This window comes from Coenobita brevimanus, chromosome 78 (genome assembly GCF_032717465.1).
Source record: "Coenobita brevimanus isolate Jiangsu-jjx chromosome 78, ASM3271746v2, whole genome shotgun sequence".
NCBI classification, from domain to species: Eukaryota; Metazoa; Arthropoda; class Malacostraca; order Decapoda; family Coenobitidae; genus Coenobita; species Coenobita brevimanus.
The window spans coordinates 26094862-26166950 of NC_137031.1; the positions used below are offsets into that span (position 1 = coordinate 26094862).

The following is a 72089-nucleotide window of genomic DNA, read 5'->3' on the forward strand; positions in this document are numbered from 1 at the left end:
CATCCTGTCTTCCTTTCTATTGCCTTACCCACAGTAGCAGTATCAATCATAGGCCAGGGGCCAAACACTGGACCTGCTGACTCCAAACCTTCCCTGTTCCAGTCATACCCCCCATTCAGCAGTCTGTTATAATGCTCTCTTCAGGCCTCTTTCATAATATCCTCATTATCCACCAGTACCTTTTTATTATTATTATTATTATTATTATTATTATTATTATTATTATTATTATCATTATTATTATTATTATTATTATTATTATTATTATTATTACTTCCTCCAAAGAGGTTATGTTTTACCCCGTGTTGGTTTGTCTATTAGTTTTTCTGTTAGCAGCATTACTGAAAAGGTTATAAGCGGATTATGATGAAAATTATGTGGAAGGGTGGGACATGGGCCAAGGAAGAAATTATTAAATGTTGGGCCAGTCAGGATCACGATCTTGAGTATCGCGCACAGTATCTCCAAAAGTTCTCAATGAGTTCCAATTAAATTATTTGGAAAAGTGGGCCGTGGACCAAGAGAGAACTGATTAAATTTTTAGGGCTGATTTGGATCAGAACCCGGATCCTATATCCACGGATCCGGATCGGGATTACGCAAAAACTTATGAACGGATTCTGATGAGATTTTGTGGAAGGGTGGGCCATGGGCCAAGGAAGAAATTGTTAAATTTGTTTGTGGATCCGGATCCGGATCCGGATCCGGAGTATCCCGCACACAATGAATTTCAATGAAATGTTGTGGGAGGGTAAGCCATTGACCAAGAAAGAATTGATTAACCCCTTGGCCCCCCGTGTCCCCAGTATAGGACGGAACTGGGCTTCTTCAAAATTTAAAGAAGAAGGGAACCCCGGGGTAGGGACCCATGAGCTTCGCGACTATGAGCCGACAGGCGGAGGGCAGTACGCCTACCACCCTTCCAGCAAAATCCCTCGCACGGGAACTCTGGGAGCAAAGGCGTTAAATTTGGGGGCGGATCCGGATCCTATTTCATGACAATAAAGGAGGTATGCGCTCTCTGAGCGTGAAAATTTTTCCTTATTAACATGACGCTTGTTGGTGGATTAAGTTAGGCATCTCTCTCTCTCTCTCTCTCTCTCTCTCTCTCTCTCTCTCTCTCTCTCTCTCTCTCTCTCTCTCTCTCTCTCTCTCTCTCTCTCTCAGCAATTAAAACCTCATTTAACTTTCCTTCATCTTTTCTTAGAACTATTTTTATGGACCTGAATGAGGCCAACCGTGAAAGAAGGAAAGAGAGAGAGAGAGAGAGAGAGAGAGAGATGGATTTTGGGACGTGTTCAAGGTGGCACAACTTTTCCTTGGCGATTCATTTTACCTAATAATCCTTAGCTTTATCTTGTGTAATTTATATAATTTTAATAGCTATATCTAAGTGTACATAATAAATTACTATGGAAGAGGAGTTGCGGGATCTCCAAAGCCACTTCCAGTATGACCCTATTACCGAGTTGAATTACCCTCTCGTCGCCACTTTTATTTTTCTTTTTTACTGGTGCCTGACAATTATATTACGATGAGTGAGTCATTAAAAAATTATTGTTAACCCATTGCCTTCCCGGGCTCCTGTGTGAGGGGTTGTGCTGGAAGGGTACTAAGCGTACTCCCCTTCGCCTATCGGCTCATAGTCCTGAAGCTCATTGGTCCCTACCCCAGGGTGCTCTCTTCTTTATTAACTTTTGACAATTGCCTGTTCTTTCTGATACTGAGGACACTGGGCGCAAATGGGTTATGATCGTCACCACTAACACTTTCAGAGTAGGAACAAATCAGTATTCAGTTCCACCTAACCCCAGGGTATTTTAATCAGTTGAGTCTGTCACAGGAGACAGAGTGTTTACATTGTCACCATTAACCTTCCCATAAAGAGTCAAAGGTGAAGCTGAGTAGTGGTGGGCGTACTGATACCAAATTATCGATACTGAAGATACCAGCTGTTGACCCGTAAGTATCGATATTGAAGGCTTGGTATCGATTACTACGGGTACTATAAAAAAGCTTCCAAATTAGTGATTATTATATCTAAACATCCTAATACAATGAAGTGCTGACCATTATTTAGAGAGATACCATAATGTTTCACATAAATCCGTCTTGTATTATACCAGCATTTAAATGGCTGAATATATTTGTCTACATGTCTTTGAATAAGCAATTTTTGTGTGGCATAGACAATATTCCTCGTCTACATCGATGATAATCTGTTAAAATGAATACTCTAAACTCGCATGATAAAAGCCATTTCTATTCAACAGAACAATAACTGTATTATGCTATGGCTTGGTGCACTGGGTCGAGATAATGTTTACAGTACGTAACTCTTGAAGTATAGGTATCGTATGGAACTGAGGTCATTGGTATCGCCCCCCCCCTCCCCCCCCTCACTCCAGCCCCAAAGCCGAGGGCAGACACTACCGCGAGCTTGGTGGCGGTGCTCATCTCCAATTTAGGCCTTTGAGCCTGTGGCGGATAGTTTCTGCCAATATCCTGTTTTACAAGGCCACTGCATCATCCGCATACCTACAGTTACCCCCGTTAGGTATTAACATAAAAACCCGTTATACCTACTAACCCAGCGAAAGGTTGATGGACACCCATGTGATTGAAACCAGCTGCCCGCATCAGGATCAGAACCCTGGCGACAACGGTCCAGAAGCATTGTGGCCAACAACACTAACCACTTGTCTACCAGTGCAGTTACCAGGTATATATATATATATATATATATATATATATATATATATATGTGTGTGTGTGTGTGTGTGTGTGTGTGTGTGTGTGTGTGTGTGTGTGTGTGTGTGTGTGTGTGTGTGTGTGTTTGTGTCTGTGTGTCTGTGTGTGTGTGAGATGGGAAAAAATGTGAAATAAGTCAAAATTCCTGGATATACCAGAGCAAATATGACAAAATTGTCGCTGTCTCTTTCCACAAACTTTTAAATGAATCGTCAGCTTGTCGGGGTGTCTTAAACGACTTTGTAATTACTTGTAGAGAAGTTATATATATTAGACTTGTGGACGAGCGATTGTTATACTTGAGTTGTTTGTAAGTAGATAATCTTGGTTCCCATTTGTCATGCAATGACAGGAGAGGTAAAGAAGAGTATGGGACTATTTTTATTTGTCTTGGAAATATTAACAAAGTCTCTCACACACGAGTGAGTATAAGTAGAGTCCCGCTAGCTACCTCCCTGTCTCGCTCTCTCTCTCTTCCAAGTTGCTAAGCCTTTCTCCCCACTACCTGCCGATTCTATGGCCTCTCTACTTCTGAGCTCTCTTTCCTAAATTCTGGTGAAACAGGGGTCGTGTCACGTGTGTTACACTGTGGTTGGAAAGTTCCAGAAACCTGTGTGTGAGTATATGTGTATGTCACTAGGCTTTGTTCTCTTGCTGTTTCGCTGACAAACTAACTGCATCATCTCCTGACATTGCTACTTCCTAATCTGTCATCAGCTTTTCCTCAGTTTAATTTGCAAGATCATTTCCCATTCCCAGGCTCGCATAGACCTGTCTATCTGTCTATTTATCTATCTATCTATTATGATTTGTAAATATAATATAGACTCATAACATTGCTCGGCCCATGCCGCTGAAGGTCCTCCGACAGCAATTATCATTGACATATGCTAATCTATTAGTACATAATATTGATTATAATATTGTATACATATAACATTCATAGTAAATAGTAATTATCCAGTAATATTACATTTTAAACAAGTTGTATACATATTTGAATAAATGCATTAAAAGTAAACTATTTAACTGTAATACAGTATGTACTTGGGTTATTGTAGTGAAATGCATACATGCAAGAAAAAAAAATACATACATATATATATATATATATATATATATATATATATATATATATATATATATATATATATATATATATATATATATATATATATATATATAATTAATACTATATACAAAATATGTACACTTCATTCAGGGGGGTTAACATGGATGTTAACTCTCCCCCCACTAAATACTGACTCCAAATTAGCAATTCTTGCATGCATTCTGTGCATTGCGAACAGCAGTACTGCAAATACAATGCAGAAGATTATAAAGACAGTAGGTGCTGGGTTGAACATACTCAAACTCAAATCTTCCCAGGGCTTCATTGTTTCATTGATCAGTTGCATAGTTTCAAACTTAGGTGAAGTCAACTTAATACTTGTGCTCATGTTTAAGTCCATATCAGGCAGTGGGTGGAAATGTTTGTGTGTATGATTGAGAATGGCGTAGTGATTGATGGTGGATAAAGTAGACATGGCTGGTGTAAATACCGCACAGTAGTCTGGTGCTATGTATAATCCTGAGGCTGAAGTATGAGATGGCGGTATATCTGGACAGACTATGTAAACTGATGTGTTATGAGTGAAATAAGAAAACTACGAGTGTCCGATGCGTTGATGGTGTACAAGTTTATCTGGAGCAAAAGTGAAGTTGCAATGATTATGAATATTGTCATTTCTGATGATAGCCATTTCACAAGGGACTGTATCAGTAGGCTGAAACGTGAAAATGTACGCAGGACAAAGATATACACCATGTAAGGATGTGCGGCACTTTCGTTCAATCGTTGATTCACTTGCGAAAGTGACAGTGTCCCGTCTCTTGGAGACCATGATGAGTTCGGTGTCTGTGTTGATGTTGATGATGACCAAAGTGTTGTTATTTTTATAGGGGAAGGGATGTATTTGGTATAGTGTGAACAGGTCTTCAGTTATGAATGGTACATGAACTACTACTGATGTTGGTGTTAGTGTTGTTTCTAAATATGGATAATATTGCATGAATTCCCTACTGCGGAACAGCGGCTTCAATTTATGTTTATGTATGCCTTGACTAATTATCTGACGTAGCTCATGAACTGCGAGTAAGTCAATTGTGATCTTGCCATCACCAGCATTCGAAAGTCCTTGCATAAGTGCCCTGAAACGATCTCTAGTGTTGTCTAATTGTAGTAGAATCGTGTCAGTATGTTCTGTGATGATGGAGAAGTGTTGGAAAATTGTAATGTTTCCTTCCATTTCATTTATTTTATCTACACTCTCGAGAGCTATGTTTTCTGCCTTTTTCAGATTTTTCACAATTGTCTTCATTGCTGAGTTCTGTCCTGTGATGAATTTATCTTGGTATGTTAGTATCTGAGCTATCTTATTAAATTTGTTGTTTATTTCTTTAAGGTCATCCTCTGTAGCCAATCCAAAGATGTTCCCAAGAACTGCGCCACCCAGGTCGAACAAACCGCGCTTTTGGCGAGTACGTGTGATGTTGTTCCTGTCGCTCAGTACCTCCGTTCCATAAGATGGGAGATCTTGGATCATGATGAGCATAGTTGACTTTGCCTGTTCTAGTTTCCATTTCGCTAACTTTACCATTTCATTCACTTCCTTTGTGTTATGTGCTTGTGAAACATAATTTCCTATCATGAAGTCCAGAGTTCGCATCGGCTTCGCAATACTGTCTAGATAAGTAGGTAATTCATACAAGTAATCTAGACTTATTTCATTACTCATGATGTCCTTAACGATTGTAGTCGTGGCCGTTGGAGCTATGAGGCATCCTTGTCGTACTATGTGTTGGGGGTCTAAGTGCGCATATCCTCTTGCTATGTAGAGGAGAATCCATAGTATAAGTTCCTTCATCGTAACCTACCGAAAAAAAAAAAATCTATTAATTTCCTAATATGGTCATGCTGTGGTCGATGATAGTGATGATGTGCGTTACGGTTGATTGTTATTTCATTTATGGAAGGAGTTTAAATTGATATTTAATTCTCGTAAATGATGTACTGTAGATTTTATTGGAACAGTTCCACCTATGTTCGATTGTTTGGTATATGACCTTAATTTCTTTTTGTAATCATTGTTGTGTTCTTGCTTGGTTTCTTGAGGTACGTTCGCCTGTTCGGTTGTATCCGAGGCTGAATAATTATTGGATAATTCCCTTGAAACTTGTTTTAAATGGTCAATATGAACTTGTTTCTCTTCGCCACTTGACAGTGACTTAATTAAAACTTTGTTTGCTTTTATGTTAATTACTCTGCATGGGCCCTCAAATTTTAGGGATAATTTATTGTCTCTCGTATGAATGATACCGTAAACAATGTCTCCTAAGCTGATAGGTGAATCTCTTGCCTTCTTCTTAAATGCCTCCATCATTTCTTCTTTGGACATCGTTAATTGTTTTTTGACTCTTTTGTGAATGTCCTGGAATTCACGTAAACGGAGTTTAGAGTAATCATCGTAATTGTATATGGGCATACTGTCACCTTCTATGGTAGTTTTTTATCTGTTCCATATATAATGAAATGTGGTGTGTCATCTATGGATTTATTTATAGATCCATTAATTGAGGCTTCTACTCCGGGAATCCAATCATCCCAGCTTGCATAATTTTCACTGAGAATGTGTCGTAGCACATCTAATACTTTTTTATTTTGTCTCTCTACCAACCCATTCGATGCTGGGTGATAGGCTAAAACGTTAACCTTTTTGATGTTGTGTTGTTTACATATTTCTTGTAAGATCTCAGAATTAAATTCTCCTCCATTATCACTTACTAGTACCTTTGGGGTAGTAAAGCGACATATTACATTATCTGTTATTGCCTTTGCTACTGTCTCTGCTGTCTTATCTTTAATTGGAGCTAAAATGACATAACGGGAAAAGTGATCCGTTGCTACAAATAAGTATAGGTTATTATTGTATGATAATGGCATCTTGAGTAAATCAACAGCGACAACGTCCCATGGTTGATGTGGTACAGGGTAATTACCCATCGGTGCAGGTGTGATTGGGTATCCTTAGTGTTTCGCACATGATTCGCATCTGTCTTTATGATTGTTTATATCTTTTCGTAATGAAGGCCAGTAATATAACAGCTGGGCTTGGTTGAATGTCTTATCCTTTCCAGGATGTCCTGCATGTGGGCTATCGTGTATCGTTCGTAATACTTGGGGTATCATGTCATTAGGCACTACCAACTGGTTAGTATTTCTTTGGCGTTTTGGTTGTTTAGAGTTAATCTTGTATAATGTATTATTGACCATTGTGAATTGTTGGAGTGGGACATGCAGTTTGGGTAATTGTATGTCATCTCCACTTTCTAACTTGTATATAACTTTAGACCATATTAGGTCAAGTCTTTGTGCCTTTGCGATATCATCGTGGTTTGGGATATTCCCTTTGAGATCTAACGCCGCGACCTGAATTGTGTTCGGGTTCCTAGATAATGCGTCAGCTACTATGTTCATTTTACCTTGTATATAATGAATTTCTACATTGTAGTTTTCAACTGTACATTTCCATCTTGCTCTGCTCCCAGAAAGGAGTTTTTCTTTAAACATACCCACTAGTGGTTTATGGTCGGATTTCGTAACCATATACCAAATCTCGAAACTTTTGTAATGCAAAAACCACTGCAAGTACCTCTAAGTCTGTAGTGCAATAATTTTTCTCTGCACCTCTTGTTTGTCTGCTGGCAACTGCAATTGGTTGATTTTTTCCTCTTTTATCTTCCTGCATCAGTACAGCCCCTAATCCTTTAACTGATGTGCCTGTACAAATAAGAAATGATTTTGTGCAATCTGGATATGCTAAACAAGGTGCATTTGTTAGTTTAATTTGTAGATTGTTAAATGCCTTTTTTTGTTCTTCTTCCCATTAGAATACAGCATCTTTTTTGAGTAGTTGGAAGAGAGGAAAGGCTATATGAGAGAACTGTGGTACGAATGACCTATAGTACCCAGCCAGACCTAAAAATTGTCTAACTTCGTCAGTCGTAGTGGGTTCAGGAAAATCTCTCACTGCCTGTATTTTGTCATCAGTGGTGTGAATACCATCAGAACTTAATTTGTGGCCTAAGAAATTTATTTCCTTAAAGCAAAATTTGCATTTAGAAAGTTTACTTTTTAAACCAGCATCACTAAGCTTTTGTAAGAGTAAGTCTAATTTCCTGAGATGATCCTTAATGGTCTTCGTTGCGATTATAATATCGTCAAGATAAACAAATATTCCTTGTCCTAAAATTCCGGACAATACGTAATTCATAAGACGCTGGAATGTGCCTGGGGCTGTCCTCAGTCCCATTGTCATTCTTGTATATTGATAATGGCCTCTGTTGAAAAGGCAGTGTATTTATGTGACTCCTCCGAAACCGGAATCTGATAGTAGCCGTTTAGGAGATCGATGGTTGAGAATATATTATTCTCAGGACCAATATTCTGTAGAACGTCGCTTAGCAATGACATGGGAAATCTGTCTGGGATTGTGTGATTATTTAGTTTACGGTAATCTACTACCGCACGCATTTCTCCATTTCGTTTGGGCACCAAGAATAATGGGGCATTCCACGGGGAGACTGAAGGCTCAATAATTCCAAGTTTTAACATTTCATCGACATACTGATTTGCAAGTGTACGTTGGGAGTGTGGTATGCGGTAAGTTGGTACGAAAATTGGTGGTGTTTCTCGGTGCACATTAATCATGTGATTAATCAGGTTAGTACACCCTAAATGTTCTCCGGGCAATGCTACAGTGTCCCTGTGTGTTTCCAGCAGGGTTAACAAATCACTTTCTTCATCAAATTCACCTGAGTGAATTAAATTCTCTTTTGTTCTTTCTCTATCCGTAGATTTTATCTCACTTGTCACTCCAGCTATAACTATTTCCTTCACAGGGGCAGGACATTTTTCAATATTAACTATGCAAGTTCCCTTTTTCAACTGAACTTCCCCATTCATGTGATTAATTATGAATATCTGACTTCGCCCTTCGTTGTTCGTATGACATAATGCGTTTTCTACTGACAATCCCTTTACTTTACATAATTCTTCCAAGACAAGAACAGTACTATTCCGTAATTTGCTCTTTATGGTAACTTTCATGTAGGAATTAGGTGGTATAACTAAATCATTAGTGAGATGGGCTGGAAAAATTGATAAATCAGTACTGTTATCTGGGTCACTAATTCTGGAGGATGGGGTTGGTGGTGGGAGTGGATCTATACACTCATCTGTTTGTGTATGTTTGTTTAAGCCTTTAATATTACCAATTCTTTTTGGCTCTCTTTTACCAATCGGTGAGGGCTCTGAAGGTATTTCCTCTATGAATTCATTGTCAAAGTCTATTCCATTCATTTGTGGGAATATGGTTATGTTCTCAGCTCTCATGGATCTTAAGCCCAGTAACATATGAGTTTTAATTGCTAAGTTTTCAACGAGATAGAAAAATGCAGGGAATGGTCTTGTAGTCTCTGTGAAACTGATATTTAATCTTACCATACCTTTCACTGTAATTTGTTGTTCATCTACTGTGTAAAAATCTAAATCAGCTTCATCCAGAAAAGTTACTTTCTTTTTATTTTTAAGAATTCTATTTATTTCTTCATGTGTTATTAAGTTCACTGGAGAGCCTGTATCTAAAAATAAGGAAACGTTTTAAATCCTCACATACAGCTGGTATCAAGATACACTCATTTCCCAACATGCCTCCTATGTGAATTTTAGACTTGTGTTTCTTTACGGTTGTTCGTTTTTTGTCATGGCTTGGTCTTCCCCCGATTTGAACATAGAAACAATTTTTTCTACTGTTTTGCAATCACTGGTCCAGTGCCCTTGGTATCTATGATGCCTACAGTAAGGACCAAATCCTTGCGTCTTTTGTTTGTCCTCTTTTGCTTTGATAAAACATTCATACCTTGTGTGTCCTGGTTTTGCACAATAATGACATAGAATGGACCTATCCCTTGATTGTGACCTACGAGGTGACTTCCCATAAGTAGTGTTGTTTATGGCGCGAGACCTGCTCGGGCTGCGCGAAAACTTATGAAACTGCCTGTAGCCTGGCGTCCGTGATCGAGGCCTCGTCATGTTTGGTTGTTTGGTCTGCCTGCTTTCGGGTCGCGATCGATTTTGTTCTCTGTTTGGGGTCGGTGTAGATGTTTTCACAGCTGATACTGTCTCAGGTACCCTCATTCTACGAGAATGTGCATGTGTGTCAACCATACCTGCTTTACTGCACTGCATCTCTACCTCGTTCATTAAGTAGCAAGCACATTCCTGGGGTGTACGCGATCGTCTTGGCGATCTTAAGGGTCCTATCAGGTAATTTACACAAGGCAGCTACATAACCAATGATGTCCACGACGAGGTCTGGGGACATCTTTCCATCATCTGTTATCCAATTTGATTTTTCCAAAGTAACTAACAATGTTCTTTTGATTGTGGAGACATCAGCAGTTATTTCACTGAGCACATGGTTTGTAGTGTGCTCCCTTACAAGATCTACAATCTTATGTAATTCTGGAATTATACCTGGCAAGAAGTTCATACCTCCAGAAAATTTCTTCAAAAATTCAGTTTTAAATTCATCATATGTCCTAGCTTTATGGAGCTTATCTGAGTGCAATAAATTGCTTGCTGGACATCTTTCCTGGCTTATGCAAGATGAAAAAATAGCAATTTTCTCTTGTTCATCTAGTATGTGGCGCTTGATGAACATTTGTTCGCACTGACTGACTAATGAAATGACATCAATGCGATCTTTTTCTGTGCCAGAGAATTTTGGGGCAGTTTTATCCTCATGATACACAAACACTTGAGGTGTGGTTGTTAGATCAGCGGTATTTGTTTCTTAATTCATTTTCACTGTTTGCTTTGTTAATTCAACTTGGACTTGTTTATCGTTGTGTGAGGGAATGGTGGAATATGTACGACCGGACCGGTGAACCCTGTTAAGTATATTGGCATACGTGTGCAAGTCAGCGACAAAGTCCTCACTTGCTACGTCAGAGGAGGTTTCCCACTCATCATCTGAAACTGCCGTATTTGTTTCTTGGTCTTTAGTTTGTGGTGAGGTTTGTACAAGGGGTGGGTTGCCTTGGTGCTCTCTTAATTGTGAGTCTGTTGTTGTGGCTAATTGTGTGTCATCTGGTATTAACGTGGGTGGTGGCGAAAATATTCCTGTCATTAAGATATGGTGTTATGAAATACGCCTTTTGTTTATTTATGACCTAACAAAATAGATAAGTAAATAAGTTGAAATAAATGATAGATAGTGAGTGTATAAGTGTATATATGGAAATAAGTAAAAAAGTTGAATATAGCTAATTTTAGCACTGAGAAGAAATGAGTAAGTATAATTTTACCCACTTGATACAGATCGTAGAGGTGTGTCGATACAAAAGTCGATCTCGGAAGAAAAATGCAGGGTTGATTGAAGATCTCTTGATGATTCTAGTGCTGTGTTGATGGACGATATTACTCAGGAAATTCTGTGGCCTGGTGCTTGTGGTGGTTAACAGCTGTCCCAGGCAAACCTCAGCATAGAACGTCGAATTTCCAACTCAATACTGTGGAAGTAAATGAGTATGAGTAGGAGCTTTGTGAATAATGAGTAATGAGTAGTGGGTGAGAAGTGCCTGGTGTCAGTCACACGTTGCTTGGTGTGGCAAACTCGCGTTGTGATGTCATCTCAGCACATGGTGATGTCGGCTTCCCACACTGGTAGCTGTGGTGAATACTGAGTAGCGATGCTTAAGCTGGGTGAAGAAAGGTGAGTAAGTCGCGTTATAAATGTGGTTCTGGTGTTTTGCTGCGTGTCTTGACCTCTGCGTCAGCGATGGAGGTAGGCGGAAGAGAGTGGTAGGGGTATATGTTAGCTTGTTGCTTTAATATTTCCTTTTCTTTACTTGCTTTGTTTTTTATTCTTCTTGCTGCTGCTTGAAGTTACGTGAAGATTATAGAGTTGTTTTGTAGACTTGTAGGCTATTTGCACTGTAGGCTGGATTTTGTAGGAATTCACTGTAGAACTGAAGTTAATCTTTTAGAGTGTCGCCTGCTTTTGTAGAAATTCACTGTTGATTTGAAGACGAGGTGCGTACTTTTCGCTGCTACCAAATGTCTTAAACGACTTTGTAGTTACTTGTAGAGAAGTTATATATATTAGACTTGTGGACGAGCGGTTGTTATACTTGAGTTGTTTGTAAGTAGATAATCTTGGTTCCCATTTGTCATGCAATGACAGGAGAGGTAAAGAAGAGTATGGGACTATTTTTATTTGTCTTGGAAATATTAACAAAGTCTCTCACACACGAGTGAGTATAAGTAGAGTCCCGCTAACTACCTCCCTGTCTCACTCTCTCTCTCTCTCTTCCAAGTTGCTAAGCCTTTCTCCCCACTACCTGCCGATTCTATGGCCTCTCTACTTCTGAGCTCTCTTTCCTAAATTCTGGTGAAACAGGGGTCGTGTCACGTGTGTTACACTGTGGTTGGAAAGTTCCAGAAACCTGTGTGTGAGTATATGTGTATGTCACTAGGCTTTGTTCTCCTGCTGTTTCGCTGACAAACTAACTGCATCATCTTCTGACATTGCTACTTCCTAATCTGTCGTCAGCTTTTCCTCAGTTTAACTTGCAAGATCATTTCCCATTCCCAGGCTCGCATAGAGCTGTCTATCTGTCTATTTATCTATCTATCTATTATGATTTGTAAATATAATATGGACTCATAACAGGGGCGGGAAGGAAGTTTTGGAAACTGAGAGAGAGAGAGAGAGAGAGAGAGAGAGAGAGAGAAACCCCTGCGGTTCGACGCGTTTCCAAAACTAATACAATGTCTGGAAGTAGTGATAAAAATCTCTCTCTTCCAGACATTGTATTAACTTTGGAAACGCGTCGAACCGCAGGGGTCTCTCTCTCTCTCTCTCTCTCTCTCTCTCTCTCTCTCTCTCTCTCTCTCTCTCTCTCTCTCTCTCTCTCTCTCAGCTTTTATTCAGTTCCGTTGTTACTCATATCAGTCATTAGTCATGCTAGTCACTGGTCATGTCAGTCAATAGCCATGTTAATCATTAGTCATGTCATTTACTTGTCATGTCAGTCACTAGTCATGTTATTTACTTGCCATATCAGTCACTAGTCATGTCATTTACTTGCCATGTCAGTCACTAGTCATGTCATTTACTTGCCATATCAGTCACTAGTCATTTCTGTAAATCGCCAAGTTTTCCCCTCCATTTTGAGAGAGAGAGAGAGAGATTGGTTCAGGCTCGTATAACTCCCTTATAGCAGCAGCAGTAATAGTAATATATATTTTTTTTTTTAATGTGCTCGACTCTGGGCATAGGCTTCACAGCCTGCACCCAACGCCCAGTAGTCCTCCTACATATCATACACCTCTAGTTGCTAACCTAGGGTCATCTGAACGGGAACCCACTGGACTGAAGGCCGAAACTGCCTTTCTATCGCCGCCCACCATCACCCTTTCAGTGTAGATAAGGAGGGGATTAAAGGATGTTTGAATAACGCGGATTGAAGGATGTTTGAATAATGGAAATTAAAGGATGTTTGAATAACGCGGATTTAAGGGATATTTGAATAACACGGATTAAAGGATGTTTGAATAACGCGGCATCCTCACTGCCCATTAATATCGGTGCCACCACGTGAAGGCTTCCGGCCCACCCACCAATTCACTCCCAGCGCAAGAAACTAGTCTGGCTATTAGAGATGGGAAACACGAGCATATTAACGATCGAATCCCTGTAGTAACTTTTATTTTTACAAGAAGAAGTACACTAGGGGAGATTTTTCACCCCTTTCTCTGATCTTCCTAAAAAAAAAAAAAAAAAAAGAAAACAAAATCATGACCTGTAGTAATTTTCATCTGGTAACTAAGATATTTTTATAGGAAGTTTTTGAATGCCGTGAGGAGTATGCATGAGGGGCCTATGGCTGCACTGCGTGTAGACAGTGAACAGAGTGAATTTTTTTTATCTGAAGGTTGGATTGAAACAGGGATGTGTTATGTCTTTATGACTGTTTAATCTGTATATGGATGGGGTTATAGAAGAGATACAAGGCAGGGCAGTGAATGTTGGAGTGGCCCTCATGAGAGAGGGCAGTGTTTGGAAACTCCCTGTGCTGTTGTTTGCAAATGATACTGTGTTATGTGAAAACGAAGGAGAGCTGCAAGGCTTGGTGGATGAGTTTAGGAAAGTGTGTAAGAAACGGAATCTAAAGGAGAATGTAGGGAAGTGTAAAGTTATGGTCTTTGAGAGAGGTGAAGTCAGTGAATGTACAGTGAGGCTGGATGATGAGGAAATGGAAACTGTGAGTGCGTTTACGTACTTGGGTAGTGTGTTGAGTAAGGATGGAAGTTTAGAGGGTGAAGTGCTTGAAAGTGTACAACAAGGAAGAAAGATTGCTGGTTCCTTGAAAGCAGTGATAAGAAACAAGGAAGCAAGCATGGAAGTGAAAAAGTTACTACATGACAGTATTGTGATACCACCTCTAACGTATGGAAGTGAAGCTTGGACCTTGTTGGAGGGACAGAAGTCAAGAGTGAGTGCAGTGGAAATGAGTTATTTGAGAGGAGCATGTGGAGTCACATGGAGAGAGACTAACAAATGAGGAAGTGAAGGAGCGTTGTGGTTTGGATGTGGGTTTGATAGGAAGCGTTAGGAGAAGCAAAATGAGGTGGTTTGGCCATGTGGAGAGAATGGAGAGTTAGAAACTGACGAGGACAGTGTATGTGAGCGGGGTGCAAGGGAGGAAAGGGAGGGGGAGGCCAAGGATGAGATGCAGGGATGAAGTGGAGAGGTACATGAGAGAGGGGTGTGTGAGTTGGGAGCAGGGCAGTGAAATGGCGGGGGACAGGGCGATATGGAGGCGATTTGTTTGTGGCCACCCCTTCCGTTTGGCAATAGATAGATAGATAGATAGATAGAGAGCAACAGGAGGCAGAGAAAGCTTCGACAGCCTCCTAGCCCTTCTTGCAAATAAAAACCAGAGGCACGACAGGGAATAGGTCGTAAGTGCGTTTGTGTATGCCGATTCAGGCTCCTATGACTCACTACTAGATGAGTAAAATCGTCTGGCATTAACTGGAACTCAGTACTGGAGTGGGGGAAGTGCGTTTGTGAGCAAGGTATGTGTGTACTCCCCTAACTTGATTCGGAAATGGCTGGGTATTGCGTAACAGATCTGCTTTAGTGATTTATGCTGCATCTCAGTATCTTTTTCGCTGTTGTTGATGATGGTGTTATTAAAAAGAGATAAACAGAAGCACAAAAGCAATGTTAAGGTAAAAAAAGGAAAAAGAATAGTTGTCAACGAAGCATCCTGTGCCACATAGAAATTAACCCTGAAGAAGGCCTGCAAGGAGTGTCTGTATTTACATACCTCTTTCCAAACCCATAACATATTTATTACTAGTTTTGTTGTTATTATTATTATTATTATTATTATTATTATTATTATTATTATTACTATTATTATTATTATTATTATTATTATTATTAGCGTTGTCGTCGTCATCGTCACAGCCATCATAATCATCATCATCATCATCATATCACCATCATCATCATAAATATATTTACATTATTATTATTATTATTATTATTATTATTATTATTATCCTTATCATTATTATTATTATTATTGTTATTATTATTATTATTATTATTATTATTATTATTATTATCATCATCATCATTATTATTTTTACTATTGTTATTAATTATAATCTTTATTACACTCAAGCATTATATTATAGGTTTGGAATGGCTTACAGAATTCCACAAGTAACCTAGTTATGTCATTTACCTAAAAGTCGAGTTGAATTATGAGGTAGGAAGAACACATGATTTGGGATGATGAAATAAACCATCCTGTTTCAGCGTCTGTTCGAGGCTTCGGAGCTCCATTTTCTTAACAATTCATTTTATATATTATTCCTTGTCTTCCCTTACAATCTGTTTATATAATTTTGGCAGAGATTGTTTTCCATCAATAACCTGACTGATGATATTGAGGTGGGATGTGCAGAATTAACTGATGAAGGTCAGGTGTTGAGAAATTCCGAAACCACTGAGACCAGCATCCTCGTTGGCTCTGTGTTAGCTCCCTGAAACCCTTTTCCTAGGTGATTTAGTATATTACACCTTATTCTCCTCTTCTGTGTTACAAAAATCCTTCCCATATCGCCGTACTTTACAAAAATAGTATACAACAGGATATTAACCATCCGTATCCAAAATAAATCGCTAAGGATGAGGTGTTGGGGAGCCTCCTTACCCGACGAAAATACAGTCTTAACTTTCTTAAAACTAGATTCGTTTTATATCACTGTTATTAGTATCTGACGTTGTATGTTATTCAAAATATTTATCTAATAAACTTATCTAACTTACGTCTGTGTTTTTATCCCCTTGTCCTACTACTTTTATCACTACTAATATTAATAATAACACTAATTTTACTACTACTACTATTATTACTACTACTACCACGACTACTACTACTACTGCTATTATTACTACTACTACAACTACTACTACTGCTACTACTACTACTGCTACTACTACTACTATTACCTCCTAGATCCATTTGGGAATTTATTGTGAAGATCAAAAACCAACTTCCATTATATAGTACACCATTTCCAGTTGTAATGTGAAGGTTAACAGATCCCTCAAAATACAGCACATCAGTTGGCCACAAACACGGGAATCACAGTGTTCACCAACCATATACTACTGTTTTTATTACTTTTTTTTTTTTCCATTATCATTACAATGCTAAAAAAGACATTAATCTATTGGAGTCGCTGGTCTATGCGACTCCCAATCACAGTATCTTCGTAACTACAACTACTATTACTACTGTACTACTGTTACAACTGCTGCTGCTGCTGCTACTATTAGTGCCACTACTACTACTACTACAAGTTCTGCCCATTATGATAATAATAATAATAATAATAATAATAATCTATCTGTTTATCTATTGCCAGATGCTTTGATCCCGTTAGGGGTGGCTACAATCAAATCGTATCCATGTCATCCTGTCCCTTGCCATTTCACTGCCCTCCCTCCAGCTCACACCCCCCTCTCTCATATACCTCTCCACTCCATCCCTCCATCTCATCCTCGCCCTCCCCCTTTCTCGCTCCCCCTCCACCTCACTCACATACATTCTCCTCCTTAATCTCTCACTCCCCATCCTCTCCATATGGCCAAACCACCTCAATGTGTTTCTTCTAACGCTTTCTATCATATCCACATCCACACCACAACGCTCCTTCACTTCCTGATTTGTCAGTCTATCTCTCCACGTAACTCCACATGCTCCATGTAACTCCAAGTTCCTTCGTAAACAAGGAGGGCTGTACCGTGAGTCACGAACACCCCAGGGCGAGGTTCGACTGCAGTTTGTCGTTCCTGCTAAGTTTCGCCAAGCAGTGTTAGAATGAGGTCATTGTTCAGCCTCAGGAGGTCACATGGGCAAAAGGAAAACCCAGGGCCGTATTCGCGCTGACTTTTTCTGGCCAGGAATGGGACAGGAAATAGATAGCTTTGTGCGTTCCAGCAATGTGTGTCCACGTACCACCAATCAGGGACATGTCCTTCCTGTGCCGTTTGAATCCACACCCATAATCTCTGAAGTAGTTGAGAGAGAGAGGGCAGTGGTGATGTGGGTGCAGACTTGATGTCTCGCCCGTTGGCCCCACGGGATGCATTATGTCCAGGGCCTGTACATACATATGTACCGTAGGTTAAGGGGGAAGTTCGAGAACCTCGTAAGGGCAATCCGAGTCTGTGTCTGAATTACCTTGTGGAATGTCTCGAGCTGTGGGCCTCTCTGAGGATTCCCGGAGAATGCACATTATCCACATGAGTGTTCACACCCACGGTGGGTGTTAAAATGTGACCTGCCCGAGATTGTGTAGGGATTCTCAGCTTGCCGATATTAATTGTAAGTGTAGAGTTGTAAACTGCCCTTTCTAAGAGATTTGAGCAATCCAAGAACTGGCACGTTTCCTGGTTAATAATGTAGGTTAACCAGTAAACTGCCCGTTCTGAGAGATTTGGGTAATCCAAGAACTGGCACGTTTCCTGGTTTATAATATAAGTTTAACCAGTAAACTACAGGGGTCCTTAGAGATCTGAGCAATCCAAGGACTACGTTTCCTGGTTAATAATGTATCCATTAACAAAGCAATAGTGTACTTTTTGTAACATAACTACTGACTGCTAGGCAGAGAGAGAGAAATGACACTATTGATGCTCTACCTTGACTGCTTTCGCTGGTGCAGCTGGCGGGTGCAGCATTGTCGTGGAGTTATAGCTGATCGTCTCTGCCTTATCTTGGCGCCTCATCTCTTCTGCCTCGTCGTCATTATTTACTATTGATTTGTATTACATATTTTTACACGTAGGCACAGTTACACAACAACTGTCACACCTACACCGTGTATTACATACATCACGCTATATAACAATTAGTTGTTAATGTAAATGTAGCAAACTTTTTGCTCAGTTTCACCTGAGTACAGGATATTTCACCATCGTCACGAAGTTTTTTCCTCAAGCTTGCTTCTACTAACGTAAATACGAGGCTTTTATGCTCATGGGCAACTGTGATTTTCTCCTGTAGCAGGGTAGTACACACACAACAGTGTAAATCTTGTGTGACTGAGTTAGGATTTATATGTATGTATGTCAAAAATTTTTCACAAGAAAAATTTGATTCTGATGGGGCATAATGTCACGAATTCACGTAAGCGTATTTATAAATTCGTGACATTGTGTTTCAGTGAGAAAACCACGAATTCTAGTGGAATTCCCACTGCGCATCACTCAGTTCAACCGTCCGCCTATTCACTCCAATTGGGATGGTTTTCAGAACATTTCTCACTATTTCACAAGTGATCATTCATATGCACGACGTTAGTGTCTTCACTGAGTGATTTATTGTGAGCGTATATCACTCACTTTCTCTCGTTGACCATTGACTTAGGCCGCGCCTATTTCCGGTGAACATGGCCATCGCTCACCCCCTTTCATAATTTGAAGTTAGTCAGGTTTGGATCATCGTCAGTGTAGGACCGTTGTGCTCAGTGTAAGGCAGTGCCGTTGTTGTACAGCAAGTTCTTGAATCTCCACCTAGACGGTGAATTGGCGAAGAGGGTTTAGCATATTGCAGCGTCTGCCCTGCACCGACACCCAGTTCTTTCCGCTTAGCCCCCCCTCCACTGACCAGTATTTCTTTTCGTTTTCCTAGGTTTAAGTGTTCAGCTTTTGAATGAGCGAATGAGTGTATTCTCATTGTCATTTTGAATTCATTTTGAGACTCATGTAATGTAAATTTATTACATTGTAATTAATAAATTTACAGTTCTTTTTCTTTGAGCTTAATGTAGTTAAACTCATGTTTTATTTCTCCACATTTAGCTTATTTTAGTTGCCGCTCCTAGTTTGCACAAACGCTTTGCATTATTTATAACTGGTACTTGGACCAGTACTTTTGTATCAAGCTTAAATCCGTTGTGCCAGCCAGGAGTTAATGCACCGGCAAGAACCTGTTTATCATTAATAGCATCAGTTATTGTTTGTCAGGGGTGAAGTCACTTTCTCAAGAGGCTAACAGTACTAACAAACAGCACGCTTGAGTAATTAGTCTCTGCTGTGTACTGTTGAGAAAGTTTATAAATTCTCGTCCTTAGAGAATCGGCGAAGTAAGCCGGCATAAAGTAAAACTTACTGCTTGATTTTCACCAGTCAATTCCTTTTCTCTATTAATGCAAGCAACATTTAAGCAATTTATTAATTCTTAAATTCACATCCCCCCGTGACAAGATCACTTGCTAAATCTGCCTCAAAGAACTTATTACTGTACAGAGTCCGTAACGTCTTCACTGACAAGCAGTTGGCTATAGTTTATAAGAGTTATGTGCACCCTCAATTGGAATATTGCTCACCCTTGTAGAATGGATGTGGAGGGGTTGCACTAAAACAACTGGACAAAATTCGGAACTAGGTTATTAGAATTATTAACCTGTCATGTCCCGAGCTATTTCGCACCTCCGACACCCCCCAATCCCGAGGTATTTTCAAAATTTTTTTTTTTGGCTAAAACCTCCGCTTTTGGTGAGAAACATCGAAATTTCATAGAGAAATCACTCACCTGAGGTTTAAAATACTCGATCCAGGTAGCAGTACCTCTCTACCTGACTGGGTTTTCTAACAGGCTGGCACCAAAGAAAACGAGTTCTATGGGAGGGTAACTATTTCACACCACTCATAAACGTTATTTATTTATGTACTTGGTACAAATTTATATGTAGTACGAGAGTATATTGGTTTTCAAACAGTAATATAGGCATTATAAGCATTGTTTCACTCACTAACTCATCACCATACCTGACCTTCTTTTGCAACGTTACCTGATCATCATTTCTGACTGTTTCTTCCACTAATGCTATGTAAACTTTGTCCTCCACATTGTCATCGATTGGGGAATCACTCTGGCCCTGAATGTCTTTATTGGCCAAGTCACTGGTAACAGGTGAATTGCCGAGACAATGGCGTGGGGGGGTGAGGTTATGCAGTGTAAGGCATTGTCCCTGCCTGGCATCTTGTAGAGGAATAGAGGAAGGTGTCCCGTGGATACGTACAAAAAATCACGCGCGAAATTTGAAAATTGTGCAAATTATGAACCATGCAATTGCACAACGTACCAGTACGTTGATGGGAATGGCAAATGCAAAATGTTGCAATGTACCCATACGTCGACGGGACGCCTTGGGTTAATAACCCTACCATTACAAATAGACTACCTTCCCTACAAGTAAGAAGGAATGGTGCCTCCTTTGCATTATTTTACAGATACATTTATGGCAAATGCTCAGACGAAGTTGCATCCACTGCGTCACCTCTCCATGCTTTCCCCCATGCAACACGGGCATCTGGTAGCGCTCATGAATGGACTGTCATAGTGCCATATTGCAGAACTACTGCCTATCAAAATTCTTTTATTCACCGAACTGCATCTCTTTGGAACTCGCTTCCTCAGAGTGGTTTCCCCCCAGACTTCAACCTACTGCTTCTCAAGTCCAACTGTTACAGATTTTTTATGAGTGGAGGGCACCTGTAATCAGGTGTACAGATTTTCTTTTTATTTATTTGTTTGTGGTGACACACATACGTGTGCTTGCTGCACTCGCGCGAGCGAGCGCACGCACGCACACACACACACACACACACACACACACACACACACACACACACACACACACACACACAATACCCTCATACCAGCATCCTCACTAATGCCTAGTTTCCTCCTGTTTCCCACTACCCCCATCTCCTTCCAATACCCGAGCATACAAATGAACCCTCATGTCATTCCAATACCCAAACACACAAACTAAGCCACGTTGTCTAGACTTTGCCCGGCAAGAGTTAGTCAGTGTTTGGGGTGAGAGAACACTCATTGCATGTTCCTCCCTTCTGACGACAAAGAGCTTTCAAGTGATTGATACCAGCCTCCTGTGTACTGGAAAAACCTCTTGAATACACTGTTATCTGCAAGCTGAGTTTGTATCTTCTTCCACTCGTGCAATATTAAGAATACGTACTTAGGAATTCAACATGTTTTTCTTTCCTCTATTCTGTTACTGTAAAAGAAAAAAAAATACACACCCTACTATAATAAACAACATAAATCGCTTAAGAAAAATGTTAGGGAGCATCTTTAACCGCTAAGAATACAAGTCTTTGTCTTCATCAGCCCCTTCACATCCACACACCCCTTCTAAAGCTTACTAATAGCAGGTGAAGGTAGCGAGAATCAAAACAGCAAGAATTTAAAAAGCCAGTACATGATGGGAATGTACTGGGTTACGTCGACACAGCTTGCATCACTAACATTCAAAGAGATATTGTAGTGTAATGTACAGAATAAATAGCTAAGGAAGAGGTATTACATATCTCCTAAGTCACTCAGAATATGACCTTCGTTTTCACTACTGGATATATCATGCTATTTTTTGTTTGATGCCATGACGTAAAGTCTGAGTGCGGAGGAAAAGGAGAAGAAAAAAGAAAGAAAAAGAAGGAGAAGGAGGAGGAGGAAGAGGAGGGGGGAAAAGGAAAAGGATGATAAGAAGGAGGAGGAGGAGGAGAGGAAGAAAGAGGAGGAGGAGGAAAGGGAGCAGAAGAAGAAGAAGAAGAAGAGGTAGAAGAAGAAGAAGTAATCTATTGAAAACATTGTTTGTTGCCTTACGCCCACGTTCCTGCCTGCCAGTGTTAAAGTCTGGACTGGCATTTAGGTTATTATGGCTTTGTGTCAGAGGGGAAGGGTGAGGGTGAGTGGGGATTACCGAGGAAGGGAGAGAGTGAGGCAGATTTAGGAAGGGAGTGCGAGTGAGGGAGAGTGAGTATAGTTCCTTCACCTGGACGTGTTCCAGATTTTCGACCTTTTGCAGCTTAATGCACGTAGCTCAGTGAGAGACAGACAGTGCTATGGATCTACATCTTTTCCCTATTCGTGACTAGCATCATACTCCAGTGTTCATGTTTGTTACAAGTCAGCATTGAGGGTGGAAAGATGGCAGTTTTAGTCCAAGATGGAATAAATGGGGAACAGTCACCCGACCTACTACTGAACACTCCTAATACGCAATATGGTTCTAATGCTGTCTATCTGTTCAGGCCCACATTGCAACCACTGTCTTCATTAACTTGACCCTACCGGACCTAGTGTTTGACTCATTTTCTTCTTCTCTCTCTCTCTCTCTCTCTCTCTCTCTCTCTCTCTCTCTCTCTCAGCAGAAACATAAAACTCCACGGAAATGCCAGGCCTCATTTACTTTGTAATATAAGATATGGACGTGTGTTAACATTTTTGGTAACTGGAGGCCGATTGCACCTTTTTTTTTTTTTTGCCCATTTTTTAAGTTAACGCATTTCAGGTACATTGATTTAAAAACTGTTGCGCTGTAATGCACTGTTTCGGCTAATTTGAGTTTACAAACAGACAAACAAAATGGGAATTTTAGTAGTCCACACACACACACACACACACACACACACACACACACACACACATATATATATATATATATATATATATATATATATATATATATATATATATATGGAGCCTCTGTGGTACAGTGGTAGAGTGTGCATTTGTTTGTAACCTTTTTGTAGGTATTATATAGTATGTAAATATAGTATGTAAGTAGTTGTAAATAGTTGTAAGTAGGATCCAAGTAGGGCGTCAACGCTTGCTCAGTGTTATGTCTACGAGGTACGAGTCACGACTTCCGTAGTCGCACCGCCTCTCTCTCTCTAGCCAATGGCAACCAGCGATCAGTAGCTGTCCAAACAGGTAAGGGGTTGGACGTGCAATTGTCCACCATCGCTGTATCTTGATTCAAGACTGTGTTTAATATATTGTCAGAAAACTACAACAAGACTTTGCCTTCACCTGCAAGTGACGTAAAGGGGGCCATCGACAGTTTTAACATTTGGTGGAAAGCGAGTGGGATAATAGTGAATTACGTCTTCTGTGGGCCGGTTTAGCTGTGTCTGTCTTCCCACGCTATTGTCTGCTGTTCTTCCCACGACGACACACAGCCTATCTCCGCCCTAGCCTCCAGCCCTGTTTGCAGTCTTGGTGTGGAATCGTTCTGGCAGTTTTGATGTAATTTTGGGAATTTCCTCCACATCAATGCCCCACCTATCACCATGCCACCATAACCAGTGAATCACGCAAGGCTCCTGCTCCTACCAACCTACAACCTGCCTTGCCGGCCTGCCTGTGTTCCTGTCCAGCCTGCTGTAACGGTTAGTTTCAGCCCCCACAAACTCCACCCCAGACCCTACTCCAGGAAGCAGCCCCCAACCGCCGCCCGACGCCGTTATGTCATCGTTTTCCCCACCCACCACACACACCGACGTCTCCCAGGGAGCGTGGCCAGTCACACCGAGCTACGTCACAGTCTCCTGCTCCTATCAGCTTCTCGTTCTGCCCAGTGGACAGCCGCACCCAGTGACGTCACGGACACTTCCACCCAATCACGAGGAGACGAGAGCTTCACTTTTCTTCAGCCTTCAGACAGACCACATCTCACTACAAAGTATTTCCTACCTGCATTTTCATGCAATTCCTCATTCCATCACATTGATTAATCCCTTTCTACAGAGAAACCAAGCTGTCTCTATAGATTGTGATATTTTCACCATTTACTCTCATCCATTCATTGTATTTTTGTCCCTCATTTTTCATTCAGTCAGAATTTTTCGTTCACTCCTACTTCATCCCATTTTCTCCCACTCATAATCAGCTGTAAATAACGCATTCATTTTCACTCATATTCATTGTATATAAATCATTTCTTCACAGATTGCAATTATTTTTATTTATTTATTCTCATTTATTCATCCACATGTTCATTTAGTTTTATTTACTTACTTCCTACTCTGTTAATGTCCTTTTTTAAAAGGGTAGATCTCTCACCTATTGAAACTGACGGTAACACAGATAACGCTGTATGTAATGATAATGTAAATCTTCGTAGTGGCAGATCTTATACCAAACCAACCGTAAGTTCCCTACCTGTTTCTACTACACCTGTTACTCCTACCCTAAATCCAGATATATTAACTCCAGATACTCTATCATCTTCTCCAACTGATTCTCCTGAAACCACTTAGTCTTCTCCACAGTCTTTATCCCTCCCTACTACAACACATACACACATTACTACCGCCACGACACTTTCTTCCCACACACCGTCTCAGTTCACTACCGTGCCTACTTCCTCACCTTCGTGGTCTCACCCTGTTCTTACGATGGCGACTCAGAACCCTCCACCTCCACAATCCATATATTTAGATGATGTGAATAGACCCAAATTTTCAGGAGAGGATAGTACTGTTTCGATTGACGATTTCCTCAAAGAGGTCGAAAAAGACCTTCATAAACGCCAGATTGTAAATGAACCCTTGAAAATTTCATATCTTCTCAGTCGACTTCACCATGGCAGATCATTAATAGGAGCCGCTATTCGTGCGGGGCACTTCGAAGATTGTCAAACGTTTGACACATTTAGCCAACGGCTTATTCAATACTGTTGCCAACATTCCAATTCTGCGTCCCTTATAGGATAAACTAATCTCCTCAAGCAAATGCAGGAAGACATGAAGGTACATCCCCAACATGCAAAAGTAATTGAGGCAGCCGCTACTATGAGGGCGACGAGTTCAGAGTTGTGCCAATTATTCCGTGGTACTCGATGGGTAACAGAACACAACGGGGAGATCATGATTACATTAAATAATTTTGCAGACTAGTTCGGTTACTTTAGATTTCTCAATTGGCTTTCGGACTCCCAAAAACAAATAGCACTACAAGGTGGCTTTAAACCAGGAAACAAAATAATGGATGTCAGTAAAACAATTGTGGAGAGGTCAGGAACAGACTTCACTCGCCAGGTCGATTCTTACAGTTCACCCTCTCCCTCTGCAAGTGGTACTGCGAGAGTACTACACACCAGCATCACTTCATCTGATTCCTCTCTTTCACGGCCAACTACAAGAACCAAACCTAGTAATCGGTCTCACTCACAATATCGTTCACCTTCTAGCGGTCGTGACAATTCATCTCTGCGACGAAGCAAACAATTCTCAATTCAGTGCAGGCACTGCGGTAATAGAGGTCATAGAGAGTCTAGCTGTGCATACAAAGAAAGACGTTTTCGCTCACGGGAACGCCTGCGCACACCTTTGCAGTCCCGACGCCTAACTTGCAAGTACCATAAGAATAGCACAACTCACTTCACGGACGAGTGTCGTTACCTTAAGAGCCATTAGTCGGGGGAAGACGAGCGCTCTGATCAGAGAATTAGAACCTAACAGTAGAAGATCCGCCAGTGTCTGAAAATGAGGTAACAGAAAATCAACTCCCCATTCGTCAGGTAGGACCTATAACATCTTCAGGCTTAGTCATTCTAGGATGGAGCGAAGGGGTACAAACCTCTTCCTTTATGGACAGCGGATCTATGGTAAATCTAATCTCAGATACCTCTTTAAACAACATTAGGAAAATAACAAAAAGAGCTGGGCTCCTCGAACCACCCGACATTCGCCTATGCGGTGTGGATGGCTCAGAATTTCAGGTCAAAGGAAAGATTACACTAGAAGTACAACTTGATAAAGCCTTAAGACCTCTTGACGTAGAGTTTCATGCCACTAATGATCATAGGTATCCAGTGGACACTCTCATTGGCTTTTCGACAATGGCCCAAGAAGTGATTGCTCTCCTCCCTGCATCTCGTTGTGTACATGTCAATGGTTTCCCAATATCTAGTATGAAATATCCTCTTCCGGTACTTTCCCAAACCGACTCAGTTATTAAGTCTCACATAATTCCAACAGTAGTCAAGAGTATCCAAATACACACGCCATTACCGGAACAGGCAGGTACACTACCATCTAGTACTACATCCTCTGAGCATTCAATTATAGATCGTATCAACCCCTCTGACAGTGGCACACTCGCCGACTCAGACACGTCTCATTTAACTACCTCAGATAGTGTGATTGATGTTTTACAACACGCAGAGATAAGACGTGCAGTAACAAATCAGTGCACAATTTTCCTACCGCACAAGTTTACGAAAGTCTCTGTTCGTGTTGTGGGTGCGAAAGCTGGAGTGGATGTAATAACCTTACCTGAGACGTGTTGTATGAATGGCTTAGCTTATGAATCAGCGTTGTGTACGGTGCTAGAGGATGGTTTATGCTACTTGTATATTGCAAACACAACAAACGCCGCTTACACCTTATGAATGGGAACTCAGATTGGCGATTTCTTGGTATACCCAGCGGCCGTACGTGTGTGCCAGGATTTCCCATACCCTGTTGCTGATGTGTGCTCAGTTGCTCAGTCCACCAGTATTCCATCTAATCTTGAATCTCATGTGAAACAAAGTGATTTCCCGGAACACCGGCATCAATTAATTAATCTCTTGCGAGACTATCGTGAAGTAGTAGCCCTACCCAGTGAGAATATGGGAAAGATAAATTTGGTAAAGTATAATATTACATTACAGCAGATCATCTTATTCAGGACATGTTGGATAATGAGGTAATTGAACACTCTGATAGCCCATGGAACAGCCCACTATTTCTAGTTCCAAAGAAAGGTGGTGAGTTACGACCAGTCATAGATTACAGACGCGTGAATGCACTAACTGTCCCGGACAGATTTCCAATTCCTGTACTCATTAATTTGCTGGAATCTATAGGCGAAAACAATTGTGTTTTTTCCTCCCTAGATCTTTTAAGTGGTTACTGGCAAGTCGAGATGGAAGAATCATCTCATCCTATCACTGCCTTCAGTACTCCATCCGGTCATTACCAATTCCGTAGACTTCCATTCGGTTTGAGAAATGCACCTTCAGCGTTCATGCGATTAATTCATACAGTTTTCGCCGGCATGATAGGTCACTCAGTTTTTGCTTATCTAGATGATGTCATAATCGCTAGTCACTCAGTGGAGGAACACTTAGAAAAGTTAGCCAAAGAGTTCACTAGACTCAAACAAGCTGGACTTAAGATCAAACTATCAAAGTGTGACTTTTTATGTAAGAAACTCCAATTCCTGGGACATGTTGTTGACGCTCATGGAATTCACACATCAGATGACAAGGTTAGAGTCGTGACGAATTTCCCAACTCCAACCAACACCGACGCTGTACGCAGTTTCCTCGGTCTCAGTGGGTATTATAGAAGGTTCATACAAGCGTATGCCAAGATAGCTGCACCGTTAACAAAATTGCTAAAGAAGGATGCGCCTTTTGTGTGGGCTGATGAACAGCCAACCGCATTCACAACACTGAAAACTGCTCTAGCACAATCACCAGTTTTGGCATTCCCTGATTATTCTAAACCATTTCTTCTCTGTACTGATGCTTCCGGAGTAGGCCTAGGTGCTGTTCTCATGCAATATGACTCCGAAGGAAAGAAACGTGTCATTGCCTATGCTAGCCGTGTGCTAAACTCAGTGGAAAAGAATTACAGTATAACTCACTGGGAAGCCCTTGCCGTGGTCTGGTCCCTAAAACATTTCCGCAACATCATCTACGGATATCCTGTTCACATCCAAACCGACCATCTTCCCTTATGTGACTTGTTTCGGGGATGTAACCTTACCGGTCGACTTGCACGTTGGGCAGTCACTGTGACTGACTATAATCCAACATTTGAATACGTTTCTGTAAAATCCAATGTCGTAGTCGATGCCCTCTCGCGGCATGTTGCCACAGTCTCAACCAGTTGCGACGTAAACTTAGCGTTCAATTATGACACACTACGTAGGTTCCAGTGTGAGGACCCCGTATGGTCACAGGTCATATATTTCCTAGAGTCAGGCAATGACTCTTCTCTGCCAAAGTTACCAGTCCCTGTATCTGATTTCTTCCTCAACAATGAATTGCTCTATAAAAACTCAGTACTGACAGGTAACAACGTACCTCATCGCGAAGTTAAGCAACTAGTCATTCCAACAGACTTAATTCCTGCTGCCCTCCATTTAATCCACGACACCCCTCATGCATCACACCCTGGCAAAGCCAGAAGCTTACGGCAAGCACGTCTGTCATATTATTGGCCCACTATGCGAAAGGATATGGATGCGCACTGCGATGCATGTTTATCATGTGCCCGTCACAAGGGGACAACCAGTCAACCTGCTTCTATATTGCAGTGCCCAATACCATCAAAACCTTGGCAAACTGTCTCTCTCGATCTTCTGAAGCTGCCTCGTACAGAATCTGGCTTCATTTATCTGTTAGTGGCAGTCGATCATTTCTCTAGATTTGTTATCTTAGTTCCATTGCGTGAAAAGTCTGCTAATGCAGTAGCACATGCCTTTATTAATTCAGTTATTTGCCCTTTCACAACACCAGAAATAATTTTAACTGATAACGGGTCAGAGTTCAATAATTCAGTTCTGGAAGAAGTTTGTCTTCGATACAGAATTAAGAAATGCAATATAGTCGCCCATCATCCAGCCTCCAAATACCTAGTGGAGTGCCAGAATAGAAAGATATTGGAGAGTCTGCTTCACATAGTAGATCAGACTTCCAACTGGGATGAATGGATTCCACAGGTAGCTGCTTCATTTAATTCATCCATCAATAAGTCAATTGGAGAAACACCATTCTTCATCATATATGGCTTTGACAAAAGACTACCTTATTCACTGTCGCAATCGAAGCCTGATCCGATCTACGACTACGATAACTATGTGCGAGTAAACCTATCCAACTTCCAGAAAATTCATAAATATGTTCAGGATATCTGGCCCTTACAAATGAGGAGATGGTACGTAACCAACATGCCGCTGCCACAGATGTTACCATCCAAGTAGGTGACTTAGTTTTTGCCTTAGATCATGGCAGCGAATCAAAACTAAACAGTAAATTCTTGGGTCCCTTCCGTGTCATATCTCATAAAGGTAATAAATTCGAATTAAGAGATCCGCACAAGGCAGAGACAACATGGGTGCATGCAGATCATCTCAAACGTGCATCAAAACGCATAGTCTTGGAGGAACCACTAAGAGAGACCACATCCCCACAACAAACTCCTACTCAGCCATCTTCCTCTTCTCTAAACCTTCCTACTGACATTACTATTCAGCCTTCCCCTACTGTTAATGACTATCGTGTTAAGTTGCGTTCTGCCACTAAGTCTCTTGCATATCATCTCATACTGTCGTTAATATCCGTATCAACATCACCTCTAAGATCACCTCATTTTATAGGAAAGATGCTGTGGGTCTACGTGCTGACAGTGCTGACTCTGGTTGTGTCTGGATCGGGTGAGGACGATGGTGCCGTACGGCCCGGGGCCTTGGTCGGCGCAGGAGGCGAGGTAATGGTCGTCAGAGACATAGTCTCTTTGCGATATGACCTAGAGCCGCTGGCCGCCATGGCCATCGCCCTGCCTGACCTTGCACATCAGCTAGACGACCTGCAGGGACTCTTGTCAGAAATTAGAAATCGACATCCCAGTGACACATTTTTGTACCCACTCTACCTACCCATCTGCTGGAAATTAGATTATATTCGTTATCAGTTCAACCATCTTCAAGATTCCTTCCCTCATCAAACGCCTGTGGGTCGCTCACGAGTGAAACTTGGACTTTTTGACCTTGGAGGAGAAATCCTCAGTGGATTATTTGGTGTAGCGACTAACCGTGAACTTTCTGGTTATAAAAATGACTTAATCCAATTATCCAATGCCATCGAGTCCCAAAACAAAGTGTTACGTATTGAACATTTTATGATGCAACAGATGAGTCACCATCTACATGATGTTACTAATACGTTAAATAATTTTACGATTGTTCTTAAGCGTGAAGTATCACAGACTAATATTATTTCAGAGTTGATGAATATTAAATTACAGGTTGATAATTTGCAGGTTTCTCTGGACTCTCTTGTCTCCCAAGTTAGTAGCGTAATTCGTATTTTAGTCAATGCTGTTGATAGTCGTGTGACCCTAGATTTAAGTATCTCTCTCTGACTCTCGTTCTACCTTGGAATGGGCTCACTCAACCTTCGGCTTGTCTCCTATGATTCCATTTTCCTCTTTAGAACACTACTACCCAATACTAGAGGCCACATTCCTTACTAAAGATATAATTGTTCATATTCCTCTTCATTCCTCCATCATACTCGATCTCTTTCACATCATTCCTTTTCCCTTCTGGTACAATAACTCCCTGGTACAAGCCTCTGTCTCTTCAGAGTACTTTCTTCTCTCCCATGATCATCTCTATATTCCCTTCCTCTCCTCAAGTGACCTCGGTAGATGTGCCCTTCTCACACCCAACTCTCGTGTTTGTGCGGCGTACCTCATAACAATTTTTCCTGGCAGCGTTGCTCCTTGCGAATCTGCCTTAGTCCGTAACTTAGTACAACCTGTCTGTACCTTTGTTCCGGCCCCCAAAAGCCAGGTACACCATGCTCGTCTAAATCACATCCGCTATTTCTTCTTTAGTGTCTCAACTCCAGTCAGTCTTATTTGTCCAGGGACCCCTGTACGTTCACTAACCGCAATTGGTTTGCATAAGGCCCCTGATTACTGTACAGTAAAGTCTGAGTCTATAATAGCCCGTGCCACACATTATCACTTCGCACTCCGCTCCCACAAGTATGACATCTTCAAACCTATTAATACTACCTTTCATCTACCAACAGACAATCTTTCTATCACATCAGAAAACCCACGTATGTTGAACCATCTAAACAATTCTAATTTCATTATGAACCAGTTCTCTTCAGCTTTTAACCGCTCCTGGTCACATCCAGCCTTTGTATTTCCTCCGGTTGTCTTATGTTTTCTAGGTTTTATTGCAATTGTTTGTATCCTGTATTGTTGTCCCAAGCGAATGGACAAAAGGTTGCATGAGATCCGTGTAGCAATAAGGTTAGTGCGACAACCAAAAGACCTGGAAAATGGCAGTTCTGAGTAAAACTCATTTTGTGATTATATATATATTTGTAAATTGACCAAACCTATATGTTTATGCTATTTTTCCAACATGGCCATGTACTGTAAATATATTAATCCTTTCTTACATCCAGCTTTGTGAATTATGTAGCAATATCTCATTTATTATTGTACTCCAGTGTAATCCCGGTTCACTGTATACTCAGACCACTTGTATTCTTGCCATATTATGACTTGATGTCCCACCACTGTGTCAGGAGACACACTTTATGATGAGGGTGAAAATTGTTTGTAATCTTTTTGTAGATATTATCTAGTACGTAAATATAGTATGTAAGTAGTTGTAAGTAGTTGTAAGTAGGATCCAAGTAGGGCGTCAATGCTCGCTCAGTGTTATGTCTACGAGGTATGAGTCACGACTTCCATAGTCGCACCGCCTCTCTCTCTCTAGCCGGTGGCAACCGGCGATCAGTAGCTGTCCAAACGGGTCTGGGGTTGGACGTGCAATTGTCCACCATCGCTGTATATTGATTCAAGACTGTGTTTAATATATTGTCAGAAAACTACTACAAGACTTTGCCTTCACCTGCAAGTGACGTAAAGGGGGCCATCGACAGTTTTAACACATTTCATACATGGGTGAACCAGGGTTCGCGCCCCACCAGGGTAATAAACTTTAGGAGTGTTCACTCGGCCACGTACTGCATTGGCGGACACAAGGGATGCTGTGGTTATCGCTTACTGTAAAGTATGCTTGCACCCAGTCGGCTTGCGCGGGCCGATTACACTTCGTTCACAGACTACACACACATCCAAAGCCACTCCAACACTGCAGTTACACTTACAAGCACTTCTCACCCTACATACAATCTCTACCAGACAGCCTAAGCCACTTGGTAGAGATACATTGGCTGTATCGCCCCGACTTCTGTCGGGATAAGCCGGTCCTGCAGTGGATACTCAAACGGCTGATGATGATGATAATTATATATATATATATATATATATATATATATATATATATATATATATATATATATATATATATATATATATATATACTCGTATATATATATGTTCAGGTGCACACTGCCATGGTCGGTTGTGTTGTGTTCATCATCACCTTGATCCTGTTCGACCTAATGCGTGACTCATATTTTTCTCCCACATTTTCTCTCTCATACTGAGTCAAACTCTCTCTCTCTTTTCAACTCTAACTCTTTCTCTAGCTCTCTCTTTTTGTCTTTACAGGTGCACAACGCCACTGCTGTGTTCATCGTCAACTTAACCCTGTCAGACCTGATGCTGGGAGTGTTCAACCTGCCTCTGGCCGCCTCGCTCTTCGTGCACCGCGCCTGGGTACACACGGGCTTCCTGTGCATGCTGTTCCCCTTCCTTCGCTACGGACTGGTGGCCGTGTCCGTCTTTACCGTCCTGGCCATCACCATCAACAGATACGTCATGATCGCACACCCCAAACTCTATCACAGGTGGGCAAAGGCAGTGGCTGGCACAGCACGCCTCGTAACACCTCTTTCTTAGCGATTTATTTTGTGTAGTACTCCTTAACTTTCTTTTGTACATGAATATGTGACACAGGACACCCCGTAACACCTCTTTCTCACCTATTTATGTGATATTTTGCACGTTAACATTCTCCTGCATTTATGTCATTGTAGTATCGCCATTGCTTGCATTAATAACATATGACTAAACAGAGATGTGATACACTGAATAAATCGGAAATGAATAGGCGTTTCCCTAAAGCCAATGAGAATACATACCTTAAAGTTGTATTCTGAGTTGCGTCAGTGAGGGGAGGTAATAAATTTTGGGCCACATTTCTATTCTCCTGGGATATTTCGTAATGCCTCTTCCTTGGCGATTTATTTTTATTTTTATAACTTTTTATCCCGCTGGACGATGCTGATACATGCCTCAAAAAAGTAAAGTGTAGTGCGCGTAAGTCACTAAGAAGAGGTTTTACGAGATTTCGAAAGCCACTTAAAATATAGCCATCAAAGTTGTATTCTGTGACACGTTAGTAAAGGTAATCCTGGTTCTCTCACAGGCAGGATGGCGGAGGGGTGAATGAAAGACAGCAGATAAATAAAAATGGTTTATGTCAGCATAACAACATAGATTATTGCTACTGCATACCAAGAGAAAAGGTGGAATTAATGGACCAATACACATACTACGAGAACACTGAGATTGAGATAGAGAGGCAGACAGAAAAATACATAGATAAACAGATAGTTCATGTAGAATCACCAGCCTCACAGTATGAAGCAATTTATAATGACCCATCCCATGAAGAAGTTGATCTCTGTCTGTCTGTCTGTCTGTCTGTCTCTCTCTCTCTCTCTCTCTCTCTCTCTCTCTCTCTCTCTCAATGGGCACAGAGGCGGTGTTAGATCAATATTTTCCACAAACTGTAACCCAACACTGGCTTAAATGTGATACCATGGGTCGGTTTAGAGAGAGAGAGAGAGAGAGAGAGAGATGCCGGTTATATGGTAATTCACACCATCACCATGCACTTACCGCTGATACTGCTGCAAACCCGTGCTGTATGCTCACCAAAATTGATATGATCTCCTCTGATGGACCGGAGCCATTCTCAGGACTTTTATGTAAATCGTGGTTGCATGAATTTTGATCAGACTCAATTATGAGATAGGAATAAATTTTCTCCCTTACTTGTCAAATCACCCCAAGCCTATTTACATGGGATCTTTAGCTGAGGTTTCCCCGTCAGGTTAGAACAAACGTCAGCTGAAGAGTCACACTATCATGAACAAGAAATACTATACAAAAAATCCACAATGGCAGGAGAAAAGATGTATTTCCCAACGTGTCACACCATCATTACCAACACTACTGCCACTGCTGACAACACCCTTACCTATGCCATTATTACCACCACTACTGACAACACCCTTACCGTTAGTGCTATGCCATTATTACCACCACTACTGACAACACACTTACCGTTAGTGCTATGCCATAATTACCACCACTACTGACAACACCCTTACCGTTAGTGCTATGCCATTAATACCACCACTACTGACAACACCCTTACCGTTAGTGCTATGCCATTATTACCACCACTACTGACAACACCCTTACCATTAGTGCTATGCCATTATTACCACCACTACTGTCAACACCATTACCGTTTCAGGTTGTACACGCGGACGTTATTGGCACTGATGGTGGTATCGACGTGGGTTGGAGCCTTTGGAGCGCTGATGCCCACCGTCTTGAAGATATGGGGGACTTTTGGCTTGGACCCCACCATTGGTTCGTGCACCATCCTGCCGGATACTGCTGGACGCTCACCGAAAGAATTCCTCTTTGTGTTTGCGTTCGTGCTTCCATGCTTGGCCATCTGTGTCTGCTACGCCAAGATTTTCTGCATCGCGCACTGTGCCGACAAACGAAGCCATTCCCATGGACTGAGCATCATCACAGCCAATAGCAAACCAACTGGCTGCAGAAAGCTGGAGGAAGGGGAAAAGCTGGGTATGGAAGATGAGGGGGATACAGACTTACAGGTGGAGGGTGAAGCAAGGGTGCACACACCGAGCGAGCCTCTGCAGGTAGAAACGCTGGTAAAGCTCCTCTGTAGCACAAACTCCGGCAGGGTGGAGATCCTGGAAGTCGGTGCCTCCCCCGCCTACCCAGCCAATGCTTACGGGGATGGCAAAGGTCAGTCACCTTCATCAGGGGTGAGCGCAACTCTGCTCAGGCCTGAGGTCAATGAGTTGTCTGGCCATGCTTTCAGAGAGGGGATGGTGGTGGCCTCCCCCATCAGAATATATCTACCAAGTGCACCAGACTGACCCGCCTCAGATGGGGCTGATAAGGCGGGGTGGTGGCAGTCAAACAAATTAGCAGAGGGAGCATTTTCACAGTTGCGTGGGACATTTCGCAGGGCTCGGAAGGGATCACTACTGACTTAGCAGACTGTATTAAGCCCGAAGGACCGGCGATTGCTGAAGATGATTCTGGTGATCTTCCTGTCTTTTGTGGCATGTTAACTGCCCATCACGCTGGTGAAGACGTTCAGCAAGGATGACAACCCTGTGTTGAACATCCTGGGGTTACTCTTAGTCTACCTTACCACCTGCATCAACCCCATTATCTATGTGGTCATGTCCTCAGAGTACCACCAGGCCTACCTTGGTCTCCTTGCCTGCTGCATTGGCCCTGATGCTGTCAATTGCTCCCTGACTAAGATTTCCTGAAGGCGTCCCTAGGCCACCCCCTGTGCCATCCCAGCCCTCAGCAACCCCAACACCACACCTGCTAAAGCCCTGCATCCCACACCTGTACCAGCCTTGCATCTCGCACCTGCACCAGCCTCGCATCCCACACCTGCACCAGCCTTGCATCCCACGCCTGCACCAGCCTTGCATCCCACACCTGCACTAGCCCTGCATCCCACACCTGCACCATCCTTGCATCTCACATCTGCATCATCCTTGCATCCCACACCTGCACCAGCCTTGGATCCCACACCTGCACCAGCCCTGCATCCTACACCTGCACCAGCCTTGCATCCCACACCTGCACCAGCCTTGCATCCCACACCTGCACCAACCTTGCATCCCACACCTGCACCAACCTTGCATCCCACACCTGCACCAGCCTTGCATCCCACTCCTGCCCTTAGAGCTTTCCACCTACATCTTCCCAAGATGCACCAGCTTCCTTCACCTGGCACCTTCAGCTCCTGCAGGTGTGGGCAGTAGATGAGGCGGGTGTGTTTGCTGGCGGGTGGCACTGGGTCCAGATTCACAAACAAACTTACGATCAATCTCTATAGCAACCTGGATTTGTCTGTGCATGAAGGACAAGGATAGGCGGTCAGAATCACGCCTTCTCTATCCTTCTTTCTGCAAAAACAGCTCCCAGATACAACAGGGAGTTAATCGTCAGTTTGTAAGTGAATCTGGCCCTGTTCTTGTCAGGTCTCACTTGAGGCAATAGGGCGGTATTCCATAAGTGGCTTTGGAGATTAGTAATATCTCTTTCTTTGCGATTTATTTTGAACATTGCACCGCAGTATTCTCTTGTTTGTCATTGATACAAATTATCTCGATATTAAAAGAAAGACATGAATTGATTGTTAAGGTGTACTTCACAAAATGAATCTCTATGAAAGGGGTGCTATGTTGTCCACTCTGCCACTTGAAATGCGAACCACATTCTCGTTTGACTTTCTAGCACATTTTTTTTTTTTTTTTGCATGTTGTGTGTTTATATTCTCGTCTGTGATATACAAACTATGCTGTTATTTAGATGTTATAAATAATTCAGTAGAGAATATAAGCAATTCTAAACATGCTTACACACTCTAACTCAAGGAATGCTGAATAGGCACACGACAGCGCCTCGTGACCATACCCACACATACACACATACACACAGGCTTCTAGAAACTTCACATCAGAATATTCCACGTGACACGACTTCTGCTACACGAGAATTTAGGAAGCAGAGCTCAGAAGGAAGTTAGCTATAGAACCGGCAGGTAGTAGGGAGAGGGAGCCTAGCAACATGGGCGAGAGAGAGAGAGAGAGAGAGAGAGAGAGAGAGAGAGAGAGAGAGAGAGAGAGAGACAGATAGAAACAGCAAGTCAGAGGATGAGATAGGTATTGTGGAGACATCAGCAGTTATTTCACTGAGCACATGGTTTGTAGTGTGCTCCCTTGCAAGATCTACAATCTTATGTAATTCTGGAATTATACCTGGCAAGAAGTTCATACCTGCAGAAAATTTCTTCAAAAATTCAGTTTTAAATTCATCATATGTCCTAGCTTTGAGGAGCTTATCTGATCTTAGTAAATTGCTTGCTGGACATCTTTCCTGGCTTATGCAAGATGAAAAAATGGCAATTTTCTCTTGTTCATCTAGGATGTGTCGTTTGATAAAGATTTGTTCGCACTGACTGACCAATGAAATGACGTCAATACAATCTTTTTCTGTGCCAGAGAATTTTGGGGCAGTTTTATCTTCATGGTAAACATAAACATGAGGTGGGGATGTTTGATCCACGGTATTTGTTGCGTTATTCATTTTCACTGTTTGCTCTGTTAATTTAACTTGGACTTGTTTATCGTTGTGTGAGGGAATGGTGGAATAGGTTCGGCCTGAACGGTGAACCCTATTAAGTATATTGGCATACATGTGCAAGTCAGCGACAAAGTCCTTACTTGCTACGTCAGAGGGGGTTTCCCACTCATCATCTAGAACTGACGTATTTGTTTCTTGATCTTTAGTTTGTGTTGAGTTTTGTACAATGGGTGTGTTGCCTTGGTGCTCTCCTAATTGTGAATCCGTTGTTGGAGCTAATTGTGTTTCATCTGGTATTAACGTGGGTGGTGGTGGAAATATCCCTTAACATGGGTGGTGGCGGAAATATCCCTGTCATTAAGGTATGGTGTTATGAAATACGCCTTTTGTTTATGTCCTAACTAAATAGATGAGTAAATGAGTTGTAATAAATGATAAACAGTGTGTGTATAAGTGTATATATAGAAATAAGTAAAGGAGTTGAATATACCTAATTTTAGCACTGAGAAGAAATGAGTAAGTATAATTTCACCCACTTGATACAGATCGGAGAGGCGTGTCGATGCAACTGTCGATCTCAGAAGAAAAATGCTGGATTGATTGAAGATCTCTTGATAATTCTAGGGCTGTGTTGATGGACGATATTACTCAGGAAATTCCATGGCCTGGTGCATGTGGTGGTTAACAGCTGTAGTCACAGGCAAACCTCAGTATAGAATGTCGAATTTCCAACTCAGTACTGTGGAAATAAATGAGTATGAGTAGGAACTATGTGAATAATGAGTAATGAGTAGTGGGTGGGAAGTGCCTGGTGTCAGTCACACGTTGATAGGCGTGGCGTCCTGTCAGCAAACACATTTGGTAACGTCGACTTCCCACACTGGTAGCCGTGGTGAGTAAATGAGTAGCGATGAGTAACTTCAGTGAAGATAAGTGAGTAAGATGGGTTGTGAATATGGGCTTGGTATTTGCTTCGTCGTCTTGACCTAGCACTCCTGCGTCAGCGTTGGAGGTTGGGTGGAGGTAGGAGAAGGAGGAGGGTGAGGTCTGGTGGTTGTGAGTTGTGAGTCGTGTCTCACTCTTCGTTTGTTTCTTTTGTTTTTCTTTCTCGATGTATTCTCGGTCCTTTTCTCTTGTGATTTACTCGTTGTGGGATGAGGACTGCCACTACTTGTCGGTGTGTGTAGAAGATTATACAGATGACTCGTAGAGTTGTTACTTGTAGTTGATTGTAGATGGTTGTAGTTCGTTGGTTCGTCGTAGAAATTGCAAGATTGTTTGTATCAGTACTTTGTTAAACTACTGGCAAGACGTCCTGTGACCTCTTCACCTCTAAATCAGCGTGATGATAGGGGAGACGGAGGGGGCTGGTTGGAGAGAATACTGTCAGGAGCTGGTTGTGAGTTGTTGGTTGTGAGAGGTATTTTTTGTTTTCAATCTTGATAATGCAGAATCAACTGTACACTCGTTGACTCGTAGGCTTGTAGACTCATAGGCTTGTAGACTTGTAGGCTTGTAGACTTGTAGACTCGTAGGCTTGTAGCTTGTATTTTGTAGGAATTCACTGTAGATTCGTAGACGAGGTTCGTATGTTCGCTGCCGCCATATCTCACAGTAACTTTGTAGTTTGTTGTAGTGATGTTATGTAGATCAGTTATACATATATTAGACTCGTGGACGAGCGGTTGTTGTACGTGAGTAGCTTTGTAAGTAGATAATCTTGGTTCCTTTTTGTCATGCAATGACAGGAGAGGTAAAGATTAGTATGAGACTAATTTTATTTGTCTTGGAAATATTAACAAAGTCTCTCACACACGAGCGAAGCATAAGTAGAGATCCGCGAGCTAACCTCCCTGTGTCGCTCTCTCTCTCTCTCTCTCTCTTTTCTACCCTCTCGCCCATGTTGCTAGGCTCCTTCTCCCTACTACCTGCCGGTTCTATAGCTAACCTCCTTCTGAGCTCTGCTTCCTAAATTCTCGTGTAGCAGAAGTCGTGTCATGTGGCATATTCTGATGTGAAGTTTCTAGAAGCCTGTGTGTGAGTATGTGTGTATGTGTGTGTATGGTCACGAGGCGCTGTCGTGTGCCTATTCAGCATTCCTTGAGTTAGAGTGTGTAAGCATGTTTAGCATTGCTCGATTCTCGCAGACACAATACCTATCTCATCCTCTGACTTGCTGTTTCTATCTGTCTGTCTATCTATCTATCTATCTATTATGATTTGTAATTATAATATGGAGTCCTAACAAGAAGAGGTGCTAAAAAAGATCTTAATAATGTGGAACTAACTGTTGCCCCTGGACTCGCCGTGCTCCCGTCACAACAAAGATAAAAATACTGATTTTTTTGGAATGACTTTTGTACCTCTGGGCCCTGAATTGTGTACCGTTTTCTAATGGCCTTTTTCTGCAACGCTTACATTCTCTTAGTGTCCAGTCAGTCAACCTCTTGCTCCATCGGTTATCCCTTATTCTTGCTATATGGCCTGCCCACCTCCAATTCTGCTCTTTTATAACTTCTATAATATCTTTGACTTTAGTCTGCTCTCTCACCCATGTTGATATTTTCCTGTCTCTTAAAGATATTCCCAAAATTGACCTTTCCATTGCTCTCTGAGAACGGATTAATTTATTCTCCATCAATTTTGTCAGTTTCCAGGTCTCACAACCATATGTCATAGCTGGAATTAAACATTCGTTATATACTTTTCGTTCGACACAAACTGGCAAGCTACTTTTCATAATGTCTCTAGGTTTACCAAAAGCTTTCCATCCAATTGTAATGCGTCTTTTATTTCGCTATCATGATCTTTCGTTAATTTTAGTATTTGCCCCAAGTGGTTGTACTCCTCAACTTCTTCCAAAATTTCTTCGCTTATTCTGATGACGCTCTTTGGTGTTTGTGGATAAAACATTAATTTTACTCCGGTTCGTCTTTAGCCCTACTTTCAGACTTTCTCTGTTCAGATCATTTAACATTTCTTGCAATGCCTCCGCTGTTTCTGACATTAGGACAATGTCATCTGCAAATCTTAAATGGTTTAGCTTTTCTCCATCTATGTTCACTCCTTTGTTTTCCCAGTCTAGCTTTCTGAAAATACTTTCTAGGCATGCTGTAAATAAGTTTGGTGAAATTGTATCTCCCTGACGCACGCCCTTCTGAATCTTAATTTTTTCCGAGTCCTTATGTAATTTAACTGTAGCAGTTCCATCTTTATATATGTTTTCGAGCAGTTTTACAATGTTCTCATTCATTCCTTGTTCACGCAATGAATTTATAATTGCTATATGCTCCACTAAATCGAAAGCCTTTTCTTAATCAACAAAACCTAAGAACAGTGGTTTATTACATTCCGTAGTTTTTTTCAGTTAGCTGATTCACTGTATGTAGATGATCAGTAGTCGAATACTCGCTTCGGAATCCTGCCTGTTCACGAGGTTGGTTTTCCTCCAAATTTGTTGTTAATCTGTTCGTAAGGACTTTAGTGAAGAGTTTGTAAATGACTGATAATAAGCTAATGGGTCGATAGTAAGTAACCTTTTCTGTAGAGTAAAATAACTATTGCATTATATTATATTTTGGGAATTTTCTTCTGTTTTATACATTTAGTAAATAAGTGAGCAAGACTGTTTTGTACTTGTACTCCTGCATCCAACAGTATATCTGTTACTATTCCATCTTCGGGAGACTTCCCTCTTTTCATATTTTTAAGAGAAATGTTTACCTCGTGTGGTGTTACCTCATGGATTTCACTTGTGTTAACTGAAAAGTTAGTTACTGGTACTACAAACTTTGATAATTAAAGTTCTTTGTAAAATTCTTTAACTCTCTTCACCATTTTGTCTCTGCATTTAATGATTTCACCGTTTTTGTCTTCGAGTGATGAAATTTGTTGCTTTCCTAGTGCCATTTTACTCTGGACCTGTTTCAGACTTTTTCCTATTTGAATGGTTTCTTTGATCTGATCCATGTTTCTCTTTCTTTTTTCTTCTCCTTGTCTTTTGTTGATAAGCTTATTTAATACGTATATATATATATATATATATATATATATATATATATATATATATATATATATATATATATATATAGAGAGAGAGAGAGAGAGAGAGAGAGATAGACAGATAGATATAGATATATATATATATATATAGCTTTCGTTTATAAAGGCTCCAACATGTTTGTATGCGTCGGCCTTGGTCACCTAATAGTGACTCTCCATGCTGCTCGGTCTCCGGCAGCCTCCCTATTCAGTCCCTTATCTCAGTCACACTCTATGACCTCGTTCCAGGACGTTTTCGGTCTGCCTCTTGAAACCCTATCCCCAACGTTAACACTTCTGACGTTGGGCACCATTATCTCCTCGTGCCCAAACCATTTCAGTCTACCTCTCCTTATCACAACACAAATACATTCCAGTCCCAGCCTTCCTCTTAATTCTTCCATCGTAAACCTAGCCCCCCAAGGCCTCACATTTATGGACACACTGCACATTCACCCAGTGAGCCTCTGAATGTCCTCTTTCTTTACTGCCCAGGTCTCTCTACCATACAGCAACACATTCCTAACATATGCCATATACAAAGATCACTTAGCACGGAGGGGGAGCGATTTCAATGTCAGGTAAGGCAACAGCTCTCTGAACTTCTTCCAGCCACTCCTTACTCTAGCTTCAGAGCTAGCTCCGGCCCCACCTCCAGCACATACCATGTCTCCCAGCTACCAAAACTCTTCCACACACTCGAAAGACTCACAAGCAAAATCAGTCCTTTTATGCCTGACACTCTCCACATACTCTCCTCGACACATTGCACATATGAAATTAGCATTATTTGGCAGTCCACTTCTAATACCACTCCATATCATATGCACCCGCTTATCATAAAAGCTGCACAAGATGGAAATACTCCCCACGCCGTTGTGGCAAAGCGCAAAGGGTAACAGTCCCTCTTCTTTGACAGCACTCCATTACCCCTCGATACCATAACCTATGTTTTATCGCCTTTTAATCTCAAGCCCTTGTACCCCAGACCATCTCTCCACTTCCTAAATCTTTCCTTCACCTGCTCTCATTCTCTGCAAATCATCACCACATAACATCTCCCACAGGAGTCCATGTGTGAAGTCAAGTGGGAGGGCTGCCAGCACCATGATAAACACCAAAGGACTCAAGACACCTCTGATGTACACCCTGATGCACATCAACATACGGAAAACTCATCACTCAAATCTCCATTCACTCTCACTTGGGTGTGAGCACCCACATACATAGCTATAACCACTCCAGACAGCCACTCCTTGATGCCAAGCTTTCTCATTGCCCACTTCACCACCTCTCTAGGGACGGTGTCAAAGCCTGTCTCCAACAAAAATAAAATACAAATCACTTTTCTTTCCTACATATTTTCCTGAAGCCGCCAAACAATGAATATGGCATCACTGTCCCTTTGTCTGCCATAAACCCAAATTGCATCTCATCAATATTCACTTTTCTCTAATCATACCTTCTGGAACTCTCTCCATTACCTTCATTATCTGGAGTAACTGTTTTAGACCCACTATAATTTCCACTTTCCAAGGCATCGCCCTTCCCCTTGCACACAGTTCCAAACACATTCTTCAGCCAATCATCTGGAACAACACACCGATATATATTCGTATCTATCAAATCAGTAACTAACCCCACTCCTATATCTCATGAGGCCTTAAGCATTTCAGCAGTCAACTCAGACACACCTGTCGCCTTCCCCACCAGCATCCTGCCTATTGCCCTGCTCACAATACATCAATCAAAGGCCAAGGTCCAAACGCTGGATTAACTGACTCCAAATCTTCCTGTTCCAGTCAGACTCTTCACTCAGCAACCGGTTCTAATGCTCTCTTCAGCTGTCTTTAATATCCTCACTGTTCTCTACTACCCGACCTCCATCATTCTTTACGCACTGCGTACCTGTGATATCTCTGTTTTCCCTCTTCATCTGTTTTACTCTCATAAAAAACATTCTTCCTTTCAACACTATATAGGTTATCCAGTAAAAGCATCTGAGACTCAGATTTTACCCTGTATACCTTTTTCTAAGTCCTACGCTGGGCAGCCAAGTATTCGTCTTTGTTCCCACCTTTCCATTCCAGGAGAAACCTTCATTTCTTTTTAACTGCAGCTTCTGCACCCTCATCCCACCACCATGTTATTTTATGTTTTGGTGGGGCCAATTATCCATCCATACAATGAATCAGTAACTCTCAGGATATTGTTTTTGAGAGCTCCGTACTATTCACTAACATTTCTGTAAAGAGATCCCTGTTCAGCCACCACTCTACTCATATCGCTACGGAAAGCATCCCTTTCTGCTTGGTTTGCAGCTCCGTATTTTCGTCCTTGGTGCATAGGTTCTCTTTTACATCACCCGCTCCTTATGTACCATGTCACATATCATTAATTTGTGTTGCCGCACACACTCTTTGCTTCCTATAGCCTAACATCCCTCACCAACCTAGTTATCAGCCGTCCTGACCAGGAAATATCTTAGTTAGCTACAATTTCCCCCAGATTCGTATGTAATCAACCTACACTCTTTTTCTAACTGCATGTTGCACACACACACACACACACACACACACACACACACACACACACACATATATATATATATATATATATATATATATATATATATATATATATAATATATACAGTATAATGTAATGGTTGCATTCGTGAATGAGACAGACTATATAATTATATAATCGAGAGAATCTCAGCGGTGTGCAAACATTTGAGGACGCATGAAACGACATTCAGTACTACTTTCTTTTGGATGTCTGTCCCTGGGAGAGGCTGAACTCTGACCTGGAGGACAAGAACGCGGGTGCCCCAACGACCTGACCTCCGGAGGCTCCAAGACTCACTGTGGGTATATCGAGAAAACTGCAGTGGTATTGATCTTGTGTAAATCCATATATGAGGCTTTAATACTGGATATCAACCGTATTTCAGGTAAGTGCATCATTTTTATTTGAGGTTGGCGAGTGTTGGAATAAGAAAGACTGATTCTCTCTCTCTCTCTCTCTCTCTCTCTCTCTCTCTGCACCTGATGTCGCCTCCTGGTATCTGTTGATATCCAAAATAATTTCCTCTATCTCAATACTCTCGCCAAACACCACATACAAAGGATGCTCTTATCAGCACTGTCCGTACCCAGTATAAGAGAGAGAGAGAGAGAGAGAGAGAGAGAGAGAGGAAGGGGAGACATGAAAAATGTCAACCAGAGAACAAAATTACGAAGGAATCCTATAAACCCTATAAGAGAACATATGAAACAACGAGAAATGTACAACAACAATAACAACAAATCTTTTAATAAGACAAAAATATGTACAGAAAAATCAGGCTAAATAATTAGTGTAAATTGACTGATAAATGCTGAAATGCAGGAACGAAAATGGAGACGTTTAAGAGAGGGGTAACTAGGCAATTATGATCAAAGTGGTTGCTTTGGTAACGTCCTAATGTGTGTTACTGGGAAGTATTTTCTGCCTAAGAAATGTCAGAGGGGAGGAGGAGGAGGAGAAGGAGTAGAAGAAGAAGGAAAAGGAGAAGGAGGAGGAGGAGGAGGAGGAGGAGGAGGGGAAAGGAGAGGAGGAAAAGTTGGAGGCGGAGAAGGAGAAGGAGGAGGAGGTGAAATAAAAGAAAGAGGTAGGGAAGGAAGGAAGGGTGTTAGGAATGAATGAAGGAAGAAAAGAAGTATTGTAAGAAGAGAAAGAAGGAAAAAAAATACATAAGAGCGAGAAGCAAGAAGTTATAAACTGAGAGCATAGGAGGAAAGAAGGGAAAGGAAGGGAGGTTGACAGGTGGACAAGGAAGAAGGAAGGAAGGTACTATGGGTCTGAGAGGAAACAAAGAAGAAATGATGAGAGGAAGGGAAGAAGGACAAATAACCTAAAATAGAGAGAAAAAAGGTGTTGCTATGAGGCAGATAGGAAGGCACTAAGGAATACAGGAAAGGAAAGAAGGAAGGAAGGAAGGATATAAGGTATACAGATAAGAAAGAACAAGCCTTTGTCAGCGACCGGAAGTGACTTTCGACACTAAAAGTAATTTCACTAGGGAGGTACTCCAGTGCAACATTCCACCCAAGAATCATGGCCCTGGCTTGATAATTTTTGGAGCCTAAGCATGTCGTGCAATCAAGGTTGTAATTATAACGCTTTTAATATTTTCTACACTCGATGACCATTGACCCCTGACCTGGCTAATGTAGGCCATGCATGTACGAAGCACACTAGTAGAACTCATTAACTTCTATAAACATGTAAGGTGTCATTCGATTCCATCCTCTCACTGTGGAGCTATGGAATTTGGAATTAGCGAAATGGCTCACTAAGCTTCTGAGTGGCGTTGCCAGGGACTGGAAGTGAGTTTCGACACTAAATGTCATTTTAGTATGAAGGTACTCCAGTGCAACATTCTACCCAAGGATCATGGCCCTGGCTTGATAATCTTCGAAGCCTTAGCATTTCGTGCGAGCATAGTCATAATTTTAGCTATTTTCACCATTTTCGCATTTGATAGCTTTTGACCCCTGACCTGGCCAGTGTAGCACAGATGAATATGAAAGAAAATTGTAGTGTTAGTCAATGTCTATAAGCATGCAAACTTTCATTCAATTCCATCGAGCTGCTGGGGAACTAGGGCCGGGGGGGGGGGGCATTATTGAAAACCGGTACTGGTTGTTAGGGACGCTGAGGCCAGTCTTCGCAGGGTTGCCACTCGAAAACCAGAGGAGAGGGGGAAAAATGGATGGCTCATTTCCGATAGGGAATGATCTAAAGATTGAGCCTAAGTAAGTCAGAGCTTTCTACGCCCATTAGTAATGTTTCTACAGCTCAAAACATGAAAACTACAAAAAAAGCTGGTTGTCGGCAGTTGCTAGGCAACTAGTAGTTGCCTAGCAACCAAAAAGTTGCTGACACAACTAGGTCATTGGCTGGTCATTGTATCTAAGTTTGGTTGGGACTGGTTAATTCTGAAGGGTAGAAGTGCCTGCCACAACTGAACAAGAAAGAAAGAATACAAGACATAGAGAAAGAAAACGCGAATACCAATAAGGGCAGCAATGGATCTGGCCAATGAAGTTACTAATGAGTTTCATCGAAAGGAGAAGGAAGCAGGGAGGGGTTAAGGGAAAGAACGTGGTCAAGTAAACTGGAAAGAAGGTAATAAGGAATTTATGAAAGGACCGGTTTAAGTAAAGAAGGAAAGAGAGAGGGAAAAATGGTGAAGGAAAGATTTAAAAAAAAAAAAAACGGGTAAGTACGGAGGAAGAAAAGAGTGAATGGGTGGGGGTCAATGTGTGGACAAGGGAGGAAGGAAGAAATATAAGGACGAAGGAAGGAAGGAATGCAAACAAATAAATGCAAAGGAAGGAAAGACAAGGAAAGGGGAAGAGATAACAGAGGGAAGGACAAAATCTGGTGTAAATGAGAAATAAAGGAAACATAAGTAAAAAGGGGAGAGATTATATTCAGATGTTGTGGAAATAATGAGGCACAACATTTTATTATTAAGATGACTGGGAGGAAGTGGTAGAGAGAGAGAGAGAGAGAGAGAGAGAGAGAGAGAGAGAGAATTATCTTCATGATGTATTCTAAGTAATCCAGAGTGTACTTAGCAAAATTCTCTCTCGTAAAGGGGATAATTTCGCTGCTATTAGGAGGAATAAAACAGACATTTTAAAATAAAATTCCCAACACCAACAAGGGATTACAAGTAGATCAGAGAAAAAAAAAATGCAACACTCAGAGGTGCTTGCTTTCACCTCTCCTCGAAAAATGCGTTAGTTCTTCTAATCCATGTTGTCACATTAAACTAATTTTCTTTCTATTGTTTAGTATGTGACCCCATAAACCCCTGAGGAAATTTATTAAAAAATACAGATAAATAAATGGAATATTAGTGGATGTATTATCCAAAGAAACAGCAGCCAAGTTTGAAGTGAGCTGAAGAAGTAATACAGGAATGGGTTCACACTGAAAAGTGTCTGCAAGAAGAAAAAAGTGAAAGATACCGTATATATACATTGTGAACACCATCACTGAGAGAGAGAGAGAGAGAGAGAGAGAGAGAGAGAGAGAGAGAGAGAGAGAGAGAGAGAGATGGGGTTTGAAAGTGGTATGCATTTCTCAAACGCCTCAGAAACAAATTTCCCCTTCCCCTTCCTTCCTCTAGCATCCTCCCTTCCCTCCCCCCCCTTTCTCTCTCTCTCTCTCTCTCTCTCTCTCTCTCTCTCTCTCTCTCTCTCTCTCTCTCTCTCTCTCTCTCGTGCGTTACATTATTTCACTGTTTATTTCCCCATACATGTATTACTGTATAAATATTTGTGTACTCACCCCACATCACACAGCAGTGCTGCAGACTGCACATACCTGGGAAGATAAAATATGTTCAAAACAGGAATGTGTGGTACAATACTACCACTACTACTACTACTACTACAACTACTATTACTACTACTACTACTACTACTACTACTAGTTTTCCTAATACCACAGTATTACTACTACGACTTCGACTACTACTGCTACACTACATTACTACTACTACTACTACTACTATACTACAACTACTACTGTTATTACTACTGTATTACTACTACTACTACTACTACTACTACTGCTACTTCAACATATTATTAAACAGATTCATTATTAAAATAGTAGTAGTAGCAGCAGCAGCAGTAGTAGTAGTAGTAGTAGTAGTAGTATTTTGCTTTGTCCTTTTTTTTTTTTTCTTAGATGTCGAAGTTTGTATACAAGAATGTACCTAAGGGTAACGCAAGTACTTGTACCAAATATAAGTGACCTTGACTTATTTCTGAAGGTCATATACTTTTTGATGTAAAAAGTGCATTTTTGAAATATATCTCAGAAAGTAACTGAGATACAGCTATGTGGTTGAAAATCCTATGACAAAAAAGCTTGCTGAGAATTACGTCCAAATATTTTGCCATTTAGCTTAGTGGAAAGTACCGAAATTAAATCTGCTCAGTGTTATCTTTGTACCACGTTAAAGAGAAAATCACAAAAGCTGTAACCTGTAATTTTACAGAAATATGGCTGTGGTGCCTCTCATTTTCTGGGAGGATTATGGTTACAGTTATGCATACAGTTAGCCAGTTATTGAGACAAATGTAAAATGTATCCATGCTTACAAAGACAAACAGTACCATAAATACAGTAGTTATGGCGAAGCTTCCTTATTGTGGCTACACAATGGGTAAATTGGTAACTAGTTATTATTATTATTATTATTATTATTATTACTATTACTGTTATTATTATCATCATTATTCCGTCACTTTTCGTCCCCGACTATCATGAAACATACTAAGGATGTAAAGCACCATGACCCTTTTACACTGACACAGTTTCAGTGACCCTGACAGTTTTCTAGGTCACAGACCCAAAGGAATTCAAAAATCGATTTCTCAACCTCAGTTTTGTCCTAAAATATTATAGATACATTATCCTGGAAGGAGATCCCGTGATACAATTATTTTCCAACATTTGCATTGAAAAAAAATGTACACATGTCATGCATAACAATTAGATATAATGGACACCTCACTTTTGTCAGCTTTCAATTGCTCTTCCATACATGAAAAAAACAAAACATGAATGAGGCAATTCTTGGCCCTAGAAGCCTTGTCCGTTCCTGGACCAGATCTGTATGCTTTCTGGCGGCAGTTTGACCAACGGTTTTTGAGCTATTACAATAAAAAAATAAGTTCAGCAATATACTAGTCAGTGGAGATCAGTAATTGTCTCTGATAGTTACAGTCGTCTAATTATTATTATTGATCTCCACCTATTACCATAGGTGATCATTGTTTCCGTTTATTGTTATTATTATTATTATTATTATTATTATTATTATTATTATTGTAGTTATTCTGTAATTTTTCCTCTTTGATTTTTGTCATTTTTATCGAGGATGTACACCAAACTGACCCAGTTTCAGTGACCTTGGCTTGCCTCTCGGGACGCAGTTCAAAAATTTCCAAAGACCATTCATTTTTCACCCTCATTTACTCCAAAACTACTATAAATACATGAACATGGAGGGAAATCCAGTGATGAAAATATTTTCCAAATATTTGTATGGGAAAAAAATTTGAAGGTAAATCATGCGTAACACAACGATATTCTGGACACCTCATTTTTCAATAGTTTTCCATACAGAAATATATATATATATATATATATATATATATATATATATATATATATATATATATATATATATATAAATGAGGAAGTTCTTGGACTTGGAAGTGTTGTCTGGTCCTGGACTAGATCTGTATAGGCTACTTCTTGGTGACAGTTTGACTTAGGGTTTTTGAGTCAGTACAAAAACCGGAAGTTATGCCTGTTGGCATTATCTTCTAAGGTGGAGATCAGTAACTCTCTGTCAATTCGTTCTGTAGCTGCTATTATTATTATTGTTATTATTATTATTATTATTATTATTATTATTATTATTATTATTATTATTATTATTATTATTATCATATCATCATCATCATCATCATCAATAACGAAAGGTATCAGTATCAGATGGAGAGAAATATAATTCTTTAACTATGTAGATCATAATGCTTGTTACGGTACCGGTATTTCACTTACACTTTATATTTCAAAATATGAACATTAGGATTCCATTAACTTACATGAGGGCCAGTGGAGACAACTATGCATGTGATGACAGACACTTAATAGATAACACTAAGCCATACTAGATTACATCGTTATTAGTTATAACACCAGACGTTCTTATTCAGCTGGTGGCTTCTCTATTTACTCTGGATAACGCTAAGCCAATTGACTCACCCACATGAAACCTTCCCAGATGCCAGGGTTCAGAAACTCTCCATTAATTCCTCCAGTACATAGACTTCTGTTTTGTGTTCCTCTTTATACTGCTGGACGATTTAACTAGGCTTAGGAACCGCTTGTATCTATTTATCCATAACTAAACCCCTGAATCCTGGAAGAGGCAGCCACAAACGGATCCCTTCACGTCATCCTGCCATCTACTACCAGTCTGCCCTCTCTCCAACCCACCCTGCCTTCACTCAAATGCAATACTTTTCCACTCACCTCCTTAATAGTTTGCGTTACCTCTGATCATTTTTACAAAATATATTATTTATCTCCCCCGCCTCACTGCATATTGTGGATGACTCTTGGGAACCTTAGTCTTGCCAGGAAAAGTAGTATCAACGTTGTAATAAACAGCATCTTTATTATTCCATACGTTTCGGAGACACAGTCTCCATCATCAGTGGTTCTAAAAGTTTAAAAGACAACAATCAGTGTCAGGAAAAAACACTCTTTTTTTATATACATTACGGAAGAGAACATAAAAAGAAAAAGAAAAAAAAGAGAGGGGAATCAAAAACAATTGGTAAAGTATAAAAGTAGCATGGTTACTCTTTGCAAAATCAGAAAATCAGTACAAATGCTAGTATGCTAGGTATGAAAAATACAAAGTAGGGATTGACCTGTTAAGTAGTTACTGCATGAATAGTGGAGAAGCGCTACTTGAAATTTGAGACTGGGGCGTGTTCTCTGAATCAGGATACATTCAGCAGTGATGAAGTCAGAGCAGGACTGGCATGAGGTTAGTATCTGAAAATCAGTGGAAGAAAATGGGCGATCAGAAAGGTGAGAGTGCTCTCAAATAGAAGAATAAGAGGGTTTAGAAAGGAGCTTTCCAGTATGAGTGGATTTACCTTGATGCTCAAGAATTCGGTGGAGCAGCCAGTGCCATGTCGACCCCACGTATCTATCAGGAATATAAATAAACCACATTGTACCAGAGGTTATTGGGAAGAGAAGAGGAATGTTTAAGAAAGCTGCCAATAGAACTCTGGTTTGTCAAGATTATCTAAGAAATAATTAGTGGATTACAATCACAGAGAAGTTTATTTAGTGTTTTCCTCATTTTGCAACTTAATGAACCTAGGTAGGGGAACTTGATATATAGACACTCCTTATCGACAATGTGAACCCAATTATTTGGGAAAAGCTTTGAATTTAGAAACCTGCTCAACAGTTTCTCAAATATATGGATGGGGTTCTTTATATTGGCAATACAGGTTACAAATTACAGAGTGGAAAGTGAGCCACGGGGAGCAACAGTTGTACGCCCTATTGAACAAGGTTGTTATCCGTTTTATAAAGATCTGATTTTTTTTTTTTTTTTTGTTACCATAACACAGCAAAAACGGCGCAAGGTAGGGCAATTTTTGTTAGAGCAAAGTACCAATAAAATGCTCTAACTTAAAGAATAAAACAATTTCCAGCCCAATCGGCCACCGGTTCCCAAGCTATGCCTCATTTTAGGCCTTTGGCTTTGAATTTAGTAATTGCTTTTACTGGAGGGGATGGATTCGTCTTTGGTCCGGCACTGAAATTACCAGCATGACATAAGAGAGAAGAGTGACGTGTTTATTGTATTATGACTCTCTCGCCTCTGCTTCCTCCCTCCTTATACTCCTAATTTTGTTTACTACAGTGCTATAGTGTAATTTAGTATAATAGCAAACACAATTATCCTCTCTCTCTCTCTCTCTCTCTCTCTCTCTCTCTCTCGTCTCAACGGGTGTTCCAGAGGAATAAAAAAAAGGGAAAATTCCTCACTCCGTCTCGTTCATGGCATGGCTATTTCAAATTTGTTACCGTTTGACTGAAAACGGGAACTGAGTTGACGTCGAGCGGAGGCCGCTGAAGGCGGCCTTTAAGCGAGTACTGTTAATCTTAAAACTGTACGGGATGAAACTGACGAAGCTTGTGCCTAGGCTTCATAATCGTCTCACTAATATTAAACCTATTTTTTACCGAAGGTACGTGGACGACACATGTCATATTTAAAATCCCTGCTCTCATAAATTCATAAATTTTTGGATTATATCAGCTCCCTACATCCCAACATAAATTTCACTCAGCAAAAGTGTAAAAGATAAAATTCTTCCATTCCTGGACAATCTAATTAACAATCATTCCACTCACTTATCCACGAGTGCTTACCGCAAAACCTACTTTCACCGGCGCAAGCATGAACTTCATTTTCACTCCGTACAGTTTTAAGATTAACAGTATAATAACCTTGCTCAATAGGGCTCCTCGTGGCTCACATTTCACTCCGAAATTTGATTCTTAAAAACCTGTTTTGCCAATATCGGTACAGAGGTGACCTGCAGTCCTACCGGACCCAGGTTTAAATCCCCGCTAGGGCAGGGAACAGTTTAAGGTTTTGAATTTCATAAAAAGCAGACTTTATCGATCTACCAGAAGAACCGCCGACATGTAGTAAAAATACCCCCGCTAATACCAGTACATCAGTCCTGAATGAGGCAGCCCTAGCATGTATTCAATGTGGACGGTGGGTGTTAGCGCCGAAGTGGTGACATGTGGAGGTGTGTGGTACGTAGGAGGACTACTGGGCCTTGGGAGCAGGCTGCGAAGCCTATGCCCAGAGTCGGACACATAAAATTATATATATATATATATATATATATATATATATATCTATATATATATATATATATATATATATATATATATATATATATTGCCAAACGCCTCAATCCCGTCTGGAGTGGCCACAAACAAATCGCCTCCAAGTCGCCCTGTCCCCCGCCATTTCACTGCCCTGCTCCCAACTCACACCCCCCTCTCTCATATACCTCTCCACCCCATCCCTCCATCTCATCCTCGGCCTCCCCCTCCCTCTTCCCCCCTCCACCTCACTCACATACACTCTCTTCGTCAGTCTTTCACCCTCCATCCTCTCCACATGGCCAAACCACCTCAGTGTGTTCCTCATAACGCTTCCTATCACATCCACATCCACACCACAACGCTCCTTTATATCCTCATTCGTCAGCCTGTCTCTCCACGTGACTCCAAAGGCTCCTCTTAAATAACTCATTTCCACTGCTCTCACTCTTGACTTGTGTCCTTCCAACAATGTCCAAGCTTCACTTCCGTACGTTAGAGTTGGTATCACAATACTGTCATGTAGTAACTTTTTCACTTCCATGCTCACTTCCCTGTTTCTTATCACTGCTTTCAAAGAACCAGCAACCTTTCTTCCCTGCTGTACCCTTTCAAGCACTTCACCCTCCAAACCTCCATCCTTACTCATCACACTACCCAAGTACTTAAACGTACTCACATTTTCCAGTTCCTCACCATCCAACCTCGCTGTACATTCACTAACTTCACCTCTCTCAAAGACCATCACTTTACTCTTCTCTACATTCACCTTTAGATTCCGTTTCTTACACACTCTCTCAAACTCATCCACCAAGCCTTGCAGCTCCCCTTCGTCTTCACTCAACAACACAGTATCATCTGCAAACAACAGTACAGGGAGTTTCCAAACACTATCTTCTCTCACCAGGGCCACTCCAACATCCACTACCCTACCTTGTACCTCTTTTATTACCCCATCCATGTACAGATTGAACAACCATGGAGACATGACACATCCCTGTTTCAAACCAACTTTCAAAGAGAAAAATTCACTTAGTTCACCATCCACACGCACTACAGCCTTCGCACCATCGTACATACTCTTCACAGCATTCAACAACTTCCCATCTACTCCATATATTCTTAACACTTTCCACAATCCTTGTCTATCCACCCTGTCATATGCTTTCTCCAAATCCATGAAAGCCGCATACAACTTCTTTCCCTTCTCTAAAAACTTTTCCACTAAAGATCTAAGAATGAATATCTGATCTACACAACCTCTTCCCTTCCTAAGGCCTCCCTGTTCTTCTCCAACTAATTTCTCTGTTCTTTCTCTAGCTCTGTCTATAAGTATCCTATATATATATATATATATATATATATATATATATATATATATATATATATATATATATATATATATATATATTATATCTTGGGGAAAATACTAAACAGGTTTCTAAACTCAAAGCTTTCCTCAAACAAGGAGGTTCACATTGTCGATAAAGAGTGCTTATATACCAGGTTCCCATACCTAGGTTCATTAAGTTACGAAATCACGAAAACGCCAAACAAACCTCCGTGATTATTATCTGCAAATTAATTCTAAGATAATCTTGACAAACAAGAGCACTATTGGCAGTTTTCTTAAACATCCTTCTTGTCTTCCCACTAACCTGCGGTCGAATGTGGTTTATTTATTTTCATGTTCTAGCTGCAGTGCTACATACTTTGGGTCGACCTCGCATTGGCTGCTCCATCTAATTCATGAACAGGAAGGTGAATCCACTAGGACTGGAAGGTACCTCTCTAAACCCTCTTATTCTTCTACCAGAGAGCACCCTCACTTTTCTGATCACCTTTTTTCTTCCACTGATATTCAGATACTAACCTCATGCCAGTCCTACTCTGACCTCATCACTGATGAACCTATCGTGATTCACAGAACACGACCCAGTCTCAACAGTTCGTCTAGAGCCACCCCACTATTCACGCAATAACTACGTTAACAAGTCAACTCCTACTTTTTCATACCTTTCGTAGTAGCCTTTGTACCGGTTTTCCGATTATGCAAAGAGTATAACCATGCTACTTTTTTACTTTACCATTTTTATCTGATTCCCATTTGTTTATTTTTTTTATAGTGGTAGGTGGTGGCGACCATCATCTACTCACTTGATGTAGTGTTGCCTACTTCTTCCTTAGCCTTTATCATTCTTTTCCTGAGAATGCCCTCCTCTCTTCCTATTTCTCCCATCTTTCCTGTCCCTTCTTATTGCTTTTCTTTCCTTTACAGGTGGCTTTACATTGAGTGACAAGCCCAGTGGTTTCCTGTAAGCCAAGAAACCATTTACAACTCTGGGTGGTAACCATATTACCAAACCATACGTGCTCCCTACGTGTAAACTAGTGGGTTGATGGAGGGTTAGTGCCCCTCCCCGTAAAACAAATAACTCAGAGTCAAATGGCCACCCCTTACGGGATTATGGCGTCCGGCAATGGAGAGATAGAGATTATTTTTTTTATTTTCTTATGTAAACTTCTGTAATATATCTTAAAAAAAAAAAAAAAAAACAGGTTCTATGTTTTTCCTGACATTGATTGTTGTCTTTTAAACTTTTAGATCCACTGATGACTGAGACTGTCTCCGAAACGTACGGAATAGTAAAGATGCTGCTTATCAGAACGTGTGTATATATATATATATATATATATATATATATATATATATATATATATATATATATATATAAAATCCATCATCCAAACCTACGTTGCATCCTGAGGAGCGTAGGAGGCCGGGGCTAGGAAAGTTGGTCCTGACATTTTAGATGAGAGTGACCAGCCTCACTCATCCCTAAGTGGCATTAAGTGAGCAGTAAACCCCAACTATCTCTTGGATATAAACCTTCACCGGCTCAATCCGATTGGAATGCCATAATTACCCACTAAACCACCAGGCGCCAATACATACATACATTAAGTTTTGGGGTCCCGGCGCACCCCAAAACTTAATGGTGGATGTTTGCCATATGCATAATATTATCTCTACTAAACTTTGTACATATGTTACCCAGGACACGGCACATGGAGACAACCCACAAAGGTTGCCTTTTTGTGTGTGTGTTTTTTTTTTTTTTTTTTTTTACAAAATTGTTTCATTTTTTTTTTTTTTTTTTTTTTTTTTTGAGTATGGAAGTAATGATCCAACACTTATCTGAATGTCTGATTGTTAGTATTCTTGTAACAGGTTCTCAACATAAGTCCATATATCAAGAAAATTATCATGATCATAAAAGACTATTCTTATAATGTTCAAATTTGATACAAAGATATGTTGTTTTAAGTATTACACAAATATAAAGAAAACTTAATTTTATCATTAGAAAACAACTAAATGATCAGTACACATCTGATAAATACAAAGAAAAGTGACTTCTGTAAAGAGAAAACAACAGTAAAACTATCCTTATAATGTTCATCATCAGCGTCGAATACAGATAAATCACCGTCTGAATCATTGAGGAATAAAACTTTGATACTTATATTGACATTGTCCTTAATATTTATAATCTTACATATCTGACAAAAATATATTTAAAAAATTAGTCACACGAAAGGTCAGGTGGGGTCCCGGTGGATCCCACTAGTCATTTATTGCAATGTCACGCCTAAATGGTACAAGATTTTTTGCTCAGATTTTTTGTGCATATAAAATAAGCATCTACAATAAAAGTCATGGGAGGCCAGGGTGTGAAAATAAAAACTGGCTTAATGGCAACATTATAAAAACATGCTGGGGTCCGCAGGGACCCCACTGGCTCACGAAGGGTTATATATATATATATATATATATATATATATATATATATATATATATATATATATATAAGAGGGAGGAGGAGGGGGTATCTATATATCTATCTATCTATCTAGGTAGATAGATAATTATTTACAGAGAGGGAGGGGGGACTTTAAGAAAATTAAGTACTAGAGAAAAAAATAACGTAAGAATGATTGTAAACCCTTAAATAAAAAAGAAAAAGAAAAAGAAAACGGATTTAGGAACAATGAGAAGTGCACAGCACAAAAAACTATTCTTGCAATAAAACAAAGACATGTAAATAAAAAGAAGCTAAATGAAGACCGTAAATTGATTAATAGAGGAAGAAAATGAAGGCAGTAAAGAAAATGGAGACATTCAAGAGAGGCGTACCTTGGCAATTAAGAACTAAGTGGGTGCTTTGATAACGTCCTAATGCGTGTTACTGGGAAGTATTTTCTGTCTGGGAGGAGGAGAAGGAAGAGGAGGAGGAGGAGGAGGAGGAGGAGGAGAAACGAATGAAGGAAGGAAGAAAGAAAACAGGAGGGAAAGAAGGAAGGAAAGAAGATAGAAAGGAAGGACGGAAAGAAGGAGTGATGAAAGGCAGGAAGAAAGGCTGGATGGAAAGAACGAAGGAACAAAGGAAGAAAAGAATGAAGAAAAGACAATAAGAGAGAAAGGAAAAAAAAAATATGAGAAACGCAAGTAGAGGTAAATTGAAAACAGAGGAGGATGGAAGGAGGCAGGAAGGAAGGGTAGGAAAGACGGAAGGAAGGTAGTAACAATCTGAGAGAAAAGAACGAAGGAATGAAGAGAGGAAGGGAAGAAAGAAAGGTAAAGAAAAATAGGGAGAGAAAATACGAAGTAATGAGGCAGCCAGGAAGACACTAGGGAATATTTGAGAGGAAAGAAGGAAGGAAGTGAGGGAGGAAGGATGAATGAATGTTATACAGGTGAAGAGGAAGGAATATACTAATGAATTTCAACGGAAAGAACGAAGAAAGGAGGGAAGGAGAGAGGGAAAGAAGCTGGACAGTTATGAATGAAAGTCATGAGAATTTTAAGAAAAGAAATTTGAAGAAAGTAAGGGAAGAGGGAGGAAAAATGATGAAGGAAATTAAACAAAAGCAGGAAAGTAGGAAGGAAGGAATGGGTGAGGGTGGGGGTATGGGGAAGGGAGGGAAGATGAAATATAAAAAGTAAGGCAGGATGCAGGAAGGAAAGCAGATAAACACAAAGTAAGAAGTATAAGAAGGAAGGGGGAAGGAAAGGAGACAGATAAATTTAAAGAAAGAAAAGAGAGAGAAAGGGACAATGTAAGAGAGAGTTGGAGAAAAGGTCGGAATAAAGGTGAAATGAAGGTGACAAACAGGAGGGAAGAGATTATATTTACAAATGGTGGAAATAGTGAGACGATATTATATTTAAAATATTGGATATAAATGGCAGAGAGAGAGAGAGAGAGAGAGAGAGAGAGAGAGAGAGGGAGGGAGGGAGGGAGGGAGGGAAAGAGCACTGGGCTTACGATACTTTCTTGGTAATCAGGCGTTACAACTGAGCATTCTTTTCCTCTCGTAAGGGAAACAAATCGCTGCTACAGGATGGGATGAAACATAAACATTTGTAATACAACTGGCACCATTAACAATGGAATGCAAGATGGTCTACACAGAGAAAATCTCCAGCATTCATAGATGTTGGTCTTATTTATCCTCGAGAGAGCTGGCAGGCTTTTTGAATCCCTGTTGTTACATTACTTTACAAGTAAATAAAAATATGGTTGAGTACGCTTACTTAAGGAACAACTGGCCAAGTCTGAAGCCATTCATTTATTTCTTCGCGAGAAGAAATAAATGAATGGCTACAGACTGAAACGGATTTCTGTGGAAGAAGGAAAGAACAAAGGCAACGCTACGCTGTTGCAATTCTCCATCTGCCAAGCACGTACCCCCCAGCCTCCGTGCTCATCTAACCAAGCGCATAATGCCCCCCCCCCCAGTCTTTTCTTTAGAAAGTGGGGGTAAGGAGAACGCCTTGAGGGCACATAACCTGGGCCTCAGATTCCTTGCGCAGGTTACATTGAAGTCTCGGGAATTTTTTTCTTTTTCATTATTTAAGAAAAATAAATAAAATAAAAACTACTTAAGACACAGCATTCTACCCATCAAAAAGCATCCGTTCACTATAAAACACATAACTATGTGATTTTTCATGACTCTATAGGGAATAATTTCTGAGTTCTGGCCCGGAAACGAAATCTGTACGCCTGACCAGCCGCCCTGCCGCCCAGCTTTACAGACGGACACCTGTTGATTCAGTGATAATAACACCCTCCTCTGAGTTTGTCAGCGGAAGGTAAAAAAGAATGCAAGAAACCCTACAAATATTGTATGGACACCATCACTGAGAGAGAGAGAGAGAGAGAGAGAGAGAGAGAGAGAGAGAGAGAGAGAGAGAGAGAGAGAGAGATTGGAATTCATTTCTCTAGCACCCATGGCTATTAATCTCTGCACTCTCCACTTTCCTGCAGTTTTCCCCTTCTCCTCTCTCTCTCTCTCTCTCTCTCTCTGGAGTTGAACAGTGTACAAAACTGAACTACAATATGGCTGGGATGAAAACACTGCGATAATCATCACAATACTACAACAAACTAAGGAATAAAGGACAGTTATACAGTGGGAATGGTCAATCATACAGTTTATCAGGACAATAAAGAAAAGAAATGTAAAATACTTAATAAAGAACTAATGTAACTTTTCGAAATATGTATTGTTCTTTATGTTGTATTAATATATAGTGTTAATATATAATTTAGTGCAGTAAACATAAATAGATTAATGCATACGCACAGTTAACTTGTATATCGGCAACTTTGTCACATTTTAACAATTACTGTCTACATTAGTCCCAAGTATCATCTTTACTCAGATACCTCCTCAAGGAGTTATTGTGCCTGTAGTAAGATGAAGGCAGCTGAGGTGTCATAACCCGTAGTGAGGTTTCCTTAGACTGGATGAGCAGGTATTCCCTGTATGCTCGTAGTGATGTTCCATGCTCTGTGCCGCCGCTACGTCACATCTCTCCACGATGTCATTCAGGGTATGCATAAATTCTGCCTTATTTACCATTAAATAGTTCTCAATTGGGTTAACAAATGGGGAATGAGGGGGCAGATTCGTATCACCCTCTCTGCAAGCAGCTCGGATATTCCAGTATGGCATGGTGCGTTGTCCATGAGGATGACACAGTCCTCTTCTCCGATAACTTCATCTTGTGAGGTAAAGTAGTGTTTGAAGGTGTCCTTGTTTATACCTTATCATTTGATTTTAATTATTTGACAATAATTTTGGGAGAATCCTCATCCCACTGCGACAGTTATACACTTCATCAAACAGATCACCTTATGGAGTTGAACAGCCTACGAAACTGAACAACAATATGCCTTTGACTACGTCAGTACAAAAATCATCACAATATCACGACAAACCAAGAAATAAAGGACAATTATACAGTGCAGTCTGTCAATCCTTCTGTTTATTGAAACAATTAGGAGACATGAAAACTAATGTAAATCATCAAAATGTGTTTTATTGTGTATACTTTTGAAAGCTACATATAATACTTCTGCAGTAAATATATGTCTATCTATCTATCTATAGCCCGACGCCCCAATCCCGCAAAGGGTGGCCGCAGACAAAACGCCTCCAAGTCGCTCTGTCACCCACCATTTGACCGCCCTCCCCCCAACTCACCCCCCCCCTCTCTCATATACCTCTCAACTCCATCCCTCCACCTCATCCTCGGTCTACCTCTCCCTCCCTCCACTTCACCTACATACACCCTCTTAGTCAGTCTTTCATTCTCCATTCTCTTCACATGTCCAAACCACCTCAGTGTATTTCTCCTAATCTTCTCAACCACATCCACATCCACCCCACAGCGTTCCTTCACTTCTTCATTCGTCAACCTGTCCCTCCACGTCGCTCCACATGCTCCTCTCAAGTAACTCATTTCCACTGTCATAAAGACTTAATGTAAATGATCGAAACGTTTTTAATAAATATATACTGTATCAATACTTTCATGCAGAGTAACATGTAAATTACTGAGTACTCAAGTATTATATTATACTGTACTGTATATTGGCAACATTGTCACATTTTAAGTTACTGTATACATACACTAGTCCCAATTATCATCTTTACTCAGGCACTTCCTTAAGAATGAGTTACTGTGCCTATTGTCAGATGATGCCAGTTGAGGTGTCACAACCTCTAGTGAGGTTTCCATACATTAGATGAGCAGACGTTCCCTCTCTCTGTGCCGCTGCTACTTCACATATCTCCACGATGTCATTCAGGGTTTGCTTCAGCCTTAATTGCCGAAAAAAGGTTCTCAATAGGATTAAGAAATGGGGAATAAGGGGGCAAATATCGTATCACCCTCTCGGGAAACAGCTCGGATATTCCAGTATGGCATGGTGCACTGTCCATGAGCATGACACATTCCTCTTCTCCAATAACTGCATCTAGTGATGTAGTCTTTGAAGGTCTCTTTGTATACACTACTTGTATGAATCTCGTGATAAACTAATCCAACTTGATCTGAGATAGCAGCAATAAGGATGACTACCTCCACGTTGCCCTCCTACAGTCCTGTTCACTCGCTCACCCCGTGGTGCCCGTCCATAGGTACGTCTGGTGTAGAGATTATACCCAGTCTCATCCAGATATATCCGGTGCTTTTGTAGCCCACTGTAGTGCATGTAATGGGCAAACATTGTCCTTGCTTCTTTCACTTCTGGTGAGTTTCTGTTTTGTGGGATGTTGCGGCAAAGTTTCAGAGTTATAAGTTGACCTTGTAGTGCTCGTGACACAGTGACATCAGACACACGTTGCTTCTGTGGAAATATTTCACGGAGAGTCACATTCAGTTTCTTGATAGTTATTGTTTGCTCAGCCTCAATCATCGATATTAGAAAATCAATTGAAACATTGTCTAACGATGCTCTGCGTCGTCCTCCATGGCGTGTTTCACTCGATCCTGTTCTTTGATAGTGGCGAACGATTGTGTAGGCCGAGGTCCACTTTATGCCTAGATCATGTGCTGTTGCCAGGAAGTCCTCGTTTGCGCAATATTTGCCAGTTATACGCTGACGATCGTCAGGCAATACTCTATTGTTTCGGCGGCGAGGCATTCTGTCAGCTAGTCTGAACAACTTGATTCAAGGTCAGGTACTGGCTGCAGAGGTATCGCCAGCCCCCTCGTACACTACGTGACTGAAACACTGCCACATATATGATGATGTGCGATTGTTTGGTTATATATCATTGTTTATGTATTATAAGTAAATGTTTCAATATTGTTTCACTGGCTGTCTGTAAAACCAATTGTTTTGACTTTTGAAGAATGTTTAATCGTTTTGAAGATAGTTTGTATGTTTGTAAATGTTTACCCAATATCGAAAATTGTCTGACAACTGAGAAGATTGTTCTGCGTTACTTCATTTGCCGATGTTAAGTGATCGAATGGTTGTTTATAATGGCCAAGTGTTGAATGATTTGACCATTGTTTTACAGTTGTGTAGATAGTCTACTTCGAATACTAAATCTGTCAAATACAAATGATAAAAGGTATACACTACTTGTATGGATCTCATGATACACTAATCCAACTTGATCTGAGATGGCAGCAATAAGGATGACGTAACCCCCACGTTGACCTCCAACAGTCCTATTCACTAGCTCACCCCGTGGTGCCCTTCCATTGGTATGTTTGCTAAGAGATTATACCCAGTCTCATCCAAATATATCCGGTGTTTTTGTAGCCCGCATTCGTTCATGTAATGTGCAAATGCTGATGTTGCTTCTTTCACTTGTGGAGAGTTTCTGTTTTGTGGGATGTTGTGACACAGTTTCAGAGTTATTAGCTGGTTTTGCAGTGCTCGTGCCACAGTGACATCAGACACATGTTGCTGCTGTGGAAATATTTCACGGAAAGCCTCATTCAGCTACTTCGTGGTTATTGTTGGTTCAACGTCAATCACAGATAATAGGAAATCAATAGATTCCTTGTCTGTTGATGCTCTGCGTCCTCCTCCATGACGTGTTTCATTTGACCCTGTTCGTTGATAGTGGCGAATGATTGTGTAGGCAGTGGTCCGCTCTATGCCTAGATCATATGCCGTTGACAGGAAATCCTTATTGGTGCAATATCTCTCCATTATACGCCAACAATCTTCAGGAAATACTCGGTTGTTTCGGGGGGCGAGGCATCCTCTCACCTTGTCCAAACACCTTGAATCCCGGTCTCGTATTCCCAGTCGAGATTTCGGCAGTCCCCTTGTGAATTATGTACGTGACTGTAACACTGCCACATGTATGATGGACTGTGATTTTTTAGTTATACGTCTTTGTTTATGTATATCGTGTATATGTTTCAGTTTTGTTTAATTACCTTTGTATAAACGCAACTGTTTTAAATTGTGAAGCATGGCTAATGGTTTTGACGATGGTTCGGATGTCTGTAGTTATCTACTCATTATCGAGAACTGACTGGCAACTGAACAAACTGTTTTACGTTACCTTAACTGTCGATTGTAAAAAATTGAGTGGTTGTTTATAATGGTCATATGTTGAAGGATTTGACCATTGTTGTACAGTTGTAAAGAGTGTCTAATACGATTACTAAATTAGTCAAATACAATTGATAAAAGGTGTACCCACATTTATCAAACTGTATAAACATTCCATTAAGATGATGCGTTCTCTCTCTCTCTCTCTCTCTCTCTCTCTCTAGGTATGTATGAATGCATGCATGCATGTGTGTGTGTGTGTGTGTGTGTGTGTGTGTGTGTGTGTGTATAATATATGTAAGTGTATAAACTGATAGAGTAACATTATCGAATCCACTCAGTTAATTATGCGATTAATATCGCTTCCAAAATAAAAAAATAAACTTCCATTTGGTAATCAGTTAGGATAATGATATAAAATTCTCTTGCTGAACTGTTAATCAAGATTGAGGGAGTGAAGCATTTAATGAACTGGACTGATAGGGAATAGAGAGAATGGTGAAAAATGATACTCTGTGGGTCATTAGGAGAGAGAGAGAGAGAGAGAGAGAGAGAGAGTAGCCTACATAGGAAGCACAGATAAGTGGAGGCTTGATGGCCCATGACGAGGTTATCAGTTGGAGAAGAGGTTATTTTTACTAAGATATAACCAACGTAAAAGGAATGGACAGAAAAGAGGAAAGCTCTTCCATACCCACCACACAATGTGGTTAAACTGGCGGCAAAAAGACAGAGAAAAAAAAAAAGAACATGCTTGTTACAAAGAACAAGCATGGAATCCTTACAGAAGAGGCAGAAGAGGAAGGACTAAGCACTTTGTAATGTATATTCCACAGATCTGTAAACGGAAGGGCGTACACAATCGCCTAATGTTCTCGTTATTAAACATACGCCTCACAGTCGTCACCATACACGTCAACCTGAAAATAAACAACAATTAGTTAGTTATTGCCCGAAGATTCATAACAGTGTTTAGCCGAATTATAAACGGCCAATAATTTCGCAGTAAACACTGCTGCTGGCAGCTTATTCCATTACTGCACTAGGAGAATATTAAAGCAATTTTTCCCTTGATTACTGTTACGCTACCTATTTTTGAGTTTCATTCCATTAGTTCTGGTCACGGTATCACTCTGTATTTCGAACAGTTTATCACATCTCCCATCGTCAAACATGTTAAGAATGTGAATACTTCTATTAGATTTCGTTTGATATATATATATATATATATATATATATATATATATATATATATATATATATATATATATATATATATATATATATATCATCAAATCTTCATTAGTTAGTCCCCCAAAACCTCCCCGTTCTGAACCTGTCAGGGTGATCCGATGGCACTTTAACAGGGCAGACTGGGATGGGTTTAGAAATTATCTTGCTGACATTCCACGGCAGTCTTTCTTTTCTAGTGGTGCCAGTTTTACCCAATCCCTCATTTGCGACTTATTACTAGCTGTTATGGATTTATTCATACCAGATCAACAGTTCACTAAAAGACCAAACTCTCCAAAATGGTTTGATGGCAACTGTGCCAGAGCAGCAGCCCAAAAGTCATTAGCATATAACTCATACTTAAAATCAAAAACATCTGAATCACTCATTCAATATAAAATTGCTACAGACCATGCAAAAGCTGTAATAAATCTCGCTAAACCAAACTTTCTTCAAAATCAAGCATCAAAACTACTTAACAACCCTAATGATAATAGAATATTCTGGTCAGCTCTCAATTCTTTCAATAATAACTTTAACAAGACATCATCCATTCCACCACTAAAATCTTCAGATGGTAACATTACAAACGACCTGGGTGGGAAAGCAAACATCTTTGCCAGTACATTTGCCGGAAATTCTACCATAGAGGAAGTCAGCCAGTACTAGAACTTGACTCTCCCGAAATTGAACCAGTTAAAATTCAGATAAGACACGTAATATCCATCCTAGAAAATTCACATACTAACAAAGCTCCAGGACTAGATGGAATTCCTCCAATTGTTCTGAAAAAGTGTTTCCCGGAGCTTGCATCTGTTCTAGCTAAATTATTTAGACTATGCATACGTACTTCTTCATTCCCTAATTCAGGGAAAGAAGCCAATATCCACCCAATTCAAAAAAAAAAAAAAAAAAAAAGGAAGTTCCTCTGACCCCTCTGATTACAGACCAATAGCTGTCACATCTTCCCTTGGCAAAGTATTTGAAACTTTAATCAATATGCACACTGTTAAACATCTTGAATCCAACAACTTAATTAGTGATAGACAATATGGTTTTTGCCACAAAAGACCCACCATTGACATACTCAGTCTCCTGACTCATACCATTCATCAATCAATCGACCTACATGGAGAAACTCATGCAGTAGCCCTTGATATTTCTAAAGTTTTTAACAGAGTATGGCACCGTTCTCTGCTGTCCAAACTCCTTTGCTATGGACTAACGTCATTTGTTCCTCTGCTTTCCTTATATCTCAGCAACAGAAAAATAAGAGTAAAAGTGGATGATGTATAATCCAATTTCCACTCAGTTAACGCCGACGTGCCACAGGGATCAGTTCTGGCACCAACCCTGTTCCTGGTTCATATTAATGATCTCTTATCTGTCACCCACAATCACATCCATTCATATGCAGATGACCCAACACTTCATAGTTCATTCACACTCAAACACCCACTTACAAAGTCTAATGTCTCAAACTCTCAACTCAGTACAGCCATCTCCATAAATCAAAACTTATCTACAATCACTGAATGGTGGCAAAACAACCTTGTCTTATGTAAATCTTGTAAAACCAAATATATACAATTTACTAATAGACAGATATTGCCAGATTCGTATATTACCTTCAGTGCTAATATTCCCATTTCCAAAAGTACTGAAATTCTATGTGTCTCACTTAACAATGCCCTCAGCTGGACCTCTCATGTCAGATCACTTGCAAAAACCGCCTCAAAGAAACTTGGATTATTGTACAGAGTCTGTAACTTCTTCATTGACGAGCAGTTAGCAATAGTTTATGAGTCATGTGCACTCTCAGCTTGAATATTGCTCACTCTTGTGGAGTGGATGTGGAGAGGTTGCATTAAAACAACTAGACAAAGTTCAGAACAGCGCTGCTGGAATTGTTAATAACCCTGCTGTTATAAATAAACTACCTCCCTACAAGTAAGAAGGAATGTTGCCTCCCTTGCATAATTTTACAGGTATTTTTAAGGCAAATGTTCAGACGAAGTTGTATCCATTGTGCCACCTCTCCATGCCTTCCCTCGTGCTACACGGGTATCTGGCAGCGGTCATGACTGGAACATCACACAACCATATTGCAGAACTTCTGTCTATCAGAATTCTTTCATTCCCCGAACTGCATCTCTCTGGAACTCCCTTCCCCAGAGTTGTTTCCCTCCAAACTTCAACCAACAGCAGTTCAAGTCCAACTCTTACAGATGTTTCATGATTGGAGGACACCAGTAATCTGGTGTATGGATTATTTTTTTTTACTCATTTGTTTTACCTTCCTCTGTTCTGTTTTATATATATATATATATATATATATATATATATATATATATATATATATATATATATATATTAAAGATGCATGGAGAGAGCATTATAACCGGTTGTTGAATGAGGAGTTTGACTGGGACAGGGAAGGTTTGGAGCCAGCAGATCCAGTGTCTGGCCCTTGGCCTTTGATTGATACTGCTACTGTGAGTGAGGCAATAGGCAGGATGAGGGTGGGGAAGGCAGCAGGTGTGTCTGGGTTGACTGCCGAAATGTTGAAGGCCTCAGGCGATATAGGGGTGAGTTTAGTCACTGACCTGATAAATAGGATTATTTATGAGTGTGTTGTCCCAGATGATTTGCTGAAGAGTGTAATTGTAAATGTGTTTAAAGGGAAGGGTGATGCCCTGGAAAGAGGAAATTATAGAGGTATAAAGCTTTTAGATCAGATAATGAAGGTAATGGAGAGAGTTTTAGAAGGTATGATTAGAGAAAGAGTGAATATTGATGAGATGCAGTTTGGGTTTATGCCAGGTAGGGGGACCACTAATGCCATATTCATTGTTCGACAGCTTCAGGAAAAATATATTGGTAGGAGAAGGGATCTTTATTTTGTTTTTGTTGATTTGGAAAAGGCCTTTGACAGAGTCCCTAGAGAGGTGGTGAAGTGGGCAATGAGAAAGCTTGGCTTGGAGGAGTGGCTGGTTAGGGTGGTTTTGGCCATGTATGTGGGTGCTCACACCCAGGTGAGAGTGAATGGAGATTTGAGTGATGAGTTTTCCGTGAATGTTGGTGTGCATCAGGGGTCAGTCTTGAGTCCCATGTTGTTTATCATGGTACTTGAAGCCCTTTCACGTGACTTTAGAAACGGACTCCCGTGGGAGTTGTTGTATGCTGATGATTTGGTGTTGATTGCAGAGAATGAAAGGGAGGCGGAGGAAAGGTTTAGGAAGTGGAGAGATGGTATGGGGCAAAAGGGTTTAAGGGTAAATGCAGATAAAACAAAAGTGATGATGTCTAGGGTTGGTGGCGGTACTGTCAAAGACGAGGGAGAGTGGCCATGTGCAGTTTGCCACAAGGGAGTGGGAAGTAATTCCATCTTGTGCGGTGTGTGTGATAAATGGGTGCATAAGAGATGTAGTGGTATCAGAGGTAGACTGCGAGATAATGCTGATTTTATGTGTACGGCGTGCCGGGGTGAGCAGGTGGAGATCGTCAGACGTGAAAGGATTGAACTTGCTGGTGAATCTCTTGAGTGTGTGGAAGAGTTTTGTTATTTGGGAGACATGTTGTGTGCTGGAGGTGGGCCTGGAGCTAGCTCTGTGGCTACGGTGAGAAGTGGTTGGAAGAAGTTCAGGGAGCTCTTGCCTCTCCTGACATTGAGAGGGCTCTCCCTACGTGCTAAGGGGTCTTTGTATGCAGCATGTGTTAGGAGTGTAATGCTGTATGGCAGTGAGACCTGGGCAGTGAAGGAGGAAGACATTCGCCGGCTCAGACGTACAGAAATGACAATGATTAGGTGGATGTGCAGTGCGTCCCTGCGTCCAAGGCCTGGAGGGGCTGGGTTTACAATGGAAGAGTTGAGAGGTAGGATGGGACTGGAGTGTATTGGTGTTGTGATGAGGAGAGGTAGATTGAGGTGGTTTGGACATGTGGAGAGGATGGGGGATGATAATTGGGTGAGGAAGGTGAGAAGTGTTAATATTGGGGGTGGGGTTATGAGGGGTAGACCGAGAAAGACATGGGACGAGGTCATTAAGTGTGACCTTAGGGTTAAGGGACTGAACAGGGAGGCTGCAATGGATCGTGCAGCGTGGAGAGCAGCCATTAGGTGACCAAGGCCGACACATGCAAGCATGTTGGAGCCTTTAAAAACGAAAACGAAACGAAAACGAAACGATATATATATATATATATATATATATATATATATATATATATATATATATATATATATATATATATATATGTGTGTGTGTGTGTGTGTGTGTGTGTGTGTGTGTGTGTGTGTATCTGCCCATCTATCTGTATGCCTATCCACCTACCTATCTATTTATCTATGTACAACCAACGTCTTTATCTTTGATGAGATGGTAAACGCAAACCACCGCTATGTCACCCTGCCTTCTTCCATCAGGTTGCCATCCCTGCAACTAACATCACCCTCATTCATATACCTCTTCCCCATCCCTTCACTTTACCCTCGGTCTCCCTCTCCCCTATTCCCACTGCATCTCCAGAAAGTTCTGGAGGATAATAGTGAATATTGAAGAAAAGAGATGTTAATAATATATTAATGACATACAGGATTCCTCTACGTATGCTTCTAGTGTGTGTGTGTGTGTGTGTGTGTGTGTGTGTGTGTGTGTGTGTGTGTGTGTGTGTGTGTGTGTGTGTGTGAATATGCTAAGAGACAGACAGACAGACAGAGACAGACAGACAGACAGACAGAGATTGAAATGTGTGGGGTGTATTCAATGAGAGCGACAATTAGCATGGTTATTGAGGGCGGCTGAATGATGGAAGTGATTAAGGGAATTATTAAATCAAATAATACTTTTTAAGTAAGTTATTTGATGGCTGAATTATTACTATTGCAAATAACAGTGTAAAGAAAGGTCTGTCTATCCGTCTATGTATTACCAGACGCCTCAATTCCGTAAGGGGTGGCCACAAACATGTCGCCTCCATGTAGCCCTGTCCAATGCCATTTCACAGTCCTGCTCTCAGCTCACACACCCCTCTCTCATATACCTCTCCACTCCATCCCTCCAACTCATCCTCCGCCTTCCCCTCCCTGTCGCCCCCTCCTCCTCACTCTCATACACTCTCATCCTCTGTCTCTCGCTCTCCATCTCCTCCACATGGCCAAACTACCTCAATGTTTTTCTCCTAAAGCTTCCTATCACATCCACATCCACACCACAACGCTCCTTCACTTCCTCATTTATCAGTCTGTCTCTCCACGTAACTCCAAATGCTGCTCTCAAATGACTCACTTCCACTGCTCTCACTCGTGATTTGACCTTCTAACAAGGTCCAAGCTTCACTACCACTTGTTAGGGCTGGCATCACAATACTGTCATGCAGCGACTTTTTTACGTCCATGCTCACTTCCCAGTTTCTTTTCACTGTTTTCAAAGAACCAGCAACCTTTCTTCCTTGTTGTACCCCTCCAATCACCCTCTAAAGTTCCATCTTTACTCACCACACTACGCACGTACTTAAACGCACTCACATTTTCCATTTCCTCCTCATCCAGCCTCACTGTACATTCAGTGCCTTCATTTCTCTCGAAGACCATAACTTTATTCTTCCCTACATTAATTTTTAGATTCCGTTTCTTACACATTCTCCCAATCTCATATACCAAGCCTTGCAGCTCCCCTTATTGTTCACTTAACAACATAGTATCATCTGCAAACAACAGCACAGGGAGCTTCCAAACACTGCAATCTCTCATTAGAGTCGCTTCAACATCCACTGCTCTACCTTGTATCTCTTTTGTCACCCCATCCATGTACAGACTGAACAGTTATGGTGACATGACACATCCCTGTTTCAATCCGACATTAAAATAAAAATCACTCAGTTCACTATCCACACGCACTGCAGCCTTAGCCCCCTCATACCTACCATGTATGTATGCAAAAATAAGAACATTTAAATAATGTACAGATGAATGAAATGAAAATAATAATCTCGCAATACCGGACACACCAAGTACCCGTCTTTCCTCTAACCTGTACGTCTGATTATGCCTACTCTCTCTCTCTCTCTCTGCACCTAATGTCGCCTCTTCGTACCTGTCAATAGCCATGGTGATTTCCTTCATCCCAGCACTCTTGTCAGACACTAAATATAATTGATGCTCTTATCTGCACTGTCCGAACCCAGTATGAGAGAGAGAGAGAGAGAGAGAGAGAGAGAGAGAGAGAGAGTTTCCCTGTCTCTGACTGTAACATTATTAAACGTTTTACTGCAGTAAATAGGTTTCGTTCGGTTGAATGAAGTCGTCTGGCATTAGCTGAACCTAAATACAAAGTTCTTCATTCATTGTCAGGGCGTTAGCTAAGTCACGATATACTTTTATCTGATTTTTTATCGACAGGGTTTGCATTGGGAGAGCTTAAATAAAATAGTTTTTGCATTTCTACCTCACTACAACAGGCCTGTCTTCGCCTGAGGGAACTGGGCGTCTCCCACAATTAAACAAGCATGAAAGGTACTTGTTGTCAAATGCATGAAGAATATAGAGAAGGAATAGTACCAAAATAACAGGAACTAGAGGCCTCTCCAATGGGGGAATCACACCAGCCGAGAGGCGATACATATCGTGAGCGGCTCGGAATATAACCTCGACCTTGACCTACTTTCATCAATTTCAAACTGGTAGTTTTTCATTCCTATTACCCACCTGTACAATTTTGTGGTGATATCTTGATCGGTAGCTAAGTTGTCATGCTAACTGACACGCAGACAGATAAACAAACTGAAAACAATAGTCGTCGGAGATTTTCATATTTACTAAACACCTGAAAAACTTTGTGATGATATCTTGAGCAGTTCCGAAGTTATCGTGGTAACAGACAGATCTTGACCTACTTTCACCAATTTCGAAATCGCGATCACGTATTTTCTCTACGACACACCTGTAAAATTTTGTGATGATATCTAGAGCAGTTGGGAAGTTGTCATGCTAACACACACACACCGCTCGCTGGTGCAGTGGTAACGTTCCCGCTTGCCAACTGGTGGACGGGAGTTCGCGCCTCGCTCAGGTTGCGAAAAGTTTCACTGACGAAGTGGGTGGTTACTGTCCCCCTGGAGCAGGGGGACGGGTGTGTGCGTGTGTGAAGGTCACAGCCTTGCCCTTAGATCGGACTATATGAGCTCTCAGCTCCCTTCCGGGAGGGTAAAAGCTGACCATCACGACCATCAAGTGATCCTGACCGACCCGGTGAATTACACACACACACACACACACACACGCGCGCGCGCGCAATCTGACTGCACACTGCCCGATGACACTGATGTATAGTGTGTGGTGAAGAGGACTCGAGTTGTGGGCGGTGCTACCTCCATTCTATTTCTCTCTCTCTCTCTCTCTCTCTGTTTCTGTCTGCATGTCTTCCCTCCTATTCTCTCTACCTTTTCACATTTTCTGGCCTAATTTTTCTCTCTCTCTGTCT

General features: G+C 40.9%; 1 protein-coding gene across 1 annotated transcript; it reads left to right on the forward strand.

The window, feature by feature from the left end:
* The first annotated feature begins 28189 nt into the window (after positions 1-28189).
* Positions 28190-35605, forward strand: LOC145408766 (G-protein coupled receptor moody-like). The gene is made up of 4 exons (XM_080279418.1): positions 28190-28213; positions 32601-32839; positions 34540-35086; positions 35420-35605. The coding sequence occupies exons 1-4, from the start codon at positions 28190-28192 to the stop codon at positions 35603-35605; spliced, it is 996 nt and encodes a 331-aa protein (XP_080135544.1).
* Positions 35606-72089: the final 36484 nt, after the last annotated feature.

Excerpts from the sequence above, each read along its gene's own strand:
- LOC145408766 (XM_080279418.1), top strand. The coding sequence starts at position 28,190 with ATGACACACTACGTAGGTTCCAGT. Across the intron at positions 32,840-34,539 it reads CACCCCAAACTCTATCACAG|GTTGTACACGCGGACGTTAT; the intron begins GTGGGCAAAGGC and ends TTACCGTTTCAG. Across the intron at positions 35,087-35,419 it reads GTCAGTCACCTTCATCAGGG|ACGTTCAGCAAGGATGACAA; the intron begins GTGAGCGCAACT and ends ACGCTGGTGAAG.